General features: G+C 42.2%; 1 protein-coding gene and 1 non-coding gene across 2 annotated transcripts in view; both read left to right on the top strand.

Annotated features, from left to right (window-relative positions):
• Positions 1 to 27915: 27915 nt before the first annotated feature.
• Positions 27916 to 28021, top strand: LOC122054504. The gene has a single exon (XR_006132803.1). It is a non-coding gene; the product is annotated as a small nucleolar RNA R71 (small nucleolar RNA).
• A 40580-nt stretch (positions 28022 to 68601) lies between these two features.
• The window catches only part of LOC122052489 (G-type lectin S-receptor-like serine/threonine-protein kinase B120), a 4820-nt gene continuing 1332 nt past the window's right edge, over positions 68602 to 72089 (top strand). The window contains exons 1-5 of the mRNA XM_042614022.1: positions 68602 to 69958; positions 70527 to 70640; positions 71242 to 71456; positions 71536 to 71746; positions 71837 to 72074. Coding sequence (XP_042469956.1) covers positions 68647 to 69958; positions 70527 to 70640; positions 71242 to 71456; positions 71536 to 71746; positions 71837 to 72074 — 2090 coding nt within the window. The 5' untranslated portion in view covers positions 68602 to 68646. The remainder of the gene's footprint in view (positions 69959 to 70526; positions 70641 to 71241; positions 71457 to 71535; positions 71747 to 71836; positions 72075 to 72089) is intronic.

Raw genomic sequence — 72089 nt, forward strand, 5'->3', positions numbered from 1 at the left:
TAATCCCCAGTCGAGTAAGGACAGAGCAGGGTCCTGGACCTGATACATAAGATGCAGCCTGGAGTGGTGTCTGACCTCCCCCAACTGGTCGAGTTTCCTCAGCCCGGTCTGCATAGCCAGATCTGGTATTTTCAGTAAGATAACTCCCGGTCGGCCCCTAGCGATCTTAGCGGGAAAGATGGGGCCCTCACCGTAGCTCGCCTCCCTCATCAAGACTCAAGTCAGATGGCTCATCCAAACGGTCATTCCGAGCTGTTCGTAGTTAAACTCGGGTGGGATAAAAGCACTAGACATTAATAATGTCATAAAATTGTAACCTCCTACCAGGGAATAACTGTCATACGTCAAAGAATATTCGGATGATTTGCTATCATCTGAGAATGAAATTTTCTTTCAACCAATGAGAGGGCACCACGTGTCCCCCATCGCTCGACATACCTTGACACCCGACATTCTCTGACATCAGTCAGGCTACAGAGGTGTGCATTGTGATATAAAAAGGGATGTCCTCTCCTTTGAGCAGATACGCACACAATCACACTTGTCTTTTACAGTTCTTTTTCCTTCGTACACTATTCTTCTGGGGAAAAGGACCTGACTTGAGCGTCGGAGGGTCTGTGCTGAGGATTTTTTCCCTAGTTTCTGGTTTCTAATGCTCCGGGTGCTTGTCTGAATGTGCGCAGAACCCAAGTACCGCCGGTTTCATCACCACTATCCTTCAATCCCACTTGGGGGGTCCATTTTCCGGGGCATAAATGCTAGATGTGTCTAAGTCGCCTCTCTGTCAACACTGACGACATCTCAGTCGGCCTTTGTCTGACTCAGATTCCAGACAAGATTAATTTGGTGCTGTCTGTGGGAATTTCCTTTACCTATTCTGGAACGTGACGATGGAGGAGACCGGAAGGATCAACGTCACCATGACAGCAGAAGAGTACGAATTGTTCAAGAAGGCCAAGAGGCGAGCGGCTTACGAAAAACACACCATTGCTTCACACCCACATAAGATGCCCGCAATTTCCAAGGACCAGACTCGTGTCTTGGACAGGGGATCTAAAAGAAAACGGCCCAAGAATTTCCCTCAAGCCTTCTATCGGGAGCCCTACCCAAACTATTATAACAAGGGTCCAGACTGTTAAAATAAGAAAGAACAACCATAGGCCTCCATGGCCGAGAGTTCCCCGCCTAGAGATTCAAAGAAGGGGAAAGTCATAGTCCTCCGGGAGGAGCCTAGGGACGTGTCTGAGGAGCAAGTGTCCTTCTCTCTAAGGGTACTTGAGGAAAAGCTACCGAAAGGATACAAGCCCCCAGTTATTGAAGAATATGATGGTAGCAAGGACCCGGAAGATCATCTTCGAAAATTCCAGAACATTGCGTTGCTGCACCAATACGACGACACCATCAAGTGTCGAGTGTTCTTAAACACTCTGTCTGGCTCGGTACAAAAATGGTTCGATGGATTGCCGAACGGGTCCATCACCTGCTTTTAAGACTTCAAGATTATTTTCTTGCACCATTTCGCCAGTAGCAGGAAGTATCAGAAGACAGACCACTATCTCTTTACCCTCAAGCAAGGGCCTACGGAACCCTTGAGAAGCTATATCAAACGCTTCAACCAGTAGCCCAGGACATCACGTCCGCTACCTTAGAGATATTGATGAGCGTCTTCTCTCATGGTCTGGTGGAGGGAGAGTTCTTTCGGACTCTTATCCGGGAGCCAGTAAGGAATTTTGATGAGATGCTGGGGAGCGCAACCAGCTACATCAATGTAGAAGAAGCCCAAGCGGCTTGGTGGAAAGCAGACAAGCCACCTGCTCCTGCCAACAAATCGGAGAAAAGGCCACCCCAACCTCTAGCTCGGCCTTTTCCCCACTCCAAGGATGTCCGACCAGGATTCTCTGGTCAGGATTCTAGGACGGCGCAAAGGGTAGAAGCTATACAAGCCCCCAGACCTGGTGAGTGGGGGCCTCGCTATTACACTTACCACAGGTCTCACACTCATTCCACTGGAGATTGTGTCCAGTTCGCCTGTGACTCTCGGCGTGCCGCTGAATTGGGCCTGCCTCTGCCTGAGATCGCACCCAAACTTCAGAGGCTGCTGGCCAGCCAGCCTGCCAGAGTAGGTCAGTCAGGTAAATCCCTGCCTGACAATACAGGTCAAGGAAGCTAGCAGCCAGGCCGGAGTAAGCAGCAAGTAGATTCCTTGGAGGAAGAGAACATGGGAAATGCCGCCATCCGGGAGATCGACATGATCTCCGGAGGACCTACTGATGGAGACTCCACTCGAGCTCGAAAATCTCATGAACGCCGCTTGGAGATACATGTAGTAGGATACAACCGAGAACAAGCTACAGGAGCCGTAATCAGTTTCGGGCCACAAGACCTGGAGGGATTGGAGCTCCCTCATGATGAGGCCTTAATAATCAAAGTCGTCATCACCAATAGTCGCGTGGCCAGGGTTTTTGTTGACACCGGAATCTCTGTCAACGTGTTGTTCAAGAATGCATTCGAGGGCATGCAGATAGACTCTAGTGAGCTCTAGCCCGTAGCCACTTCATTGTATGGGTTTACTGGCAATGAGGTAAGACCAATGGACCAAATCAAGCTAGCCATATCTTTGGGTAGCGAACCCTTGGTGAGGACGCAGAGAAGCACTTTCATCGTGGTGTATTCACCATCTTCTTATAACGTCATCTTGGGAAGATCGACATTGCATGAGTTCCGAACGGTAATCTCCACGTTCCATCAGAAGATTAAATTCCCTGTGGGAGACCAGGTCGGGGAAGTTAAAGGCGAGCAACTGGTCTCTCGCAGATGTTATATCGACATGGTGAAGGTCGAGGCCCGCAAGGTTCAAAGAACCCAGGATGGAGGAATCCACGTCATCCAAGATGAACCCCTTCCTATAGATGATGTCACGCCCCAGAGGAGTCCCTGTCCGAAAAATTTCGGCAGCACCTCCCCTGTACGGGTGACAATCTAAAGCATTTCTACAAGCATAATATACATCAGCCACAGGCGGCTGGAATATACATACAACCACGCAGTTATATATATATATCATCAGCCCACACGGCTGGAACAAAACAAACACAATGAAAATGACAGAAACCCAATACAAACCAAAGCACAAAAAAAAACTGCTAGCCGGCTAGGCTTACACAACCAACAACAAATACAAAATACCACATAACAACATCAACACTCCAAAAACAAAACCGGAGTACAGAGCTAAACAAACTGATACATAAACAAACAAAACATACGTGAAACCGATAAGTCTTCTGATGTGACGTGGGGACCAGCAGACAGGATACTCCAAGCGATATCATAACAACCTGGTACCTGAAAAATATAGAGTCCACGGGGGTGAGTTCAATAACTCAGCAGATACCTAGTTGACATGTATAGTAAACTATATCAAATAGTAATAACTATGGAGTACAGTCTCCTGAACAAAAGAAGGTAATGCATAATAGAAAAGGGCTGAAGAGTACTGCACTCACCAGGACCACCTATCAGAATAATCAGGTCGTCAGACCGGAAGTGTCATAAATCCTGTATGCATGTCAAACATATGCATCCATCCAAATGCAGCATATAAGTGCAGCAAACAAGCGATAAATGCAAAATGCGTATGATGCCAATGATGCGTCTGGTCACCAGTCAGTCATCTCACACAATGGTGAGACCGAGTGGGCTGTGACAACCGTGCACTCTACCATCATTACACCGATGAGTGAGTGAGTGGACGGCTTTCGGAGTACTCCTGTCCTCCGACCCCAAATCATAAATGGGGAGCTCAATGCTCTCATCTCCGTTATACGATAACGGGAGGTATCTCTGGCTACCACTGAGTCACGACCAGCGGAGCCAAGCGAGTCCACGTCTGCGGCTACTGTTGCTACACTAAATGCCGTGAGCCAAATAAAGCGTCTGCCGGCTACCATGAGTCATCGACCAGCGGAGCCAAGCAATGAGAACCGCCACACACACGATATACCACTAATCCATGAGTGGTGGTGTGTGCAGTATATGTAACTGGCGATGTGCTCTACCATAATGGAGCCGACAATCGCGCAGCATGCAATCATGATGCATGACACTAAGCATAGCAATAAACTGATCAGCATAACCATATCCATATATATAACATGAGTATCGTAGTATCGATGGTCAAATACGAAGAACTAAAGTACACAGGTCAGATAGGATATCAAAAACCTAAGTCCTGAACATAACAAGCATGATATGTCACTACCTCACTGAGCATATATATAATCATATGGATACTAGCATAAAATGCATAACAGGTGAGCAAACAAGCATGTAACGAGTATCCGGTAGTGACGTACCGAAATAAGGACGAACATAATTATTACTAAAGGCTATAACATACTAGACATATCAAAAAGATAAGTCAAGGTACCCGCCTCAATTAGCAGGTCCAATCCAGTCAAATCCAACGTCTTGTTAGAATTTTTTCGGGCCACAAAAACCGCTTTTCGCGTCGCGGAAACCCCGAAACACCCTAGCCAAGGATCTCGTGCAAAGAAAAATCCGATTCGAAAAATTCCACGTATTTATATCATGCTTAATACCCGAATATGTTAGATCTACTCCTAGATCTATAGTTTAAAGAAAAACTACCTTTGATGCGTGCCCTTCGCTTATCCCGCTCGACTAAGGTTGAAGTTGGATCTAGAGGGCACAAAGTAGAGCCCCTCTATATGTGTCCACACAAGCAATTAGGTGGAGAAGATGACCGAAACAAGGTGTGCTAGCACCTATGTGGTTTTCGGCCAAGAAGAGGAGGAAGAGAGGAGAAGTTGCCGAGAGCACCAAAGAAGAAGAAGAAATCAAAAAATTGAATTCAAAAATTCAATCAATCCACCATATCATGTGGCCGGCCACATAAATGTCATTAAGTGGGCAATTAATGCTCTTAATTGCCCCCTTAATGTGGCCGGCCACTCATGGGTAACCTCCCATGAGGTGGCAAGCATGAGGTGGCATGGTGATGTGTAGCATCCCCATTGGTTCTCCCATGCCACCTCATCAAATGTGGTGGCATCCAAGTCAAGTCAATATTGACTTTCAACCTTCCTAATTTGGCCAAAGTCAAACATGACCAAATTAACTCCCTTAATTGATTTATCCAACATTTGGATCATACTTGAGTCTAACTCATAGTCAAGTCAAACTTGTGGATTTAGGTCAAGTCAAACTTGCCTTTTATAGACTTTCCATATTTAGCCAAGTCAAACTTGACTTCATCTTTCCTCTTGGTTCGTCATATGAACTAGTCTCCATCTATTGCTCTATGTGTGTGACCCTATAGGTTCTTGTCAACGTTGGCAATGTCCCTAAATCCAATTAGGGACATAAGCAATGAGAGGTATCTAGAAACACATCATTGCTACCCAAGTTACAAGAATGTTGAGATCCAACATCACCAATATGACTAATAATTGTGACTCTCACAATATGTGACATTGTCCTTCTATCCTTGATATCTAGATTGATCTTATATGAGGCATAGACCGTGTCATCCTCCAATCAATCTAAGTGTCTTGAACTCCAAGTAGACTCACTATAATCAAATAAGCACAATATCACATATTGCCTTATTTGGGCATGGCCATGCACTTAGTGATCTCACTCTATCAAGACTATGATATCACTCCTGTAATATAGGAGGGATAGATCCCATCTACATCACTCACATCCCTCCGCATAATTTGTTACATACCGAGTAATCGCCTTTCCACCCAGTTACGGGTGATGTTTGACGAAACCAAAGTACATAACTCCTTATGTAGGGAACCATGGTGACTTCAGGTCTAAGGACTAAAGTCATACTAATAGTCACTTGAGAAAGTATATGACACTCATATAACGATCCATGATACTTTCTCATGGCGGGTCATTCGATATACATTCTCCAATATATACCCATGTGTCAACTTGATATCTCATATCCATGACTTGTGAGATCAAGTCATCATGTTGACCTACATGCTAGTCTCAATGCATTAACATTGTCCTTCTATGTTAATACTTGACTAGGAATAATTAAGTGTAGTGTTCTCTATATCATCTCACTATCGATTTAACTAATCGATTGATATAAATATGAACCTACTACCCTAGGACATTATTATACTTATTTATATAGCACAAATACACACAAGTATAATAATCACAATGCCTTTATTTATATATCAGAAATATATGTACAAGAATATGATACAAAGAGTCCAAAAAGTAACCATCACATGATTGGCTCTAGGGCTCTCACTAACAATCTCCACTAAAGTGAGTCTTGGTATCTAATACCCAGATGACCTAGTGTGACCATCATGCTTAGTCGTGCCAAAGCCTTGGTCAAGGGATCTGCGACGTTAGCCTCTGTGGGTATCTGCAAATCTTCACATCTCCTCGATCGATGATCTCTCGAATGAGATGGGCCGTAGTATATGCTTTGTCCGCTGGTGTGAGCGAGGTTCCTTAGCCTGTGCAATAGCTCCATTGTTGTCGCGATGAGCTCTACGGGATCGGATATGCTAGGAACCACCCCAAGCTCGAAATGAACTTGCGGATCAAGCGCCTCCTTTGCCTCGATGCGACAATATACTCGACCTCGTTGTAGAATGCTGCGTGTCACCTTGAACTCTTCCGACTCACTGCACCATTCAGCGAACACGAACCACATGCGATCGTAATCATCACAGTGGGTTTGGAAGCTAGCATCGGTGTAACCCTTTACAACTAGATGCTCATCACCTCAAATATCAAGAAATAATCCTTAGTCCTTCTCAAGTACTTAAGGATATTCTTGACCGCAATCGATGATGCTCACCGGATCTGACTGGTATCTGCTCGTCATGCTCAAAGCATACGAGACATGAGTACATAACATGGCGTACATGATAGATCCTATGGCCGAGGCATAGGGGATCTTATCCATGCGGTCCCTCTCCTCTCTAGAAGAGGGACTTTGAGTCTTCGAAGACTCACACCATGTGACATCGTCAGATTTCCCTTCTTGCATGGCAAACCGAAGTAATACCGTGTCAATGTATGTATTCGACTTAGGCCAAGCAATCTCTTAGATCTATCTCTATAGATCTTAATGCCTAGAATGCAGTGCTTCACCTAAGTCCTTCATTGAGAAACAATTCCCTAGCCAAGTCTTCACATGGCGAGGAAATGTCGTTCCCAATGAGAAGTATGTCATCCACATACAATCTGAGGAAGACAACTGTGCTCCCACTAACCCTCTTGTAGACACAGAGGTTCATCTTCGTTCTTGATGAAACCAAACTGTTTGATTGCATCATGAATCGAAGATTCCGACTCGAAAGGCTTGCTTGGACCATAAATGGCCCTATGCGACTTGCATACTACGCTAGTATCTTGTGGATCTACAAAACCCTCGGTGTGTCATGTACACATCCTCGAGGAGGTTTCCATTCAGAAACCTGTCTTGACATCCATCCGCGGATCTCATAATCATGGTAGGTGCAATAGCAAGCATAATCCGAATGGACTTAAACATCGCTCTTGGAGAGAAGGTTTCATCATAGTCAATACCATGAATCGCTTGAAACCTTTAGCTACCGATCTACCTTTATAGGTATGAGTAAGTCCGTCCATGTTAGTCTTTCTCTTAAAGACCCACTTACACCCAATAGGTTTGACCCCTTGGTGGATCAACCAAGGTCCAAACTTGGTTGGTGTACATGGAATCCATTCGGATCTCATGGCTTCTAGCCATGACTCGAAATCTGGGCTCATCACGGCTCAGATGGGTGGTAGGCTCATTCTCAATGAGCATAACGTCATCTGGTCGAGCAAGAGAAATGAGTATCTCTCGGGTGACGACCCTATCGGACTGCGAAGAGGTAGGTCTACATGAACAGGTTGTTGTTCCACAACTTCTTGTGCAACAATCTCATCATCCACAACTCTTTGTGGTTCCTGTTCAGTATCCATCAATGGCTCAGTGTTTTGGTCGTTGTCTTGAACTTCTTCAAGATCAAACGAACTTCCACTAGCCTTTCTAGAAACAAAGTCCCTTTCTAGAAAGACCCCAGTCTTAGCAACAAACACTTTGTGCTGACTAGGAATGTAGAAGTAATATCCCTTAGTTTCCTTGGGATATCCTATAAAATAACACTTATCAGATTTGGGTCCCAGTTTGTCTGAGACTTGACGTCTAACGTAAGCCTCACAACCCCAAACCCTCATGAAAGACATCTTGGGACTCCTCCCAGTCCATATCGTATATGGTGTCTTCATGACCGCCTTTGATGGAACACGGTTAAGTGTGAACGCTGCGTGTCCAGAGCATATCCCCAAAAGGATATAGGAAGATCTGCGTGACTCATCATAGATCGTACCATATCTAATAAGGTACGATTCCTCCTTTCGGATACACCATTCCAGTGGTGTTCCGGGAGGAGTGAGTTGGGATAGAATCCCACACTCGCTAGATAGTCACTAAACTCATGGCTTAAGTATTCTCCACCTCGATCTGATCGAAGTATCTTAATACTTTGCCGAGTTGGTTTTGTACTTCATTTCTGAATTCCTTGAACTTTTCAAAGGAACTTATATGTCATCAAGTACACATAACCATATCTATTGAAGTCATCGATAAATGTGATAAAGTACCTATAACCACCCCAGCGGCGATATTGAAAGGGCCACATACATCACTATGTATGAGTCCTAGCAAGTCAATCGCTCTCTCGCTATGTCCACTAAAGGAGTCTTAGTCATCTTGCCTAGAAGGCATGACTCACATGTCTCATATGATTCAAAATCAAATGAGTCCAACAAACCATCCTTATGGAGGGACAAGCGACTCTCGTTTATGTGGCCTAGGCGGCAATGCCAGAGATAGGTTGGGTTCAACTCATTTGATCTCAACCTCTTGGTACTCACGTTATAGATAGGGCTCTCTAAATCTAGAATATAGAGGCCATTCATCAGATGTGCACTACAATAGAACATATCTTTCAAATAAACAGAACAACATTTGTCCTTTATTATGAATGAAAAACCTTTATTATCTAAACAGGAAACTGAAATAATATTCTTTGTTAGTGCAGGGACATAACAACAATTATCTAGTTCCAATACAAGCCCAGCGGGCAGAGATAGAAAATATGTTCCTACAGCAACAGCAGCAACCCTTGCTCCATTGCCTACTCGTAGGTCCACCTCGCCCTTTGCCAATGCCCTGCTATTTCTCAGCGCCTGCACATTAGTACAAATGTGAGATGCACATCCAGTATCTAATACCCATGATGTAGAAATAGAAAGGTTGACTTCTATAACATTTATACCTGAAGTAGAAGCCTCGCTTCTTTTCTTCTTAAGATCCTCCAGGTAGATCTTGCAGTTCCTCTTCCAGTGCCCTGTCTGACCACAGTGGAAGCAGGTAGCATCCTTTTGCACCCCGCCCTTGGGTTTGAGTGCTGAAGAGCTGGCTTTGCCCTTGGTCTGGGTCTTACCCTTACCCTTGGGCTTCCACTTGCCCTTACCCTTGCCCTTTTGTACCATCAGGATGGTACTGGTCTTGGTAGTGGTGAGATTGGGCTCAGCAGTTCTCAACATGTTGAGCATCTCGGGCAGTGGTTTGTCTAATTCGTTCATGTTATAGTTCATGACGAATTGACGGTAACTTGCCGGCAACGATTGCAGGATCAAGTCAGTGGCCAGCTCTTGGCCCAATGGGAACCCCAACCTCTCTAGGTTCTCGACGTACCCAATCATCTTGAGTACGTGAGTTCCTACAGGGGTTCCCTCTTTCATCTTACATGAAAAGAGGGCCTGAGTCACTTCAAACCTCTCATGCCTGGCTTGCCCTTGATATAATTGCTTAAGATGGCCAATCATATCAAAGGCATTCATGTTCTCGTGTTGCTTCTGAAGCTCAGAGGACATGCAGCATAACATTAGGCACGACACGTCTAACGCATCGTCTTGATGCTTCTGATGAGCATCCTTAATGCTACGGGCGGCAGAGGCTGGTGGTGCTTCAGGAACTGCTTGCTCCAGAACGTACAGCTTACGTTCCTGCATGAGGACTATCCTCAGGTTCCTGTACCAGTCCAGGAAGTTAGCTCCTGTGAGCTTGTCCTTCTCAAGGACAGATCGTAGGGAGAGAGTGTTCGCGTTTGGTGACATGGCAATCTACAACATATTAAACATGCAGAGAATCAATATCATATTCTATCATCTAATTAGGCCTTTAATTAAATGATGCTCCCACTGAATTTTGTGGGACAAGATCCACATCATACTACATCTTGAGTCAGCTTTGGCTGAATCGCCCAAGACCTAGTATGATCGGTAGGTAGCTAATTACCAATTACATCTCCATGCAACTCTTGTTTATAGGATCAAGATTTAACTTTTACAAATAATCTTGAGTTAGCTTTGGCTAAATCGCCCAAGATTATTTATAAACGTGATCTTGTCCTACCTTTCCAACTATTGGAATACGCCTATAGCTTCACTCGATCCAATTGAGCTTTGCTAGCTACTCAATCTAATTGAGCTCAATCTAACCCGAGCGTGATAGGCGGGACCAAGGTTGTCCCTCCGCATCCTACCAAGATTAAATGCGTTGCTCTGCTTTGGCAGATACGACAATCGCATATGATCGAGGTAGTGATGGGTATCATGGCCCGGTAGGCGTTTACGAGTTGATTTCGATTTAGATCTAATCTAATCGACGATGTGCATCATATTTAGGCGTAAATTAAATCTAATTTAAATCCTAAATGTGTATTGTGCACATCAAGATGTGGTTCCCACATCACATGTGCATCACATACACTCATGCATATTCTATTCTACACAAACATGCATCACATACACATAAGCAAAAATAAAATATATACATTTAAATTATGTGATTGGTCATGGCCCTACTAGGATCCTCTCTAGCCAAAGAGAAGATCCAATGGTCATCCTAGGGTCTAGGTGGCAGCTTCTCCAAGCTCCTCCTTCCGATCCCCATGTGTTGCCGGCATGCTCCCGCGAGTCCGTCTTCTCCGGAATTTCGTCATCTTCAAATTTTGTACATTACAAAATTTATACTCGAGTTACATTCGAGTCTTAAAACTAATTTTTACAGAAATAAAATAATGGAAAAAGGCAACACGCAGGTCGCATCCACAATACAGCACACACAACACATGACGGCACGCAGGCCGTATTATGAATTACACGCATAATTTTTCATAAAAATTCTGGGACTTGGGCCATGACCAACACATACTGTACATAATTCAGAATTGTGTATTTTTTTTTTATTTAAAATTTTTCTACTGATTTTTCTGAATTTTTGAGTCCCTTCTCCACGGCGGTCCCGCTAAGCGGGTTTCGGGCGTAATCGCGGGACAAGGCCCCTTGCGGGGTTAGGGGAAGCGCCCCTATTCGCGAAATAACCTTCGCGAGTGTCCTCTTGCGATTATACAGCGCCCTTACCCGCTGTCCCAAAATCTATTTGGGTGAAACTTGCCGTTTCGGAGAAATTTTTCTCGGTGACAAAAGTGTACAAGTGCTTCGCACTCGTTCTTTCGCCTCTACGAGAAAAATACCCAAAAATTCCTAAAATTTAGAAAAATCACAGAAACTTAAAAGCATCTAAATTTTGTATCTAATACAAAAATAAATAAATACGTGCTTCGCACGATGGCTCTGATACCACTGTTAGAATTTTTCGGGCCACGAAAACCGCTTTTCGCGTCGCGGAAACCCCGAAACACCCTAGCCAAGGATCTCGTGCAAAGAAAAATCCGATTCGAAAAATTCCACGTATTTATATCATGCTTAATACCCGAATATGTTAGATCTACTCCTAGATCTATAGTTTAAAGAAAAACTACCTTTGATGCGTGCCCTTCGCTTATCCCGCTCGACTAAGGTTGAAGTTGGATCTAGAGGGCACAAAGTAGAGCCCCTCTATATGTGTCCACACAAGCAATTAGGTGGAGAAGATGACCGAAACAAGGTGTGCTAGCACCTATGTGGTTTTCGGCCAAGAAGAGGAGGAAGAGAGGGAGAAGTTGCCGAGAGCACCAAGGAAGAAGAAGAATAAAAAAAAATTGAATTAAAAAATTCAATCAATCCACCATATCATGTGGCCGGCCACATAAATGTCATTAAGTGGGCAATTAATGCTCTTAATTGCCCCCTTAATGTGGCCGGCCACTCATGGGTAACCTCCCATGAGGTGGCAAGCATGAGGTGGCATGGTGATGTGTAGCATCCCCATTGGTTCTCCCATGCCACCTCATCAAATGTGGTGGCATTCAAGTCAAGTCAATATTGACTTTCAACCTTCCTAATTTGGCCAAAGTCAAACATGACCAAATTAACTCCCTTAATTGATTTATCCAACATTTGGATCATACTTGAGTCTAACTCATAGTCAAGTCAAACTTGTGGATTTAGGTCAAGTCAAACTTGCCTTTTATAGACTTTCCATATTTAGCCAAGTCAAACTTGACTTCATCTTTCCTCTTGGTTCATCATATGAACTAGTCTCCATCTATTGCTCTATGTGTGTGACCCTATAGGTTCTTGTCAACGTTGGCAATGTCCCTAAATCCAATTAGGGACATAAGCAATGAGAGGTATCTAGCAACACATTATTGCTACCCAAGTTACAAGAATGTTGAGATCCAACATCACCAATATGACTAATAATTGTGACTCTCACAATATGTGACATTGTCCTTCTATCCTTGATATCTAGATTGATCTTATATGAGGCATAGACCGTGTCATCCTCCAATCAATCTAAGTGTCTTGAACTCCAAGTAGACTCACTATAATCAAATAAGCGCAATATCACATATTGCCTTATTTGGGCATGGCCATGCACTTAGTGATCTCACTCTATCAAGACTATGATATCACTCCTGTAATATAGGAGGGATAGATCCCATCTACATCACTCACATCCCTCCGCATAATTTGTTACATACCCAGTAATCGCCTTTATAGTCCACCCAGTTACGGGTGACGTTTGACGAAACCAAGTACATAACTCCTTATGTAGGGAACCATGGTGACTTCAGGTCTAAGGACTAAAGTCATACTAATAGTCACTTGAGAAAGTATATGACACTCATATAACGATCCATGATACTTTCTCATGGCGGGTCATTCAGTATACATTCTCCAATGTATACCCATGTGTCAACTTGATATCTCATATCCATGACTTGTGAGATCAAGTCATCATGTTGACCTACATGCTAGTCTCAATGCATTAACATTGTCCTTCTATGTTAATACTTGACTAGGAATAATTAAGTGTAGTGTTCTCTATATCATCTCACTATCGATTTAACTAATCGATTGATATAGATATGAACCTACTACCCTAGGACATTATTATACTTATTTATATAGCACAAATACACACAAGTATAATAATCACAATGCCTTTATTTATATATCAGAAATATATGTACAAGAATATGATACAAAGAGTCCAAAAAGTAACCATCACATGATTGGCTCTAGGGCTCTCACTAACACGTCTCGTCTCGAATCAAAGTCCTGTATCAATCAATGTGTATATTTTATTTAGCTAAATTCAAATAAGTAGCTAAATAAAATCCCTAACACTGAATTAAGGCAAAAACCCTAGTCAACACATAAATATAAACCTAATTCACACTCGACAACTAATTACAACTTCTAATTCAAACCTACACATAATCATGTAATTAGATCATACCTAAATCAATCCATTATCCACTACAACATGTAGCCAAATTCCTACAACATACCTCAAACTCACAGCCATAAACAAGGTGGGCCGTTGGAAATCCACCTCACTGCCCTAAAGCTTCTATCGACAACCACCTAAGGAACAACAAAACATCCATTCCTCTTAGAATCAGTCCAAACAACTGAATTACAACAAGAAAACTTCTGATATCTGAATCTTACCTCAATTCACAGCCGCTGTGGCTACTGAAATAAAGTGAGCTGCTAGATGAAGGTTGTTTGCTGCTGGAAAAATGTGACCGAAGCAAACCAGTGTGGTTGTTGATCCCTAAAGCAAATCCAGCACTCGATAATTCATAGCAAACAAAGATTCATTGTTGAAATCGATAATCAGGGTTGGATGAAACTACTAACCTCCAACTCAAATTCCCTTAGGTGTCGAGGAATCCACGATTCTGTCAGGGTGGATTGTGGCATTCTGTGGCAAGAAAAAGGGAGGAAGGAACGACGACTAACCAAGGCTAGTGCATGAATCCTTCCTCTTGGCCGAAGTCCAGCCCATACCGAGGCTACACTCTAATAGGGAAGAAGGGGCGACGATGAATCAAGCTAGGCTCGGGTGGCGGTTGTGCTGCCAAGTCGCAGCAAAGGGGCAGCCATCTGCCGGCGCTAGGGCAGAGAAGAGATTCTGGCCGAAACAAAGGAGATAAATCCAAGAGAAAAGAGTAAAGCTCCGGTGTCCAGTGGATGATGATCGGGGGCCGGCTGGCTGGCGACTAGGGCACAAGTGAGGGGGTCGGCGTCGGTAAAGAAGGGAATCGACTGGGCCGATTAGGGCATATCTTGCGGTCCGCGAGGAAAACACAAGGAAGAGAATCGACGGCTTGCGGCAGTGAGTGAAAGAAGAGAAATCAAAGGAGAGGAGGAGAAGAACCGGCGTTGAGGAAATGGAAACCGTCGGTGTTGGGGAGAAGAAAAGGATCGGGCACGCGGGGAGTCGACAAAGAAAAAAAAGTAAAGAAAATAAAAGAAAAAGGAAAAATAAATAAATATTTCCTCGCTAAAACGGGGTAGCCTAAACAGGCTTTTCCGGACCCCGTTTTAATCTCCGTTAACTCGTCCGTACGAGCTCCGAAAAATTCCCAAAAAAATTTCCAAAAATTCCAGAAAATTTCCTTATCAATATTTGCCTATTTTTGGTATTTTACAGATGAAGAACCCATCCCTTAGGAGGAAGTTCAGCTCTATCCAGAGCGGTCGGAGAGCGTCACCTGCATGTTAGGTGATCTGCTGATCGAGATCAAAACAAATATGGTCAAATGCTTGACACGCAATAGGGACGTCTTCACCTGGTCCCCCGAGGAGCTACCAGGAGTCAAGCCCGAGGTAGCTGAGCACAAGCGACACCTCCTGCCTGATTCTCGGCCAGTCAAGCAGAAGAAGTAGTGCTTCTCGGCTGAACAAAATAAAATTATCCGAGATGAAATTGACTAACTCTTGAAAGCAGGACACGTTAGAGAGGTCTAATTTCCACCTTGGCTCTCTAACGTAGTCCTAGTGTCCAAACATAACAATAAGTGGAGGGTCTGCATCAATTTCTGAGACCTTAACTGAGCCAACCCTAAGGACTGCTACCCGCTACCAAGAATTGACCAGATGGTGGACTCTACTTCGGGTCGTGAGAGGATCTGCATGCTTGATGTCTATCAAGGATACCACCAGATCCCTCTCGCCTAGGAAGATCAGGAGAAGGTTATATTCGTCACAGCTGATGGCACTTTCTATTATACCGTTGTGCCGTTCGATCTACGCAACGTAAGAGCTACTTATCAGCAGATGATGGACAAGATCTTCCGGAAATAGATCGGGCGAAACGTGAAAGTTTATGTAGATGACATCCTCATCGAGTCCACCACAACAACAAGCCTTATAGCCGATGTGGAGGAAACTTGTAGTACCTGCGGCAGTATGGCTTAAAGTTAAACCCACTAAAGTGCTTGTTCAAAGCCCGAGGGGGGAAATTCATGAGGTATCTCGTTACTAAGCGCGGAATCGAAGCCAACCCAGAGAAAGTTCAGGCCCTTTGAGACATGCTAGCGCCCAGGAATATGAAGGAAGCGTAGAAGCTAGTGGCCAGGTTTACGATGCTCTCTCGGTTCATATCCCGATCTGCAGATAGGATGCTCCCTTTTTTCATGGTGCTCAAAAGGGCTGCTAAGTTTCAGTAGGATGAAAAGTGCAACAAAGATTTTGAGGAACTGAAGCAACATCTGGAGACCTTGCCTTCGCTGTTTAAGCCTATTGCTGGAGAACCACTCTGGGTATGTCTGTCAACTACGCCTGAGGCTATGGGGGCAGTGTTGGTAAAAGAAAAGGATGATGTATAGTGCCCAGTGTACTTCTTCAACTACTTATTGAAAGGGGTTGAGTCCCGATACATGACCCTGGAGAAGTTAGTTTATGGATGGGTCCTCATGACTCACCATTTAAAACCTTATTTCTTGGCACGCCCAATTACTGTCCTAACCAATAGCACCATGGGAATGGCTCACACTAACATGGAGATAGCCGATTGTCTCATCAAATGGGCGACTGAGCTGGGGGAATATAATATATAATATCAGTCCCAAACAGCGATTAAAGCATAAGCCCAAGCAGATTTTCTGACGGAGGTCCATCAGCCTGACTCTGAGGAAATATGGAAAATATATGTGGATGGGTCGTCCACTCAGCAAGGGAGCGGAGTAGGGATACTTCTGATATACCCTCAGGAAGACATCATGCAACTAGCCGTTAGGCTAAATTTCAGAGCTACCAACAACGAGGCGGAGTATGAGGTATTACTGGCAGAGTTGCAAGCAGCTCGGCATGTCGGGGCAACCTGGGTCGTCATTTATTTAGATTCTCAACTGGTAGCTCAGCAAGTGGCTGCAAACTTTGAAGTCAACAATGAGAAGTTGTAGTTATATAGAGAAGCATATGAGAAAATGAAGGAAGGATTCAAGGAAGTCATAGTGACCAAGATTCCCCAAGTAGACAATCAAAGAGCAGATGAATTAGCTAAAATTGCTAGCTCTCTAACCACTTGGGTTATGGACAAGTCAATAACCCAGAGCTTCCTGATAGCTCAGATTGACATACAGAATAATTTAGAAGAGCCAATCAATTGGAGAGCTCTAATAATCATCTATCTTTAACAATGCGTCTTACCTGCCGAGGTGGAAGAAGCCAGATCGATCAGAAAAAGAGCTCATGCGTATATATTGATCGGGGACCAATTGTACAAGAGGGCATTCTCTTGACCACTGCTTAAATGCTTAGGCTTAGACGAGACAGAATATGTCCTACAAGAATCTCATCAAGAATGTTGCGGTACCACGTAAGAGGAAGGGCATTGGCTCGTAAGGTACTCCTGACTAAGTATTTTTAGCCCACCCTACAAAGGGATGCTTAGCAGTTAGTAACCACCTGCCTCTCTTGCCAAAAGCATTATAACCTGACCCATCTGCCGACTGAGACTTTGAGAACCTCAATAGTCTCTTGCCCCTTCGACCAATGAGGTATGGACATTGTGGGACCTTTCTCTATGACTCCTAGGCAGAAGCACTTTCTACTTGCGGCGGTGGATTACTTCTTCAAGTGGGTGGAGGAAAAAGACCTGGCTAGGATAATGGAAGGAGCTGTCATCCAGTTCCTATGGAAGAACATCTCATGTCAATTCAAAATCCCTCACAAGTTGATCTCAAACAATGATCGACAGTTCCAAGGACGCAAGATTCAAGAATGGTGCTGAGGATTTAGCATCACTCAGGCTTTTACTTACGTGGCCTATCTGCAAAGCAATGGATAGATGGAGGCCACTAACAGGGAGATAGTTCGTTGGCTGAAGGACAAACTGGACCATATGGGAGGTGATTGGGTCGAAGAGCTCCTCAGTATTCTTTGGGCATATAACATGACTCCATGAGAGAGTACGGGACTCACTCCCTTCCATCTTGTCTATGGCAATAAAGTAGTCGTGTCGGTCGAGGTTGGAGTTCCGTCTGACCAGCGGTTACTCTATGACCCTGAGAATGCTGAGCGACGACTTCTAAAGCTAGATCTAATCGCATACCGGTAAAGGGTGTGGTAGACCTATGACAAGAAGGTGATCCCCGGCTTCTTCGGAAAAGGGGATTTAGTATGAAAAAGGATCAGACCGATCGGGGAGGTAACTAAGTTAGCACCTTAGTGGAACGACCCTTATAAGGTCATTAAGAAACTAGCATCTGGAGCCTACTATCTACAGAACACTCAAGGTAGAAGTTTGGATCACTCCTGGTACCTCCAGCCTTATCGTGTCTGAGGGTGTTATTCTTTGTAACAGTGGTTGTTTGAGAGAAAGATCTAAGGCCCGGAGATGAGCGCTACAGGCATATGAGCCAAAAACCCAATTGGGTAAACCTGACCTGGATTAAGCTTTCAACGAGTCACTTTGGAAGACCTCAAGTCACACACGTAGGACTTAGTTAAGTTCTACTACACTCCTTTTACAAGCCTTAAGCAAAGCTCTTCAACCCTGGCTGGCTGTCTCAGCCAGGACGAGCAAAGATTCAAAAAGATTTCTCACATAAAGTTCTTTTGGCTTGTGGCCTAACGAGCTATACCTCACTTACATGCACAAATCTAGCCCAAGAAAAGTAGGAAAACCACTATGGAGAGCGAGTACTAATGGGCCATAAAACAAGCTTTTATAAATAGGAAACGAGACAATATATGTGCCACACAAGGAGTCATTTGAATTCAGAAAAAATATCATCGGGTATTTCTCTAATGATCCGATGATGGTCCAGGAAATCCTCGGGAGGATCGGATGACAGGTATCCTCCCTCTTGAAGTTGTTGGACTACTCTTATTGCTCCATAGGCCAGTGATCGGATGAAGCGATCTCCTACTTAGGAGCCAAACTCCGGAGAGCGTAGGTACTCTTCCCGATCGGTCAAACGACGCTCATTCTCCCCCGCCTTATAAGTCTCTAAGGTCTCAGCTGAGTGAGATAAGGCAGATCGGGCTTGAGACAGGTTCGCCTGTAAGGAGCTTAGCTCTGCAGCTTGAGATTCCAGATCCCTTCTATGGTCTCTGAGGAGCACGTCCTTATAGTTAAATTCCTTGGTCGGACGGTCCATCTCTTGCTTGTGCATGAGCCTGAAGTCCTTTAAGGTTGTGGTTTGTTGAGCCAGCTCTGACTGTGCCTTCTCCTTAAGGGTTAGCTCCTCTTGGTACTTAGCCTTAGATGACTGGTGGAGAACTTCCAGTCTCTTCTAGTCATCCCGTAACCGGTTAGCCTCCAGTAGGGCTTTGCCCATGTTTTGTTAATAGGATGCATTACCTTTCTCAAGGTCTCCACTTTTACCTTTAGTTGGGACACGATCGAAGAGGGGTCAGAAAGTTAAGACTCCAGGTCGGCAGCATGATCCTTTAAGAGCTTATTTAGTCGATGTATATATGAGAAAGTCTGACTCAATCGCATCGACTTGACAAAAATCTATTCATATAAATAAGAAGTCAGGATAAGAAGAAAGGAGCAATAAGAGAAAGTGGAGGCTTACCATGGTGGCACCTTCAGAGAACCGGTCCACCTGAGCCGGCAGCGGGAGGATATCCATTCACTGCATAGTCTCCTTCCAATGAGTCGCTAGTTGTCCCGGTAGTAGGATATAGCTAGCCTGGGCAGCGGGGTTGCGACGCAATCCCCACTCTGAGGGCTTAGTAGCATGGAAACGGGAATGCCGGGACCGAGATGATCTAGGAGTGGTCCCGCTGGGGCTAGGTTGAGTAGAAGTAGATGGTCGAGGGGAAGAAGGCCCGACCGGGGTGATTGGTGAGGAGTGCCACTCTGGATCAATCTCTTCTTTAACGACCGGGGTCTTTCCTCGATCGACTCCTGGTCGGGGTTCTGAAGGAATAATAGGGTTACCTGGGTGTTGTGGATTAGGGATAGAAGGTGGCGTTGTCCGGGGCAGTGGGGTCGTAGCATGTGCCTCGGCTACCGGACGAGATCCAACAGGTCTGCGCCTTGGTTGATGTGAGAGTGGCTGCTCGTCTGGGTCGGACCCCTCTTCTGGAGTCTGGGGGTGACAAGCGGAAGGAGTAGGATGAGTCCGCCTCGCAAGCTCTAGAATAGAGTGTGTAGGAGGTATTGCCTGAGAGGTAGCAGGACGAGAGACAGTAATGGCAGCCACCCCAGAAGCAACTGAAGTGGAATATGGAAGGCCCCACATACCCAAGATTATATATGCACCCTTGGCGATTTATTTCCAAAGCACTTAGGAGAAGGGTATGGTCAAAGACGATCGGGCGAGAGCGTCGACTGTAGCAAAATGAGGGTTAGCACGAAAGGCAAAAGAAAGTTAAGGTAAAGATAATGCTTACCAAGGGAGTGTGGTAACTTTGAAGGAATGAGACTCAGCCTAAATAATTACAGCACATCCTCCGTTAACAAGACGCTCAGATCGAAGCATGAGCCCTCTAGTTGCGACGATGCCTCCACAAAAATAGGGTATGAGCGATAGTTTCCCAGAGGAGGCACCAAAAGGATAGAGAAGCGCCACTCAGTAGGCCACTTCACAACAGAGGAAAAGCGAAGGAAGAAATATTTATCTTTCCACTTTGTTCTCGAAGGAAGTAAGGGTGTAAAAAGGCTGATTTGGGTATGAGCTTGGAAGTGGAAAATACCCTCACTATGATGACGGGGAGTGAAGAAGTAGTGAAATAGGCGAGGAGTCCAATGAATATCGCACAAGTCACGGATGAGAACAAACCCGCACAAGATCCGAATGGAGTTGGGGATGAGTTGACAAAGTGAAATATGAAAGTAGTGACTCACATTGGAAAATAAGTGGTGAATAGGAAAATAAAGACCGACCATAACCTGTTCTTTGAAAAAAGTCACATAGCCCTAAGGTGGTCAGAAGAGTTGATGGACCTCGGAGGGTATGATAATGTGCATGACTGTGGATACTTCATACATGAAACGGAGATCGTCTAGATCTACACTGCTGAAGTTAGAGACTCTAGGAGCATACCTAGGTATGGGAGAATCCATGGGAAGGTCAAGGCTGCAAACAGAAGACCAGAAAAAGCACAGAAAGAGGAAGAGAAGGGAAAATGACTTCAGCTATTAGCGAGAAGTTTAAATGAAAGAAGCAGACTATTTATAGTGGTCAGGGGAGATGCTTGGAAGAATACCTCAACATCAACGCCAATCACATAATTCGTAAACGAGGTAGCTAGCGTCAACCATAGGCATGGAAGCAACGCTGATCGTTGGATCACCTTAGAAAATTGTGCAAAAAGGCCTTGTCAAAAAAAAAAACTAAGTCGAGGGGCACGTGGAAAAAAGGAGTGGGGAGCCTCTGTGGCATCGGAGATAGACGATGCTATAGTAATTCCCACTCGTACCAGTAAGGGGACCCTAGAGTTACTTTGGCTCTCAACCAATCGAATAGTTAGACCAGACCACGTAACCCATTCAGGGGGATGGAGCGGCCAATCAAGATTGACACCTGATCAAGTCAGATGACACTTGTTACGATTCCGTAAGTGCACGGATTCATCATCAGTAATAAAGATTATCGATCCCACAAGGATTGGTTATAAGCACTAGCAATGGTTCACTTAGAATTAAGTAAACTATCGATGGTTGTAAGTTAGAAAAGAGATTGGGAAGCAGAAATGAGAACTAGTAAAGAGAAAGTAATTAACTTATTTTATGAAGAGTTCTAGGAGTTCGGTTTCACTGTGGTGGTATTGATGTATTACATTATATCCTTTACTCATTGTCTATCAACATGCATTCGCTGGAAGCTAAAGCAACTATCCTTAAGCACTAAATAGAGAAGATCCCTGTGAAATCCTATTATGGTTAACCCTTGTCACTAGAGCGCCTTGGTAGATCGCAAGAACGCAACTCTAATTGGTGTCATTAAGGATAGAAATAAGGGCTTGGTTTGGTCTCTTACTTCCTTGTGGAGAAGTTGCCTCTCCTTTTGAGGAAATAACCAAGATGTCCATGAATGGATTACCCCTGCCACTAGGGCCCCTCGGGTATACGATCTAAGATACTCTCTCTACGAGGTTAGCAATCCCTACACAATCAATTAATATGATATGGAAATCTAGCAACAAGTCTCATGCATAGTAGTTGAAACAAAGCAAGCGAAATCATCCAATGAATAAAGGCATAAATATGAGTCTTACATCAAAACCAATCCATAACTACTCCCTAATCCTAGAACAAGGAATCTACTCCATAGACGCCGGAGAAAAACCCGAAGCCATAATGTAATTAAGCATATAATCCTCAAACAAGAAGAGAGAAAGAGAAAGGATGTTTATCCAATGACGACGAGTGATCTTCGGATCCAATCCTTTTTCTTCTAGAGTTGATGTGGTGATGAAGGATCGTTGGACGGAGGTCCTGGATGGCGTGGAATGGTACCAAGGCAATTCTCCCTTTAACGGCTCGCTCCCTTCACGAGGAGAAGGGTTAGAACCCTTTTTATAGGCTAGGGCATGGCGCCACGGCATGGTCGTGCAAATGTGGCATGGCTGTGCCTTCTTTTGCCTCTGGCTTCGCTGTATGACCGTGTCAATTGGCACGACCGTGTGGATCTAGGGCACTGCTCCTGGGACATGGCCGTGCAGGATTACACGACCGTGTGGATCTAGAGCACTGCTCCTAGGACACAGCCGTGCAGGATTGCACGACCGTGCATGGCTTGGCTGCTGGTCGTGGGGGGCACGACCGTGCAGATTTGCACGGTCGTGCACGGATCCATCTCTATTTGACCCCACGACCGTGCAAGAGTTGTATGGTTGTGCATTGTTCTTCCTCTGTTTGACCACATGGTCATGTGAGGTTGCATGGCTGTGTTCTCTGCCTCATTCCGGTGCGTCGACAATCACTGTTTTTGCTCTGAAAGTTGTCCCTGTCAACATAAAACTAAACAAAGAGCAGATCTCCAAACAAAAGAGTATTTATGATGAGTATATGGTAAGAGAGATGATCATGCAAAGAATATATACGCATAAAGTAAGTGAATGCGCGTTAAAACATGCATACACGATCATAATATTTATGCACATCACACCCCTAGACTTGAACCTTTGCTTGTCCTAAAGCAAAACGCTGCAAACTATGTTCATGAGTTTCTGCAGTGTTTTATAATCCCTAGTGCATTCGCCTAACTCTATCAACTAGTTTCATTGATAAGCACGATTGTGGAGTAACCTAAGTATGGCCTAAGCATAAGTTCTTTGTGCTCGGTGCAATAAGTAACTCAAACTCTGCAAGTTTCAATTCTCTGTCTTAGTTAAGTCGTCATACAATTGAGTTTCTAATGTTCACGGTGATAGGCACTTACCTGCCACACACTTGGTTCGTTTTCCTTAAATTACACAAGGTCTCGAAGGATACCACTCGGAATCAAGAGAAACATAACATTTATTTCCCCAGTAACCTAACTCGGTCTCAAAGGGATAAATTGTTAGTTTCCACTCACGACAACTATTTTTTATCCCTTATTCAACACTTTTTTTTAGTGTTATAGAGGTGTAGCACTAATCACAAATACGAGATGCATATGTCGGGATTTAGATTTTTCCAAATGAGCTTCTATGATCCGAGGTCATCCAGTAACCAAAATGTAAATAAGAAATCGCCATGGGAATAAAAGTACTAAATAATTTGGATGAATCATAACTATTTCAAAAAAATATTTCTACTATTCAAGCTTAAGTACTTAAGTGTAGTGAAAATAAGATCCTTAAAGTTAGACCAAGATTTATACCAAACTCCGTACAATACTTAGCTTATTTCATGCTACTAAAGATAGAGAAAGGAGATACACCAAACATACTAACACTATCTTGACAACACATGAACTAAGAAAATGCTAGTCATTTTGCTATTGGACAAGTTAGCAGAAAAAGTAGAAGGTTTAATGTTCTCAAATATGTCTCAAAACTATTTTTTTTAATATTTTTTTCAAAAAGAAACAAAAACGATGAAAAATTACAAGTAGGAAAGGAAAGTGCAAATGAGATACAAGTAGAAATATGAAACTAATAAAATGCGAGTAAACAAAGCAAACTAAATAAACAAAGCAGACTAATAAAATATGCAGAAAGAAAAGAAAAACTCGACTCAACTCAGGTTGTGCAGACACAACACTCCCCCATACTTAGACTTTTCATCGTCCCAATGAAATCAATACGGTGGCGGGGGTGGGGGATAAGGGGATCCCCGTTGTGTGCTGGAGGGAAATCTAGGCATACCAGGAAGATGGCCAATGTGTTGATGATATCGATAAAGGACATCTACTTGTTGTCTAATAATATCCATATCATCCATAAAATTCTTCATTCTTTCTTGGTCAACCTCATAGTCCTGAATGAATCCTGACACTTGTCTATGGAAATCCCTAGTAAACTGAAAATAATCTTGTACCTCCCTAAACTGGTCATCAGATAACTTGAAATGACCTTCCAAAAATTGTTGTTGGGTATTTTACTTCTCATGGAGGGAGGAAGTCAGAAAAATCAAATCTAGAAGGTCCCGTACCATAGGCAAAAGAGTGCCTAGGAGGTTCCGGATATCTGAAAGGTTGCGGGAATCCTAATGATGAGGGCTCTTGGTGGTACTCGGTATCTTCTATAAGGGAGGGAACAGTCTCAGGGTTTAAGTCAGTAATCACTCATTTCGTGGGGTTGCGAACTGAAGTACGCTCGGGGCAAGGAAGGGGTAATGGAAAATCATTGTTCCTAGGGAAGGCGAACTCATTCTCATCCCGACAAATCATCTTCATTGCAAGACAAGAATCGATGTTGATCTTGTCATTACCATGAATGACCTCTAACCCATCAAGCTCACAACCCAGATTGAATGCTATTTAGGTGATCAATCCACCAAACACTATCATCCCCGAAGATGCTTTAGCTGCCCTCAACAAATTTTGTAAGAAATGAAATCCGGAATCAAAATCCACTTTATTCAACATCGCCCAAAGAGAATAATGCTCTACCTTTCTAACCGCCCCATCACTCTCTCCTCGACCAAAAATCATTTTGCTCATCACTCGGTGAAGGTATCTAAAGGCCGAGTTTTGCATGCGGGATGCCTTAGCTCTAGAGGGTTCGTAAGGAACTAAGGATATCCTTCCAATCAAAGGAACTAATTATCCAATCTACATCATCCCTAATTCCTAGCATATCCAAAGTAGTGGGATCCATATATCTAGTGCATATAATTCTTCTAGCGACAAGGATATCATATCTAACTTTATGTTCATGATTTCTAAAAATAATATTAAACTCGTTTTTATTACCTTTATCGCGTGCTACCCTTTTTCCTTTGCCTTTTGAAGAAAAAGTCTTCCCCTTGCCTTTGTCGCCTCCAGGCGCATCTCCTTCGCCAGATCCACCGCTTCCTCGACGAAGTCTCTTCAAGATATGCGACATGATGTGCAAGGTGAACTTTGAGGAATTTCTTGTAGGTGGAGATGGATCTTGAGGATGGAAGAGGAGGAGAAGGAAGAAAAATAGGGGAGTTGCTTCTCTCTTTCCGGATTTATGGCCTAAAGAAGTGTTAGATCTAGATGTAGATCTAAGTAAAGATGAACTTTAGAGGTAGGGATTGGGGTTTGATAAGGTGTAGTGGGGAGGAGAAAACTTTTGGGAGAGAAGGAGATGGGAATTAGGACTTTTTTAGAGGGGTGGGTGGCACACAGGTAGGGGCACGACCGTGTCTTATAGACATGGCTGGGTAAGTAGGGTTTCTGCACGGTCGTGCCAATTGACACGACCCCATCTCTTCTCCCCTCAGCCAAAATCACATGGCCGTGCCGGTTGGCACGGCCCGTGCCGGTTGGCACGGCCCGTGCCGGTTGGCACGACCCGTGCCTTCTTCCTCTCTGCCTTGATTGCACGGTCGTGCCAATTGGCACGACCCGTGCCTCCTTCTTCACTGGTAGTCTTGCATGACTGTGCCAATTGGCATGACCTGTGCCCTTCTTTTCTCTACACAGGCCACACGGTCGTGCAAGGTTGCACGGCCAATGACCTTTGCCCCCCTGTTGGCTTCGCACTGTCATGTGGGGTCACATGGCTGACTCCCTTAAGCGCACGGTGACTCGCCTTTCGCCGTTTTGACTCCTCTAACGCCTCCATGCCCATGAAATGCTCACAACCAGCTCGTGGAGGCTATGCACATCCTGAAAGTGAATACCCAAAAATGAAGAAACAATAAAGTACTCGACTAAACTTACTAGAGAAATAAAATGATAAACGGAATAATGAACTATGAAAAACCCTTGGGTTGCCTCCCAAGAAGCGCTTGTTTTAAGTCTTTAGCTCGACCCCATTTCAATTAGTGTGGACTAAACTCATGGAAGCGCGGCTCTCCTCCTAGGGTTAATGCTCCAGTCTGCACCTTTAGTTTCACTCGCCGGGACAAATATACTTCTTATTGCTCGCTGGAGGAGACCTCTCTTGGAAATTGCTTTCCTCAGCTTTGTGTATGTTTATCTTGCTAGAATTTCCTTGAGAAGAGGGGACGCAGTTAGAATAATAAGATAAATCAAATTCTAACCTTTCTTTGCTGATCTCCAAGGATAACTTGTGACTTTTCACATCAATGAGGGCTCCAGCGATGGTAAGGAATGGTCTCCCAAGGATTATTGGTATCTTGGGATCCTCCTCCATATCCAGGATAATGAAATCTGTGGGAATGATGCATCCACCTACTTCTACTGGCACATCTTGCACTATTCCCATTGGGTATCTATATGAATGGTCAGCTAATTGCAACGTCATAGTAGTCAGTTTAATGTTCTGGAGTCCTAGCTTCTTACATAACGTGTACGGAAGTAGGCTAACGCTGGCTCCCAAGTCATAGAAAGCTTTCTGTATGAGTTCAGAACCAATTTACAAGGTATGGAAAAACTTCCTGAATCCTGAAATTTCGGTGGAATATTTACCATAAGTAGAGCGCTGTAATTTTTTGTTAATGCTATGGTCTCGAAGTCGCCCTTCTGCCTCCTGTTAGATAAAATACCCTTTAAAATTTTGCGAACTTCGGCATTTGGTGCAATGCATCTATCAGTGGTACTTCTACGCAAATTTCCTTAATCTTCTTCAGGAATCGGTTGAACTCTTCATCCTTTTGGGATGTTATCAGTTTCTGAGGGAAAGGAATTGTCTGACTTTATGGGGGGAATTTGAAGAGTTCCTTCAACTTTCTTGGTGATCTCCTCTCTATCCCTGTTCTGGATCTGATTGGGCATTAGGGGAGAGGGCTCTTCCTCTGAGTCAAGTCCTTTCTGAGTAGTGATTTAGAGGTCTCCCAAAGTTCGTCCACTCCTCAGCTCGATGCGGTGCAGTGTTCCACCGGATTTATATCGGGTTTTCCTGGAAATGTTCCCTGTGCTCTTGAAAAGGACTGGGCTATCTGGGCTATCTGACTGTCTTGCATCTTTTGATCTTTTTAGAAATTTTTCAGTCTTTGAGTCAATTGTTTGATCTGGAGGTTGTTGTTGTTGATAAGTTTGTTGTCCAGATGAGTAGCTCTGTTGCCCAGGTTGATATCTTTGTTTTGCTGGTCCTTGGTCCTGATTATTTCGATATAAAAAATTTGGGTGGTTCCTCCATCCAGGGTTGTATGTGTTGGAGTACAGATTGTTTTGCTTTTGGTTGTAACTAACTATCGCATCACATTGCTCAAGTTGGTTTATCTGTGCTTGTATTGGCCCTAGGGGGCAAGTATCTTGAGTGTGATCCATACTTCCGTAAGTTTTGCAAACACATACTATTGCATTAGCCATGTTGTTTCCCATGGCCTTAAGCTTCTTGGTCAGAGCATCCAGCTTTGCAGACATGAGTGTGACTGCATCTACGTCGAATTTTTCTGACGCCTTTATTGGATTCCCTGAGAAAGAACCACCAGATCTTTCGGTTGCCCACTGATGGTGGTGCTGTGTCACATTCTCTATGATCTCTTCAGCTTCATCAAGGCTCTTGCTCATTAATGCTCCTCCTGCTGCAGAATCGAGAGATACCTTCATGTGATAGTTGATTTCATTGTAGAATGTGTGTAGAATCAACCATTTCTCAAGGCCATGATGGGAGCACTGTCTCAGCATACTTTTGAATCTATCCCAGGCTTCAAATAATGATTCTGATTCTATCTGTTTGAAGCTTGCGATCAAATTCCTCATGTGGGAAGTTTTGCTTGGTTGGTAGAATTTGTCCAGAAATTTCTTCTCACACTACTCCCAAGACGTTATGTTGTTTGCTGGAAGAGAATTTAGCCACTCCTTGGCTTTATCTTTCAGGGAAAATCCAAAAGGAAGTAACCTTACTAATTCTGAACAAACCCCGTTCACTTTCATAGTACCGCAAATCTCGTAGAAAAGCTCTAAGTGATGGTTTGGATCATCGTGCATTCCTCCTCCAAATTGATTCTGCTGAACCATGTGGATTACGACAGGCTTGATTTTAAAATTGTTAGCTTCGATTGGCGGTCGAGTGATGCTAGACCGAACCCCTCGTGCATAAGGTGCTGCGTAATCTTTCAACAGTTATCAACCATTTCTGAAGATTCTTGTTCGGCTTGAAATGCTTTTTGTAAGTTTCTTTTTCTCAGGAAAGTCTTATCGACCTCTAGATCAAACGGTAGAAGTTGTCATGAAAGATTAGCTCTTCACATGCAAAAACAAGATATGGAATATTTCGAGTGTAAAATTAAGCAAAATAAAATAAAATGAAATGAAATAAAATAAAGCAAAGAGTTAAAATATTATTATTATTATATTATTATTATTTTTTAGCATTTTAATAAAAATGCAAAAAATAAAGAAAAACAAAAATAAAATTATTTATCTCTGAAATGCATAATATTAGAAAAAGGAGAGATAAAGAAAAAAAAAAGTCTAGTCTAATCCAATATGATTTTCGCTAATGTTATAGACGCAGCCCCCGGCAACGGTGCCAAAAACTTGTTACGATTCCGTAAGTGCACGGATTCATCGTCAGTAATAAAGATTATCGATCCCACGAGGATTGGTTATAAGCACTAGCAATGGTTCACTTAGGATTAGCTAAACTATCAATGGTTGTAAGTTATCTAAAGAAAAGAGATTGGGAAGCAGAAACGAGAACTAGTAAAGAGAAAGTAATTAACTTATTTTATGAAGAGTTCTAGGAGTTCGTTTCATTGTGGTGGTATTGATGTATTACATTCTATCCTTTACTCATTGTCTATCGACATGCATTCGCCGGAAGCTAAAGCAACTATCCTTAAGCACTAAATAGAGAAGATCCCTGTGAAATCCTATTATGGTTAACCCTTGTCACTAGAGCGTCTCGGTAGATCGCAAGAACGCAACTCTAATTGGTGTCATTAAGGATAGAAATAAGGGCTTGGTTTGGTCTCTTACTTCTTTGCGGAGAAGTTGCCTCTCCTTTTGTGGAAATGCCCAAGATGTCCGTGAACGGGTTACCCCTGCCACTAGGGCCCCTCGGGTATACGATCTAAGATACTCTCTCTATGAGGTTAGCAATCCCTACACAATCAATTAATACGATATGGAAATCTAGCAACAAGTCTCATGCATAGTAGTTGAAACAAAGCAAGCGAAATCATCCAATGAATAGCGGCATAAATATGAGTCTTACATCAAAATCAATCCACAACTACTCCCTAATCCTAGAACAAGGAATCTACTCTATAGACGCCGGAGAAAACCCCAAAGACATAATGTAATTAAGCATACAATCCTCAAACAAGAAGAGAGAAAGAGAAAGGATGCTTATCCAACGACGATGAGTGATCTTCGGATCCAATACTTTGCTTCTGGAGTTGATGTGGTGATAAAGAATCGCTGAACGGAGGTCCTGGACGGCGTGGAACAGTACCAAGACAATTCTCCCTTTAACGGCTCACTCCCCCTCCCGAGGAGAAGGGTTAGAACCCTTTTTATAGTCTAGGGCACGACGCCGTGGCACGACCGTGCAGATGTGGCACGACTGTACCTTCTTTTGCCTCTGGCTGCGCTGCACGATCGTGCTAATTGGCACGACCATGTGGATCTGGCACAGTGCTGCTAGGGCATGACCGTGCATGGCTTGGCTACTAGTCGTGGGGGGCATGGCCGTGCAGATTTGCACGGTCGTAAGTGGATCCATCTCCATTTGGTCGCACAACCGTGCAAGACTTGCACGGCTGTGCACTGTTCTTCCTCTGTTTGGCCACACGGTCGTGCGAGGTTGCATGGGCGTGTTCTTTGCCTCGTTCTGGTGCGTCGACAATCACTATTTTTGCTCCAAAAGTTGTCCCTATCAACATAAAACCAAACAAAGAGCAGATCTCCCAACAAAAGAGTATTTATGATGAGTATATGGTAAGAGAGACGATCATGCAAAGAATATATATGCATAAAGTAAGTGAATGTGTGTTAAAACATGCATAAACGATTATAATATTTATGCACATCAGTCAACCATAGGCATGGAAGCAACGCTGGCCATTGGATCACCTTAGAAAATCGTGCAAAAAGGCCTTGTCAGAAAAAAGCTAGGTCGAGGGGCACGTGGTAAAAAGGAGTGGGGAGCCTCCGTGGCATCGGAGATAGGCGATGCTATAGTAATTCCCACTCGTACCAGTAAGGGGGCCCTAGAGTTACTTTGGCTCGCAACCAATCGAATAGTTAGACTAGACCACGTAAACCATTCAGGGGGATGGAGCAGTCAGTCAGGATTGACACCTGATCAGGTCAGATGACTCTTATTGATGCCTGCCCAGGTATTAAGCAGACCAAGCATTCATGAAGGGGATACTAGATGAAATGTCTAATGGTCCTGAATGAGCCCAATGAACATGTAGACACCACACTACACATTGGTACCCTGCCCATTCACACATCTTCAAGAACTTTTAAGTTCAAAATTACAGAAAGGTGTGAAATCTTACATCATCATTCAATTTGGAAGAGAGTTACAAGGAGGCATGCACTACTCAAACGTGGGGAAGGCTTCGTCAGGAAGTTCATTCAGGAGACGGGTTTGGTCCAAGAAGTTTTCAGGGGGAGTCCACCAGAGCAAGACTTTCTCTTGCAGCTGCAGCAAGGCCCCTGCGCCACCATATGCATAAAGTAAGTGAATGTGTGTTAAAACATACATAAACGATCATAATATTTATGCACATCAGTCAACCATAGGCATGGAAGCAACGCTGGCCATTGGATCACCTTAGAAAATCGTTCAAAAAGGCCTTGTCAGAAAAAAGCTAGGTCGAGGGGCACGTGGTAAAAAGGAGTGGGGAGCCTCCGTGGCATCGGAGATAGGCGATGCTATAGTAATTCCCACTCGTACCAGTAAGGGGGCCTTAGAGTTACTTTGGCTCGCAACCAATCGAATAGTTCGACCAGACCACGTAAACCATTCAGGGGGATGGAGCAGTCAGTCAGGATTGACACCTGATCAGGTCAGATGACTCTTATTGATGCCTGCCCAGGTATTAAGCAAACCAAGCATTCATGAAGGGGATACTAGATGAAATGTCTAATGGTCTTGAATGAGCCCAATGAACATGTAGACACCACACTACACATTGGTACCCTGCCCATTCACACATCTTCAAGAACTTTTAAGTTCAAAATTACAGAAAGGTGTGAAATCTTACATCATCATTCAATTTGGAAGAGAGTTACAAGGAGGCATGCACTACTCAAACGTGGGGAAGGCTTCGTCAGGAAGTTCATTCAGGAGACGGGTTTGGTCCAAGAAGTTTTCAGGGGGAGTCCACCAGAGCAAGACTTTCTCTTGCAGATGCAGCAAGGCCCCTGCGCCACCATATGCATAAAGTAAGTGAATATGTGTTAAAACATACATAAACGATCATAATATTTATGCACATCAGTCAACCATAGGCATGGAAGCAACGCTGGCCATTGGATCACCTTAGAAAATCGTGCAAAAAGGCCTTGTCAGAAAAAAGCTAGGTCGAGGGGCACGTGGTAAAAAGGAGTGGGGAGCCTCCGTGGCATCGGAGATAGGCGATGCTATAGTAATTCCCACTCGTACCAGTAAGGGGGCCTTAGAGTTACTTTGGCTCGCAACCAATCGAATAGTTCGACCAGACCACGTAAACCATTCAGGGGGATGGAGCAGTCAGTCAGGATTGACACCTGATCAGGTCAGATGACTCTTATTGATGCCTGCCCAGGTATTAAGCAAACCAAGCATTCATGAAGGGGATACTAGATGAAATGTCTAATGGTCTTGAATGAGCCCAATGAACATGTAGACACCACACTACACATTGGTACCCTGCCCATTCACACATCTTCAAGAACTTTTAAGTTCAAAATTACAGAAAGGTGTGAAATCTTACATCATCATTCAATTTGGAAGAGAGTTACAAGGAGGCATGCACTACTCAAACGTGGGGAAGGCTTCGTCAGGAAGTTCATTCAGGAGACGGGTTTGGTCCAAGAAGTTTTCAGGGGGAGTCCACCAGAGCAAGACTTTCTCTTGCAGCTGCAGCAAGGCCCCTGCGCCACCATATCAAAGCATTTAGTCGATGAGGTTGCCTATCTTCGATCCAAACTCTTTGGAGGCTAGGAAGGAGGTCTTGTGAGCTGCTAGATGTGAGCTCTCACCCGCTTGATAATCGTTCAGCTCTTCCCCAGCTTTGTCTGCATCATCCCGTGCCTTAGCCCACTCTTGGTGCAACCTCCCGATCAGTGTTGGTAGAAAGATCAGCCGTTTTAGCCGCTAGGTCTGTTTGCAGGGAGGCATGTGCCTTTTGGAGATCCTGCAATTGGAAGGAGAGGTTGCTAACCTCTGTCTCCTACACATCCAAGTCAGCCAAGATCTGGATGCGCCTCAGTCCCTTAGACTTAAGCTTGGATTCGCTGGTCTTCAGGGCGGTCTTCAAGGACTGTACCTTCTCTGATTTTGCGTGAGCCATGTTCTTGGCAGTTCAAGTTTGCTCTTCCACTATCTACAGGTGAGATTGGAGAAGGCTCTCAGAGGTCGTTAGGTTAAAAGCATAACCAGCGGTCGTAGGAGACGTCATCCCTTGAATGCAAGCCCTCAAGGACTCATTCTTCCGGTGAAGACCAGACACGTACTGGGAGAGGCTCAGCCTCATGACACAGCTCTATCAAGAGTGCGGGTAAGATTAGCAGTATTTCAAGGATATGAAAAGGAAGCAGATAGACATACTGACACTAGTCATTGGGAGAATTGGTTTGCCAAATCCAGTTGGGGGCATTCCAAAATCTAGTTGGCAGTATTTTTCGATGAACCAGCCAGGGCACCATGAAGTTGCACTTGACCACAGTTGGGAGAGGTGCTGGCAGAAGGAATGAGACCCAACACTTGAAGGGATGGTAGTTGGAATGAAGAAGTGAAGACATATCATCCCTTGAGGCGCTCCTTGGGGCGAGAAGAGGAAGTAGGAGCCAAAAGCGGTTGCTGGCTCGAGGATAGAGGAGCAGAGGACGTAGCAGTCCCGGGTTGGCCTTCCGCTCGGGTGGTTGTCTGCTCCTAGACGAGGATAGGAACAGGAGAGGCTGCAGCCTCCAATGGAGCTGGAGGGCTCACCCGGGCAGGAGTTTTGGCCTTGGAGGATGCCCGTGACATAGGCAGCCTTTGGGGTGAAGATTGGACTAATGGAGTAACACTTCATCTTTTGTGTTGAAGGTGTAAGCACTACTCGGGAGCTAGAGAGGGAGCCCTCTCATCAGCAGCTACCTCGTTGGGGAGTGATTCAGCTTCAGGGGCCTCAGGATCCCCCGACTGTTGAGAAGAGGCCCCTGCTGAGGTGTTGGCCTAGAGAACCTCCTGGCCTGCCATGATCTCTCTACCTCACTTTCGTAGGATTGTGCTGGGCCTCGTGGAAGAGTCTAGGGTGAAGGCTCAGAACATGTTGACTTCTGCAGGCAAAAGAAAATACCTCAGTTAGTGGAGATATGTAAGGAGAGTCAAGTAATCTTACTAAAAGGTGCGCTAAGAGACGTCTGGATGGGGCTTAGCCCGAAAGTATACAACACACTCACCCATAGTAGAGAAGAGAGTCGCAGTTGCACTGCATCTAGTTTTTCAGAGGTAGTCAAACAAGTAGGCTTGTGCTGATGGTCTCGCAACTCAAAGGGAGAAGGAAGATTGAGGCACCATTTAACAGGCTAGGTCAAGGACTCGGGCAATTGGACATAGAAAAAGTGGGACTTCCAGCCTTTATTAGAAGAAGGCATGCCCTCGAAAAATCTATATCCGGTCCTGGATTGCACCATGAACACGCCCGACTCCGAGCGCTTAAGGGAATAGAAATGGTGAAAGAGTTGAGGAGCCAAAGGGATCTCATACAGGCAACACAAGATTACCATTCCACACATAGCACGGAAGGCATTAGGAGAAAAGCGGGACAAGGGGATACCAAAATACTGACTCAAGAAGGAGAAGAAGGAAGGGATAGGAAATCAGAGACTGTCAAGAAGCTGGTCTTTGAAGAATGTCACAAAGCTAGTGGGATGAGGATACGGATGCTCATCGGGTCCTGGAAGGTGAAGCTGATATGCTTCGAAAAGCCGCAAACTAGATTATACAAACCTGAGGCCACTCCTATCAAAATCTAAGCAAAAATATGTGAACCATGGTATTACCATCTCTTCGGCCATTATCGAATCAACAAGTGAAGGAGCAAAAGATGAGAGAGAAGAAGAACTTACACGGAAGGAAAAGCGAACGAGTAGAAACAAGCACAGGAGGAAAGGTTGAAGGAAGACGAAGCGCTAATGAACAATTATTAGAGGCCTTTAGGGTTTTTAAACCAAAACCCCTAGGGAGCATTGGGATTCGAGCTCGAGTCAGACAATTGAAATGGCAAGGCACATGATAGCCGTTAGATCAATAGGGGGAAGCATGGTGTTGGCCTTTTTGCATGTCACAAGGCGCTCCAAATTAATAAAGATTGGAACCCATTTAAGCTAAAGAAAATGCGTGTAGTAAGGAGTCCCAAGTCGTATTTTTCCAAGGATAACTTATATGTGTGTGTATTCTAGAATTGGTTCCAATCAAAAATCTAATTTAACTTGAATACAACTAAACCCCAAAAGTACACTAGAACAATTTAAAATGACTCAAAGAAATGTGTTTCTTAGCCAAACATTTTCCACTTCATCTCAACACATTAGGATCAATTTAGTATCAATGAATCGAATTCTTCAACTAACGAATTATCCAATCTCACACATGATCAGCAACATATAACTGAGGTAAACAATCCGAATATCAAGTTAATCATTCAACAATAAGCTCCATCTCAGTTTCACAAATTGAATGCAGAAAATAAAGATTAGCTAACTAAATTACCGAAACTAGAAAACTTATATTAATTCAAACCTCTAATTCCAAACTAAAACTAAATTACAAACTAATTGGTTAGCTTAATAACATTCAGATTGCAAAAGTTCAACGAATTCGGAATTGCAAGTAAGAACATCAGGATTGGGTTTTGCAGCAAGAAATTCAGAAAGGAATTGCAATAAATTGAAACAAGAAGCAATGATAAGGAAGATGAATCAGATCTGATGATCTGAGCAAGTTCAAAACAAATCTAAAAGACAAGGATAAAGAAAACAAAACCCTAAACATTCCTTAATTCAAATCCCGTAGCAAACTTCTCTAATCTGCTGTAAAACCAACAGAAATGCTCTCGGAACCCCTATAAGCATTCAACAACAATCTCTGAGCTTCCAGCTATTACCAGGTGATGATCACAGCATCTTGGAAACCTCCCTTACACTCACATTCATCTGGTAACCTCATCGGCCGAAGAAACAGAGCTCAAGTTCTGTTGAGTCGCAAATCAGATCGATCGGCCAAATCGACCCAGCTTTGTTGCGTAATGAATATCGGAAAAGGTCCAGTAGCTCTCAGGAGACCTCCCTCTAAGCTCTGGTGGATGCGAAGATCGTCAATTGGGAGACCTCCACAATCGGACTCGCGACAGTGAAGCAGAACCTGAGTCGCGTCCGAGAAACCTCTCTCAAACACTCTCTGATCACCGGAAGATGAACGCCGGCAGCTGATGATCGTCGTCGTCGAAGAAATCTAACTCACGGATCTGGATCGAGGAATGGGAGCGTCGGCATCGCGGCGAAGAAGAAGATGAAGGCACTGTAGCAAAATCGCGAATCGAGCCCAACTGTAGCTTCTCACGCGAAGCCTTTTAAACCTCCTCAGTTTTGATCGGACGATCCAGGTCGTTTCTGGCTTGATCAACGGCTGTGATGTCTTCAGATCTGGATCAAAACCTCTGGATCCTCATCTATGGCTCAGATCTATCCCTCATTAGGTTGGATGAGCCGGATCTTCAACGGATGGCTCAGATCTGCTCAATCTTGGATGAACGGCCTATAATGCTCTGAGGCTTGATCGACTTGATTAGCCCTTGATTTGAGCCCAAATGTAGCCTGATCTGATCGGGTCCATGCCCCTTTTGATGCCTACAAAATAAGAATCAAATATTAGCACCAAATACCATGAAAATTAGCTAATTTGCAATTAGGTCCAAAATCAAATGCAATATTGAGATATGATGCTAATGTGAGATTAAACTATGAATAAACCAATAAAAACATGCATTATGATTCAAAATAATATAGCCAAAATCATGGTTATCAAGTCCCCCACACTTAGCCTTGGACGTCCCGTTCAAGTCAAGAAAACCTAAAATCATCTCCACAAAATTCCCTAGCAATACTTAGAAGATAGTAAAAAGGTAATTAACTAAGATCATCTTAAAAGATTACAAACAATCATGAATACAATCCAAACAATAATCTGTAGGTATGGTAGTTTCAATCTAATTGAAAACTTAAGCAAGTTGCATTCTCACAAAGTATTCACCTACTCTAACCCTTACACTAAAAAATGCATATAAGTGGAGTTCACTCAATGTCACTCACAACATTTCACTACCATAAGCTTGCTTATTTTCTAATTCTCCACCACCATAAAACATTGCATACATGAATCAAAAGGATTTTATCAACAAGAATTTAAATGGAAGCCAAAAAGAATAATGAAAGTGAATGAAGTGGCAAAGGAAAAGGCTTAAATGAAGAAAATGAGAGAATGAGAGTATGGGAGGAATATACTTGATAAGTTGACCATTTTGATGTAAAAAGAGATGAATATCATTTGTCTTTATCAATTCAACATATCAAGCTAACCTCCCCTTCAATTTGATGGCAAACAAAGAATCTTGATACTATTTTGATACACTCTTTGGATGTGCCAATTTCCAAATTTTTCTTCTTCACTGTTTTCACTGGATTTTTCACTTCCACTCCATCACTTGAAAGCTCAAAAACAAACTCACATTAGCTAATGGAAAATAGCTCCCTCCCCCACACTTAAAGCATTGTCCGTCTCGGACAATAAAACACAACAATTCATGCCATTCAAAAGCTTGATACACTTTAACCACTGTTTTCTTGTTTTCAGTTTTAAATTCCAGAACTGTGGACTAAAATTTCAGCTCAATGCAACACCATATCTGAAATAATAAGAGCCTGATTTTAGTACATTTCTGATTAGAAAAACAGCTTACAACCCTCTTCATATTTGTTTCTGTCCAGAAAGTTCATAAGAATTCAAACATTTCCCTTCTGCTTCTTAATTCTTGTCATTTCCTGGCTTCTGCTCTCTTTCAATTCTGCAGCTTTAACCATTTCTGACATCAGATTCTGTATCTGAGTTTCAGCAATTAAATTCAATATAATCATTCCAAGTTGTCTTCAAAATTTGCTCTTATCAGTGAAATGAAACACTAAGAACTTCCTCATCATCAGCTCATCCACTATCAGACATACAACTCCTGATTTCAGCATTTAATTTGTTTGCTTTAAAGTATTCCATTTAATGAGAGCTTGAGAATTCTGATACTCAAAATCACGTCAAAGCATAAAATTCAGAACTTGCAACTTATCAAATTCAAATCTCATTTCTGCAGATTTCACAAAACTGCAGCCAAATCAGCAATCTACAGCTTACTGCAGCTACTAGCTATATTCCAATTTAAGCATTGTACTCAGAAATCAGCTTAAATTCCTGTGCAGTTCATTACAGTCCAGTTTTATGTATCAGTGCAGAAATTTGGTAAATCTGGATTTCTAGTTATTAGAACGTCATTAGTCAATGAGATATAAGAATCTTGCTTAAATTTCTTCATGTTTAGAGGACTGCACAGAGAAATGGTACTCCTCATATTATAATTGGCGCAAAATAGACCAAATTGATACTCCGCTTTCAGATTTTTTTTCTTACAGTTTCTGCAGATTTTTTTTCTGCTGATCTCACTTAAAAATTCAAGCTTCAACATTTATATTCTTCAATGAACTGGCTCATCCACTCATCATTTCAAGATTGACCACAATCTACTGCAATTTGGAAACTCAGCTAAAACAAAACTGCAAAAATCCCCATGCTGTTTAGTTTCAGGTTTTCAAATTCCAGTATTCTGTTCCCAGCTGTTGTTTTAACTGCATATTGAACTAACTTCCATTAAAACTTCCAAACCTTGTTTCTTCAATCATTTTTAACTCTAGTTTCTTTGTTAGCTTAAAATTCCCTTTATTTTGCAGTTTAGAACCCACAGAATTAACACTACGAATAGCTTCCAGTTCACTTTTTCAGCTTCACAATTTCTGAATTTTCTCTTCACTTATTTCTTTTCCAGCAATCCAAACCCTTTTCTGTTAAAATATAAAGTTCCCAGAAATCATGCAAAGACTGGAATACCTTTTGTTCCTGCACCTAGCAGAATCTAACTTGATCCTTTCCCTGATTTAAATTCTATTCTTAAATCTTGATACAACTTTGATACCAACTTTCTATTTCCAATATTTATGCACTACAATGTTTCTGCGGCTTTCTGCATTGCTGTTGTTTAAATCGAGTGGGGGCTAAAAGCTATAAAACAGATTTGTTCAAATGCTGTAAGGAGAAGCTAGTTTCACCAGTACTGAATCGAATTCCAATCAGAGTTGCAAAACAGTTTCAAATTGCTTCTTAAAACATCAAACTCAGGAATTCAAAACTCAAATTCTGCACTTTTGTTTCAAAACTCCACAGAATAAAGTCATAAATATGAAATTCCAGGTTATGCATTGCTGTAAGTGTCCTCAGCATCAATGACAGCAAGACAGTTTCAAGAAATGGAGCTAAATTCTGAAATTTCTAAGATGAATTCAATCTCTTCAGTTTCAGAAATTAGAATCCTAGAATCTTATTTAACACTGAACAAACAAGAGATTAAATTCTATTTAGCATAGAATTCAGTTGCTTCTGTTCAGAATCATCAAATAAATTTGGCACTGTTGAGAAATCAGCAATTCAAGTCTTCAGCATCAACATATTTCAGTTCTTGAACTCTGTTTCAGAAACAGATTTTATCACCCAACTGTGCTTGATACTTCCTTTAAATTGAAAATTTGCAAAGAAACTTGGCCCAATCTCTATTTCTTAAGAAATAACATTAACATCTTCTTATGCACTTGACCAACATTATGTCTTAATTCCTTCCCTGTATTGGCACGAAAATTTCAGCTTGGATCTTACTTTTCCTACTGCCTTTACAGTCTGATACCCAAACTGCAAATTTGAGAAGAAGGACAATCATTCATCAATACTAAATAGCAGCTAGGTTTCAGATTTTGCTATAGTCCATTAGCCCTTGAACTCCATTCTGCACAGCCACTGCTGATTCCAATTCTTCTTCACATTCTGGTCATTGTACCAACTTGCCACTGTTTCCTCAAGAAATTTCAATACTTATTTATTTTGCCTCTTAAGACTCTTTACAATGCATCATTGAGAAGCCTACAGGTTTCAGCATCTCTTAATGGATACAATCCATTTCCCCATTTGGCACAAAACTGCCATATTTCTGCAAAATCTGCACTTTTTGAACTTCTGCACTATACTCATTCCTGTCATTCCAGCAATTCTCCACTTTTGTTTTCATTGTTTCTGAATTCTGTCTCCAGCTCTATAAAAATCTCTGTACACTTTAGTTCTGCAAATTTCCATAGCTTCTCACAACACTTCTATTCCCAATTTAAATGTATCAATAATTGGAACAAAAACACACACAAAGCCAACAACTTCCACTGATTCCTCTTTTCTGCAGAATTCAAACACACAAGAACTCACTTAAAGAATGAACATCTCCCCCACACTCAATCTTCATCCATATCTTGGTCAAGTTAATTTATCAAGCAATTAATCCAAAACTCTCAACGAAATAAAAGAAATATAACAAGCAAAGAGAATTAAGAATTAGAAGGCTAGATGAAAATGTTCTTAGAAAATTATGGAGAAAGAAATGGGAAATAATAATGGAACAAGAATGATAAATATCCTTTATCTCCATGCACACAAATGCTATTGTAACCTTGAAAAGAAGCTAAGCAAGTTATAGAGTTCAATTGTTGTGAGTGCATGTCACACAAAATAAAATAGTGATTAGGCTTTAAGTGGTCCTCTCTAGGTGATTTTCATGCAATCAAGCTCAATTTATCAAATTGGAATCCATCACCAATTTAACCAATATCATGTGAGTAGAGCATTCAATCATGTTAAATGACCTAAAATTGATGATCAAATTTAAGAAGCTATTTACCATCTTAAAAATATTACTAGAAACTTCCATGGAGAATTTTATTCCAATTGAAATGCTATGAATACCAAACAAAATGCAAAGTATGTAAGCAAAGTGCGGAAATAAAATGCAATTGCTAAGTATGGAACTAAAGAAACGTATGAAGCAAGAATTTATTAACAAAGCATGAATTAAAATTGCAAGATAAAGCAAAATTAGAACCAACTCCCCTTTAATTCCGGTGGTCGAAGAAGGTCTAAAAGAAGAAGCCACCCCGGAAGTGGAGTAATCATGGTTCCACTCAAATTCTCCTTATTACTCATTTTTCCCTTCAAAATTCTTTCCGGAGGTCTTAATCGGTTCAGTTTAAGCACCCACTCCGGAAGCTCATGTTCTCCTACAACATCAATAAAAATAAACACCTCCCACATGCAAGTGGGATAAAAAGAAAATAGGAGAATATTAGTGTGGGCAAAAGATATTTCAAGAAATGATTCACGTCTAATAAAATCAACAATTGGTACCTCTATAAAATTCTCTGAAAAATCACAAAAAATACTAACCTTTTCATGTTGAAAGGTACCTGGAGTGGTGATTTTTACCTCCTTTTCAACAAGATATGGCTCAAGCTCTTGTTCTTGTGAATGTTCATCCTCATGTAGTGATTCCTGGGTGCTTGGCTCCATAGCACAAGTCCCTACACTTACATCTTCAACTCTTGGTGATTCTTGAGGTAATGCTTCCAGTAAGCAATCCCCTACACTTAAATCATCTTCAAAAACATGTTCAGAACCTGAATCACTAACAACATCTTCAACAACAATATCAATAGGATCAGAAATTTGCATAATCACATAATCATCACAAAAAATATTAGGAAAATCATGTGAAGTAATGGGAGTAGGGTCAGGCCTGACAGAATCGCTACTTTCCATCTCTCCACTGGAGTTTTGTACTTGCGGCTGATTGATGGATGATGCAATTTGTTCTAATTGAATCTGTATGTTCTGTATCCTTGAAAATTGTTGCTCTTGATGTTCGATCATTTGTTGCATCATCTCTCTGAGTTTCCATGTTGACTCATCCATCTGAAGATCATTTTGTTGAAAAGGTTGTGGCATAAAATTTGTTGAAACCTCTTGAAATCCATATGAACTTTGGTAGATTGGATATGACTCAATAAATGGTCCTTGGGCACTTTCATACCTGAAACATGAATTATCCACCCAATTAGCATTAAAACCATTAGAAAATGACTCATACCTATTTTGTTGATCCATGTTTGGGTAAAACTGATACTCAGGTTGAAAACACTGATAATTCTCCATTCCACCTCCAAGATTCTGAAAATACGGATCCATGCTTAAGAAATCTCCTGTTCTTTCAAAACAACACTACAAATCAATGTTAGAAAATTCTAGAGCATAAAGTTTCAATCTCATAAAAATATGAACAGTAAAAGCAATTAATAATTCAAGAACAACCCAACATGAAAATACAAAAGAGAAATAAGCAATCAAATCAATCAACATGCTAACAAATAAAATCAATCAATACACAATCTAAAATAAACACACTACTAGTTAGTCGTTCCCCCGCAACGGCGCCAAAATTTGGTGTTGGCCTTTTTGCATGTCACAAGGCGCTCCAAATTAATAAAGGTTGGAACCCATTTAAGCTAAAGAAAATGCGTGTAGTAAGGAGTCCCAAGTCGTATTTTTCCAAGGATAACTAATATGTGTGTGCATTCCAGAATTGGTTCCAATCAAAAATCTAATTTAACTTGAATACAACTAAACCCCAAAAGTACACTAGAACAATTTAAAATGACTCAAAGAAATGTGTTTCTTATCCAAACATTTTCCACTTCATCTCAACACATTAGGATCAATTTAGTATCAATGAATCGAATTCTTCCACTAACGAATTATCCAATCTCACACATGATCAGCAACATATAACTGAGGTAAACAATCCGAATATCAAGTTAATCATTCAACAATAAGCTCCATCTCAGTTTCACAAACTGAATGCAGAAAATAAAGATTAGCTAACTAAATTACCAAAACTAGAAAACTTATATTAATTCAAACCTCTAATTCCAAACTAAAACTAAATTACAAACTAATTGGTTAGCTTAATAACATTCAGATTGCAAAAGTTCAACGAATTCAGAATTGCAAGTAAGAACATCAGGATTGGGTTTTGCAGCAAGAAATTCAGAAAGGAATTGCAATAAATTGAAACAAGAAGCAATGATAAAGAAGATGAATCAGATCTGATGATCTGAGCAAGTTCAAAACAAATCTAAAAGACAAGGATAAAGAAAACAAAACCCTAAACATTCCTTAATTCAAATCCCGTAGCAAACTTCTCTAATCTGTTGTAAAACCAACAGAAATGCTCTCGGAACCCCTATAATCATTCAACAACAATCTCTGAGCTTCCAGCTATTACCAGGTGATGATCACAGCATCTTGGAAACCTCCCTTACACTCACATTCATCTGGTAACCTCATCGGCCAAAGAAACAGAGCTCAAGTTCTGTTGAGTCGCAAATCAGATCGATCGGCCAAATCGACCCAGCTTTGCTGCGTAATGAATATTGGAAAAGGTCCAGTAGCTCTCAGGAGACCTCCCTCTAAGCTCTGGTGGATGCGAAGATCGCCGATTGGGAGACCTCCACAATCGGAATCGCGGTAGTGAAGCAGAACCTGAGTCGCGTCCGAGAAACCTCTCTCAACACTCTCTGATCACCGGAAGATGAACACCGGCAGCTGATGATCGTCGTCGTCGAAGAAATCTAGCTCACGGATCTGGATCGAGGAATGGGAGCGTCGGCGTCGCGGCGAAGAAGAAGATGAAGGCACTGTAGCAAAATCGCGAACCGAGCCCAACTGTAGCTTCTCACGCGAAGCCTTTTAAACCTCCTCAGTTTTGATCGGACGGTCCAGGTCGTTTCTGGCTTGATCAACGGCTGTGATGTCTTCAGATCTGGATCAAAACCTCTGGATCCTCATCTATGGCTCAGATCTATCCCGCATTAGGTTGGATGAGCCGGATCTTCAACGGATGGCTCAGATCTGCTCAATCTTGGATGAACGGCCTATAATGCTCCGAGGCTTGATCGACTTGATTAGCCCTTGATTTGAGCCCAAATGTAGCCTGATCTGATCGGGTCCATGCCCCTTTTGATGCCTACAAAATAAGAATCAAATATTAGCACCAAATACCATAAAAATTAGCTAATTTGTAATTAGGTCCAAAATCAAATGCAATATTGAGATATGATGCTAATGTGAGATTAAACTATGAATAAACCAATAAAAACATGCATTATGATTGAAAATAATATAGCCAAAATCATGGTTATCAAAGCACCCTTGGGTCGCGTGTAGGAAGCATGCGTTAGACATCATAACAAGAAAAGTTCATGGGACACGTATCAACTGTTGGTACCCCAAGGTTGTTTTGATGTGATCAAACAAGTTAAGTTAGGTACTGTTGAGTTTAACCTTGTGTCTATGTGTGTAGGAGCTTAGGAGCACAAGAAGTCGAGCAAAAGACGTAGCTAGAGAGAAGGACGGCACGGGAGAGAGCCGACGGGCTCGGTACGTTTGAGGGACTAGGTGCTGTGGAAGAGTACGTGGGTGGACGAGAAGGAGGTGCGCGACGTTTCTGAGGGATGAGAAGCCGGAGCGGAAGGTTGCTCGAGAAGACCGGAAGTTGGGTTCGGGTGAGCCCTATTCCGGATGGTCGAAATCACCCAAGTGAGCGGAGCCGAAGTGGAAGACCCAGACCGAGGCGAGCAGAACCGGAGCAAAGGGCTCGGATTGAAAAAGTCAACGATGTTAACTTTGTGGGTCCGGGCGCCCTGACCCATTCCGGGCGCCCGGAACCCTTCCGGGCACCCATGACCTGATTGTTATCATGTTCGACGTAGACGTTGACCGACGCGTCGGGGATAAAATACTATCCTACTCCAGACGCTTGGAACCCTTCCAGGCGCCCCGACCAATGCTATAAATACAGCCTTGGTCCAGAAGCTAAAAAATAACAAGCATTCTTGCATAAACACTTGTACACATCGTAGTTTTCATTTAGCTTCTCATTTTCTGTGCTTACATTGTTGTAAAGAGGCTTCTCCACCTAAAGGAGATCTTAAGTGTGCGTTCACTTCCTTGGATTAACAACCTTCCCGGTTATAACCAAATAAATCCTCCGAGCCTTTGTCTTTCAGTTTATTTCTTATTTTATTTAATGCAAGTGTTCCTTTAAGTCCGAGAAAGGTTTGTGTTTTGATTTTGTGCAGGACTATTCAACCCCCCTTCTAGTCGACTAATGGTCCCAACAAGTGGTATCAGAGCCAGGACGCTTCAGGAGGACTAACCGCCGATCGAAGCAAAAACGATGGCTGGAGCTAGCATCTATCCACCAATATTCGAGGGGGAGTTCGCTTTTTGGAGACGTCGAATGGAGATTTATTTTAAAATCAATTTTAATATTCTACTAATAATTAAATATGGTTTTAATGTGCCCAAAAGCAAAGAGGGAAAAGAACTTGAGAAACATCAATGGACTGAAAAGCAATGCAATGACTTCATGGCTAATGGTAAGGCTGAATTTCATCTTTTAAGCATACTACTGATTAAAGATCTCGATAAAATTAGTGACTACCAAAGTGCAAAAGAACTTTGAGAAAAGTTCTTGAAGCTTCATGAAGAACCAAATCCAACTCCTCGATGGACACCAAGTCATCAGAATAATCTAAAATAGAGGAAATCACCTGAATAGCTCTAATAGTCGAGTACCTACCAGAAGACGAAGATAAAGAAAGCTCGTCCAAAATGAGCATTGAGAACATCGATGAAGGGGGAGCTACATCAGAAGAAAGCAACAGTTCAGGGGGAGCTACGGACAACGAGATCAACAAGGTAAGTCAGGTACGATCCCTCCTACCTAACAAGTTATTTAAATTTGTTAAATTACTAACTAAAGACTGTTGCAAATTATAAAAAGAAATTAAAGAATTAAAAGTAATTCTAGCAAAATCTTGTCCATTAGAAGATTTTGATAAATTAAAGTGACAATTTACAAAAAGAAATAAAAAAACTTGAAAAATCATACATGTACATATAGTACAAGTATTAGAAGATATAATTTGAACTGACACTTTAAATATCACAAAGGACAAATTAGAAAAATTTCAAAGAAATATGTTCCTAAAAAATTATTAATTATTCCAGTTGGCTGGAACCTATATTGGGTTCCAAAGTCTTGTTTAACTTGAACTTTAATTAGACTTAGCGTTTTCAGCGAGAAAATTAAACGTTTTAATTTCCTTATGAGACTTTGTCTAGAAAGTAGTTGTTGCTCTAATAACCAAGAAGACCTAGTGTCTCGCCACAGTCTGGAAGTCAAATATTGAAATAAAATATTTAATTGACTAACTGATAAAGCATTAAAATTGAAATGAGATAATTCTTTGAATAGTTACTCAATTTTTTTTTGAAAATTCTTAAATTTTTCTATGCAAATCAGTTTAACTTTAAAAAAAAATCATTTTTTTTAACTTAAAGTTTTTTTAAAGTTATTTTATAAACTTGTGCTTAGAAATTTTTTAAAACTTAGAAAATTTTTTTAAGTTATGCACACATTTTTAAAACTAATAATTTTTTTTGTTATGTACAAATTTTTTAAAAAACAACTTAGAATTTTTTTTCCTTTAGAAATTTTTTTCTTACTTATAAATTTTTTAATTAAAGTTTTTTAAGTATCAGATTTACTTTACCAAAATTTCTATAAAAATTTCTTTAAAAATTTGTTTAATTGAGAAAATTATTGAAATTATTAATTGTAAATAAGAGTTTTTTAAAGGTGACCCTTAGATTTTTTTGGTATCTCATTTTTTGTGTGATCAAAGGGGGAGAAGGAAACATTAAGTCTAGGGGGAGGTAGATTAATTTTTAAATTTTTGCACTTGAATTACAAATTTGTTGCTTTTATTTTATAGTTGTTTACCCTAACTTAACCTGGATTGCTTATATCAAAAAGGAGGATATTGTTGGTATCCCAAGGTTATTTTGATGTGATCAAACAAGTTAAGTTAGGTCCTGTTGTGTTTAACCTTGTGTCTAAGTGTGCAGGAGCTTAGGAGCATAAGAAGTCGAGCAAAAGACGCAGCTAGCGAGAAGAACGACACGAGAGAGAGTCGACGGGCTCGATGCGTCTAAGGGATGAGGTGTTGCGGAAGAATACGCGGGCGTACGAGAAGGAGGCACGCGGCGTTTCCGATGGATGAGAAGCTGGAGCAGAAGGTTGCTCGAGAAGGCCGGAAGTTGGGGTTGGGTGAGCCCTATTCCGGATGGTCGAAATCACCAAACAAGCGGAGCCGGAGTGGAAGACCCAGGCCTAGGCGAGCAGAACCGGAGCAAAGGGCTCGATCGAAAAAGTCAATAATGTTGACTTTGTGGGTCCGGGCGCCCGAAACCCTTTCGAGCGCTCGAAACTTGATTTTTATCATGTTCAACGTGGACGTTAACCGACGCGTTGGGGATAAAATTCTATCCCACTCCAAGCGCTTGATGTTGGATTGCAGCGGTCGGTTAGAAGGGGGGTTGAATAGCCTGAAAATAATAAAACGAAAACCCTTCTCAAACTTTCAACAGAACACTTGCATAAAATAGAAAAGTGATAAACTAAAACAGAAAGTAGAGGCACAAGGATATTTTACTTGGTTACAACCGGGGAGGTTGTTAATCCAAAGAAAGTGTTGCACTAACTATCTCCTTCAGGCGGAGAAGCCTCTTATAGCAATGAAGCGCAAAATAGAGAAGCTAATATAGAAATAAAACGTACAAGTGTTGGAAATGAATTGCTTGTATTTTTTGAAAGCTTCTGGACCAAGGCTGTATTTATAGCCTTGGTCGGGGCACCCCGAAGGGTTCTAAGCGTCCTGGGGGGGATAAAATTTTATCCCCTATGCACGGATCCCGGTTTGACCGCGATCTGGATAAAGTCCAACTCCGAGTTCCCGGAAAGGATCTGGGCGCCCGTACCCCTAAGTCAACCAAGTTGACTTTCTGGTCTGGGCCCTCTGCTCCGGTCCCGCTCGCTTGGGTGATCTTTCCAATCCGGAATAGGGCTCACCCGAACCCAATTTCTGGTCTTCTCGAGCAACCTTCGGCTCCGGCTTCTCGTTCCTCGGAATCATCGCGTGCTTCCTTCTCATCCGCAAGCGTACTCATCCGCAGTCTTCGTCCCTCGGTCGCACCCCGTGTTGACCTTCTCACTAGCTGTGTCTCATGCTCCTCGAGCAGTCTTCAACTTATTGATCACACCAAAACAACCTTGGGGTTCCAACAATCTCTCCCTTTTTGATGTGAGCAACCCAAGTTAAGATAGGGTAAATAGACATAAAAATAAACTAACTAATTTTCCAATTAAGTGCAAAAAAGATAGAAAATTTGGTCTACCTCTCCCTAGACTTATACTTTTCCTTCTTCCCCTTTGATCACGGAAAAAAAATTGGGGTTCTAAAAAAAACTCTAAGGGTAAAATTTTGAAAACTTTGAAAATTTTGCAATAATTTTCACATAAAGAGTCTCTAAGTAAAAAAAAAAAATTCTAAGTAAACTATTTTTTTTTTTAAAAAAAAATCTAACTTAGGAAATTTTGCAACGATATTTTTGAAAATTTTTCTAAGTAAAAATTTAAGCAGAAATTTCTAATTTCAGAAGAACTTTTAACTTATTTTTCTAAGTAAAAATTTTACTCAAAAAAAAAATTCTAAGTAAAAAAAATATTTAAAAGACTTTTTAAAGCATTATTAAATTTCAACCTTAATGCTTTTCTCAATGAAAAGTTCTAAATTTGATTAAAATTTAGATTAAGCAAGACTTAGGAACCCAATATAGGTTCCAGCTAACTGGATTAACTAAGAATTTCTTATGAACATACCTTTTAAAAATGTTCCTAATTTGTTCCTTATGATATCTAAAATACCAATTTAAATTGTTAAATTTTCTAACATTGGTATTAAATGAGCACGCATGGTTTTTCAAGTTATTTGCTTGTACTTTTAAATTATCATTTTTTACTTTTAATTTTTCATTTTATAATTTAATTTTGTCGAGTTCTTCTATTGGACAAGATTTAGCTAATATTATTTTTAAAATTTTAATTTCTTTTTATAATTTACAGCAATCCTTAGTTAACAATTTAATAAACTTAAACAGTTTATCAGGAGGAAGAGATCGTACCTGACTTACCTTGTCGATCTCGTTGTCCGTTTCTCCCCCTGAACTGCTGCTATCTTCCGACGTGGCTCCCCCTTCATCGATGCTCTCGATGGTCATTTCGGAAGAACTTGACTCGCAGTCGTCGTCTTGATGACTTGCAATTAGTGCAAGTCCGGAGAAGGCTTCGACTTCCGATTCGGACGACGTATCGTCCCACGTTGCTTTTAATGCCTTGCGCTTTTGGACAAGCTTCTTACCTTTATCCTTGTCCTTGTTCTTTAGCTTGGGGCAGTTGCCCTTGACGTGCCCTTCTTCATCGTAGCGGTAGCAACGGATGGTCCTTTTCTTTCTACCCTGTGGATGGTTAGTTTTCTAGACTTACAAAGATTCTTGAATCGTCTTACAATCATTACCATTTCTTCATCGTCGAGAGAAGACTCCGACTCAGGTTCGTCTCTCAATGCTTTAAGGGTGACGTTGTTCTTGGGCTCCTTCGTCCCTACACATCTTGATTCGTGCACTTCAAATGTCGAGAATAATTCTTCCAAAGTAATTTTTTCTAAATCTTTAGAAATATAAAAGACATCTACTAATGTTACCCATTTCATGTTTCTAGGAAAAGAGTTTAGTGCGTACCTGAGCGAATCTTGGTTACTTACCTTTTCTCCGAGATTCGAAATTTCGGTGATGATTTCTTTAATTCTCGAGTGCAGATGCGCAACTGTCTCGCCTTCCCCAAGTTGCAGGTTGGTGAGCTGGTTGCAGAGTAAATCTCATTTTACGAACTTGGCTTCGGACGTTCCTTCGTGCAACTCAAGGAACTTCTCCCAAAGTTCCTTCGCGGAGTCGTAGTTGCCGATTCGGTTGACTTCTTGTGGCAGAAGAACGGTTAGTAGATGGTACTCTGCTTTGCCGTTTGCCACGTAGTCGGCCTGCTCTTTTTTTGTCCAGTGGTATTTCTCCTTACCTTCCAGTGATGTAAAACCAAATTCCATAATTAACATTAAATCAAAACCAGTCTTAAAGAATACCTACATTCACTTTTTCCAGCTAGCGAATTCCCCTTCGAACTTCGGTGGGTAGATACTCGGTCCGACTATTATTTCCTTGCTTCGTTCAGCGGTTAATCCTCCTGAAGCGCTTTGGCTCTGATACCACTTGTTGGATCATGGTAGCCGACTAGAAGGGGGGGTTGAATAGCCTAAAAAATAAAAAAATGAAAACCCTTCTCGAACTTTCAACAGAACACTTGCATAAAATAAAAAAGCTATAAACTAAAACAGAAAGTAGAGGCACATGGATGTTTTACTTGGTTACAATTGGGGAGGTTGTTAATCCAAGGAAAGTGTCGCACTAACTATCTCCTTCAGGCGGAGAAGCTTCTTACAGCAATGAAGCACAAAACAGAGAAGCTAATCTAGAAATAAAGCGTGCAAGTGTTGGAAATGAATTGCTTATGTTTTTTGAAAGCTTCTGAACCAAGACTGTATTTATAGCCTTGGTCGGGGCACCCCGAAGCGTTCCAGACGCCCTGGGGGGATAAGATTTTATCCCCTACGCACGGATCATGGTTTGACCATAATCTGGATAAAGTCCAACTCCGGGCGCCCGGAATGGATCTGGGCGCCCGGACCCCTAAGTCAACCAAGTTGACTTTCTGGTCCGGGCCCTCTGCTCCGGTTCCGCTCACTTGGGTGATATCTACAATCCGGAATAGGGCTCACCCGAACCCAACTTCCGGTCTTCTCGAGCAGGCTTCCGCTCCGACTTCTCATTCCTCGGAATCGTCGTGTGCTTCCTTCTCGTCCGCCAGCGTACTCATCGGCAGTCTTCGTCCCTCGGTCGCACACCGTGCCGACCTTCTTGCTAGCTGTGTCTCTTTCTCCCCGAGCAATCTTTCGCTTCAGCTTCTTGTCCCTCAGAACCACCACACGCTTCCTTCTCGTCCGCCGATATACTCTTCCGTAGCGCCTTGTCCCTCGGGCACACCGCGTGTCGTCCTTCTCGCTAGCTGCGTCTTCCGCTCGACTACCTGTGCTCCTAAGCTCTTGCACACTTAGACACAAGGTTAAAAACACACAGGACCTAACTTAACTTATTGATCACACCAAAACAACCTTAGGGTTCTAACACTTGGAACCCTTCCAGGCGTCCCGACCAAGGCTATAAATACAGCCTTGGTCTAGAAGCTAAAAAATAACAAGCATTCTTGCATCAACACTTATACACACCATAGTTTTCATTTAGCTTCTCATTTTCTATGCTTACATTACTGTAAAGAGGCTTCTCCGCCTGAAGGAGATCTTTAGTGCGCGTTCACTTACTTGGATTAACAACCTCCCCGGTTGTAACCAAGTAAATCCTCTGAGCCTCTGTCTTTCAGTTTATTTCTTATTTTATTTAATACAAGTGTTCCTTTAAGTCTGAGAAGGATTTGTGTTTTGATTTTGTGCAGGTCTATTTAACCCCCCTTCTAGCCGGCCAACGATCCCAACATCAACTCCCTATGAAATGACATTTATGATGGAAAGGACAGGGAAATCATGGAGTTGATATGCAAACAGTGGTACTATACCTCACGAAGACCATGCCTCGAGGATCGAAAATTTCATGCGGCTACCTCGGGATATGGAGTAGAAGGCGGTGGGAAGTGTTGATAAAAATTGGCACCTCATCCCAACCTAGGAATCAGAGTAAGATTCAAATTTAACTAATGACTTATGTAATTGTTGTGATGTATACTAAAAGCCTAGCTTTAGGTATAAAACATTTATTTGAGAATCACATTGGTCATGTCTGCATTTAGTTAAATGCAATTATCCATTTAATTTATATTGTAGATAACATGGTGTTTGGTGTGACATAGAAGATCATGTTATCGATTTCTTATAAATTATAAATAGTAGCTCACAACCAAGATGGAATGAGACAAACTATTGGAGTGGTTGTAGTGTAATTTGGTATTAGTTTATCTTAACTATAAAATTACACTAGTACACTATGTGTGTATTGAGCAGGATCAATTGGGGTTGTTTCTTTTTATACTGACTGCATAAAAGAACAAGACATCTGTTATTATGAAAGTGCGTACTCTTAATCATGATATCATAGCAAGCACATATACTTAATATTTATTTCTTTAATTTATCAAAGGGTGAGCTTTAGTTCGTTAAATCAATAGACTCGATAAGTTGGGAAATGATATTATTTATATGGTGTGTTGTTTATTATAGAATGAAACTGTGCTCTAGTAATCTAGGTTGATGATGTCCCCTTGAGGAGCTCATAAGGATTGTCATATAAATCTTGCAGATGGACCTAGTTTGGCATGATAATGAAGTTAAGTGGTACTACTCTTGGAGCTAGATATTAATTAAGTAAGTTGTCAGTAACTCATTTAATTAATGGACATTCGATATCTTAAACACAGGGAGATTAGCGCACTCATGATAAGAAGGAGCCCATATTGTAATATGAGATTGGTGCGGTAGTGCAATAATAACTCTTTAGTGGTCTGAGTTATTATTGATGAACTTAAGTTGGGTGTTCGAGGCGAACACGGGAGACTAAAACCAATTCCTCCTCTCGGTCCCTGTAGTAGCCTCTTATTTATAAAGATTTTTATCCACGCAAAGCCCAGCCTCTTACACAAGCTTAGGAGCCGGCCAAGCTAAGCTTGAAGTCCAAGCTTAGTGGCCAGCCAAGCCAAGCTTGGAGCCCAAGACTAGCGCCGGCCAAACCATGCTTGATGACCAAGCATGGGGCCGACCATGATAAGAAGAGAAAAGGAGATTTTATTAAAAATAAAATTTTTGATAAAATATTTCCTTTTATAGTCATTCATGAAGGGATTTAAAAGAGAAATTTTATTTTTAAAATTTCCTTTTATAGACATCCACATGGTTTTAAAAGTGGATTTTAAAATTTTAAAATCTTTCTTTTTGTAGCTTTCTACAAAGGATTAAAGAGAGATTTTAATTTTGTTAAAATCTTTCTTTATTTGTAGTTGCCTATAATGTTTAAAAGAGATATTTTAATTTTTGATAAAACTTTCCTTTTTGTAACCATGATTTAAAAGGAGAAGTTTTAATTAATCTTTCCTTTTTTATAGTTGTCTACATGTTTTAAAAGAGAGATTAATTTTAAAACTTTCCTTTATTGCCATGTACAATAGGAAATTTAGAAAAGAGAGATTTTAATTGTTATTAATTTTTTTTTTTAAGGGGAGGTCACAAATAAAGAAGTTTTAATTATGTTTAAAACTTTCCTTTTTTGCTATGCCCAAGGATTATAAAAGAGAAGGAGAGGGTGCCTCATGAGACACACAACCCTATTCTCTCCTCTCTTTTCCTTGGTGTAGCCAGCCCTTCCTCCCTCTCTCTTCTCTCTTCCTTAGGCCGGCGACACACCATCCTTTCTTCTCTTTCTTTCTTCTTTCTAAGGTTGGCACTCATCTCTTCTTGGTGGTCGAAACTTAAAAGAATTGGAGAAGACTCTATCTTGGTAGCCGGTTACTTGGAGAGGAAGAAGAAGATGTTGGGACCGAAATGTAGCTAGAGGGGGGGGGGGGGAGTGAATAACTCGTCGCGTGCTAAGTGCTCGTCGTTGCCTGTTTCTTCGATGGTGTGCAGCGGAAATACAAGAAACAACTACAACAATACTAACAAATGGATTTTACTTGGTATCCACCTCACAAGAGGTGACTAGTCCAAGGATCCACGCACACACACACACACCTCCACTAATAAACACTTATTTTTGATAACTACCGAAAGCGGAGAAGCCCTACAAGACTCTCAATACAGAAAGAAAGGAAAGGGAACAAAAGTATAAGCAAAGCTTACAATGAATACAAGAAACCCTAACCCTAGCTTTCTTCTTCTTGCTTTTCATCCGCCTCTTGACATAGAAGAGCCTCCAAGTGTTGGGTTCTTCGGGCCACGAAAACCGCTTTTTCGCGTCGCGGAAACCCCGAAGGACCCAAAGCCGTAGATCCGTGCAAAGATTCATATACAAAATTCGAAAAACTATTTCTTGTACGAGTTCAAAAACTGATCTACTACTTAGATCTACGAGAAAAATGTTTACCCTTGTAGCGATGCCCTTCGCGTTCCCGCTCGTCCAAATGATGCCGGATCTCAAGACCGTCAAACGCCGGTCCTCTAGAAGTATCCACACGGACACACTAGATGGAGATGACCAAAAAACCAAGGTGTGCTAGCACCTATGTGGTTCGGCCAAGGGAGGAGAGGGAGAGGGAGAGCTTGAGAGGGAGAAGGAGGAAGATGCACACAAGTGAATGAAAAATGAATTTCTTCACACAAAAACTAAGTGGCCGGCCACTTTCAAAATTCACATTAATTGCATTAATTGCAATTAATATGAAACCATAAAATCACATTAATTACATTAATTGTAATTAATATGAAACCATTAAGAGAGTGGCTTTGTCACTTCCATGAGGTGGCACCCATGATGATGTGGAACATCATTATTGGTCCACCTAATGCCAACTCACCAATGAGGTGGCAAAAGGTCAAGTCAAAATTGACCTTTGGTCTTCCTTCTCAAGTCAAGTCAAACTTGACTCAATCTCTACCATGGTGGATCTAATCCAACCATTTGATTTGAGCCAACTTAATATAATGAATCTAATTCATTAAATTAAATTGATTCAATGAGTCAAAATCTAAATTAGACTCATTTAACACATGAATCAACTTGAGTCGAACTCAAGTTAGCCCAATTAGGATTACTCTTAATCCAATTTGATTCATCAAATGAATCTAATCCTCTTGGTTCATCATATGAACCTAATCTCCACCTAATTGTCCTAAGTGTGTGACCCTATAGGTTCTTGTAACGTTGGCAATGCCCTAAACCCATTTAGGAGCATAAGTAATGAGCGGTATCTAGCAACACATCATTACTACCCAAGTTACAAGAATGTCGAGATCCGACATCACCTTGTGACTACCAATTGTGACTACTCACAAAATAATGACAAGTGTCCTTCTATCCTAGACATCTAGATTGATCAATGTGAGGCATAGACCGTGTCATCATCTAATCAATCTAAATCTTGAACTCCAAATAGACTCACTCGATCAAATGAGCTCAACATCTAATGTTGACTCATTTGGGCATGGCCATGCACTTAGTGGTCTCACTCTATCAAGAATACCGATGTCGCTCCCGTCATATGGGAGGGATAGATCCCATCTACATCACTCACATCCCTCTACATAATTCGTTATATACCCAGTAATCGCCTTTATAGTCCACCCAGTTACGGGTGACGTTTGACGAAACTAAAGTACATAACTCCTTATGTAGGGATCCATGGTGACTTCAGGTCTAAGGACTAATAGTCATACTAATAGCCACATGAGAAAGTATATGACACTCATATAACGATCCATGATACTTTCTCATGGCGGGTCATTCAATATACATTCTCTAATGCATACCCATGTGTCAACTTGATATCTCTATATCCATGACTTGTGAGATCAAGTCATCGAGCTGACCTACATGCTAGTCTTATTGTATTAACATTGTCCCTGAATGCTAATACTCGACTAGGAATGATTTAGAGTAGTGTTCCCTATATCATCTCACTATCGATTCAACTAATCGATTGATATAGGTATGAACCTTCTACTCAAGGACGCTATTATACTTAGTCTATTTGGCACTAATATAAATAAGTATAATAACCAAACAAAAGCCTTTATTAATATACAAGAATATGATATACATGAGTCCATACAATCATCAAATGATTGGCTCTAGGGCTCTAACTAACAATCTCCCACTAGCACTAGTGCCAATCAGTATAGGCTCTAAGGCATAAAGACCTAGTGTGACCATCATGCTTCCTCTGTGCCAAAGCCTTGGTCAAGGGATCTGCGATGTTAGCCTCTGTAGGTACTCTGCAAATCTTCACATCTCCTCTATCGATAATCTCTTGAATGAGATGGAAGCACCGTAGTATGTGCTTGGTCCGCTGGTGTGAGCGAGGTTCCTTCGCCTGTACTATAGCTCCATTGTTGTCACAATAGAGCTCAACTGGGTCAGCGATGCTAGGAACCACCCCAAGTTCAGTGATGAACTTGCGGATCCAAACTGCCTCCTTTGCTGCCTCTGATGCAGCAATATACTCGGCTACTGTTGTAGAATCAACTACTGTATCCTGCTTTGAACTCTTCCAGCTGACAGCACCACCATTAATGTAAAATACGAACCCTGACTGCGATCGGTAATCATCCTGATCAGTCTGAAAGCTGGCATCACTGTAACCCTTTACAGTTAGCTCATCATTGCCTCCATATATCAAGAAATATTCTTTAGTCCTTCGTAAGTACTTAAGAATATTCTTGACCGCTATCCAGTGACTTTCACCTGGATCTGCTCGTCATGCTCAAAGCATACGAGACATCAGGTCGAGTACACAGCATGGCGTACATGATCGATCCTATGGCTGAGGCATAAGGGATCTGATCCATGCGGTCTCTCTCCTCTCTAGAAGAGGGACCTTGAGTCTTCGAAAGACTCACGCCATGTGACATCGGCAGAAATCCTTTCTTGGAGTTCTGCATGGCAAACCGAAGGAGTACCTTGTCAATATATGTACTCTGACTTAGGCCAAGCAATCTCTTAGATCTATCTCTATATATCTGTATTCCTAGAATGCGGGATGCTTCACCTAAGTCTTTCATTGAGAAACAAGTCCTTAGCCAAGTCTTGACAGACTGTAACAAAGGGTTGTCTTTCCCAATGAGTAGTATGTCATCCACATACAATATGAGGAAGACAACTGTGTTCTCTACAACCTTCTTGTAGACACAAGGCTCATCTTCGTTCTTGATGAAACCAAACTATTTGATTGCATCATCAAATCGAAGATTCCAGCTCCGAGAAGCTTGCTTTAGTCCATAAATGGACCTATGCAGCTTGCATACTCTACTAGTATGCTGTGGATCTACAAAACCCTCAGGTTGTGTCATGTACACATCTTCGAGTAGGTTTCCATTCAGAAACGCGGTTTTGACATCCATCTGCCATATCTCATAGTCATGGTAGGCTGCAATAGCAAGCATGATCCGAATGGACTTAAACATCGCCACTGGAGAAAAGGTTTCATCATAGTCAATACCATGAATTTTCTTGAAACCTTTAGCTACCAAGCGACCCTTATAGATAAGTCCATCCATGTCAGTCTTTCTCTTAAAGACCCACTTGCACCCAATGGGTTTTACCCCTTCAGGTGGATCAACCAAAGTCCATACTTGGTTGGTGTACATGGATTCTATTTCGGATCTCATGGCTTCTAGCCATTTCTCAGAATCTGGTCTCATCACAGCTTCTTGATAGGTGGTAGGCTCATCCTCTATGAGCACAATGTCATCATGGTCAGACAAGAGAAATGAGTATCTCTCAGGCTGACGACGTACCCTATCAGACCTGCGAAGAGGTATGTCTACATGAACCGGTTGTTGTTCCTCAACTCCTTGTGGAACAACATCATCCACAACACTTTGTGGTTCCAGTTCAATTTCCATCAAGGCATCAGTGCTATTGTTCAGATCTTGAACTTCTTCAAGATCGAACGCGCTCCCACTAGTCTTTCTAGAAACAAAGTCCCTTTCTAGAAAGACCCCAGTCTTTGCCACAACTACCTTGTGCTGACTGGGAATGTAGAAGTAATATCCCTTAGTTTCCTTGGGATATCCGATGAAATAGCACTTGTCGGATTTGGGTCCTAATTTGTCTGAGACTTGACGTCGTACGTAAGCCTCACAATCCCAAATCCTCATGAAAGACACCTGGGCATCTCTCCCAGTCCATATCCTATATGGAGTCTTTATCACGGCCTTGGATGGAACTCGGTTGAGAATGAAAGCTGCCGTGTCTAGAGCATATCCCCATAGATATGTCGGAAGATCTGTGTGACTCATCATAGACCGTACCATATCTAATAAGGTACGATTCCTCCATTCGGATACACCATTCCACTGTGGTGTTCCAGGAGGAGTGAGTTGAGATAAAATCCCACACTCAGCTAAGTAGTCACGAAACTCATGGCTTAAGTATTCACCACCTCGATCTAATCGAAGTACCTTAATACTCTTGCCAAGCTGGTTCTGTACTTCATTCTTGAATTCTTTGAACTTTTCAAAGGATTCAGACTTATGTGTCATCAGGTACACATAACCGTATCTACTGAAGTCATCAGTAAATGTGATGAAGTATCTATAACCGCCTCTAGCAGTGACATTGAAAGGGCCACATACATCACTATGTATGAGTTCTAACAAATCAGTCGCTCTCTCGCCGTGCCCACTAAAGGGAGTCTTGGTCATCTTGCCTCGTAGGCATGACTAGCATATCTCATATGATTCAAAATCAAATGAGTCCAGCAAACCATCCTTATGGAGTTGGGATAAGCGCTTGTCATTTATATGACCTAAGCGACAGTGCCAGAGGTAAGTTTGGTTCAAGTCATTCGACTTGATCCTCTTGGTATTTATGTTATAGACAGGGCTCTCTAGGTCTAGAATGTAGAGTCCTTTTATCAGAGGTGCACTACAATAGAACATGTCGTTTAAAAAGACGGAACAACATTTGTTCTTTATTATAAACGAGTATCCTCTCTTATCCAAACAAGAAACTGATATTATGTTCTTTGTCAAGGTAGGCACATAACAACAATCGTCTAATTCTAGTACTAGCCCAGAGGGCAGAGATAGATGATAAGTTCCTACAGCAATAGCAGCAACCCGTGCTCCATTGCCTACTCGTAGGTCTACCTCACCCTTCGTCAATGCCCTGCTATTCCTTAGCGCTTGTACATTAGTACAAATGTGCGAAGCACATCCGGTATCAAATACCCACGATGAAGAAATAGAGAGGTTGACTTCTATAACATGTATACCTGAAGTAGAAATCTTATTTCTCTTCTTTTTAAGATCTTCCAGGTATTCTTTGGAGTTCCTCTTCCAGTGCCTTGCTTGTCCTTGATATAGGTGACGAAGATGTTCAACCATATCGTAAGCGCTCATCAACTCATGTTGCTTCTGAAGCTCAAAGTTCATGGTTGCGAGCATAAGACAAGACACATCTAATGCGTCATCTTGATGCTTCTTATAAGCATCTTGGTCTGCTCGCGTGGCAGTGGCAGGAGGAGCCTCCGGAATGGGCTGCTCCAGAACGTACAGTTTACGTTCTTGGGTGAGAACTATTCTCAAGTTCCTGTACCAGTCCAGGAAATTTGCTCCGTTGAGCTTGTCCTTCTTAAGGACAGAACGCAGAGAGAAAAAGTTTGTATTCGACGTCATGGTTATCTACAACAGAAAATTTACAGAAATAAATATCATATTCTTTTAAATCATCTAATTAGGCCTTTAATTAAATGATGCTCCCACTGAATTCTATAATTCTTGTGGGACAAGATCCACATCATACTAACCCTTGAGTTAGCTTTGGCTAATACGCCCAAGGCTTAGTATGATCGGTAGGTAACGATTACCAATTACATCTCTATGCAACTCTTGTTTATAGAATCAATACCCGCATTTATATTAAAACTCGAGTTAGCTTTGGCTAATACGCCCGAGAGTTAATATAGATGTGATTTTGACCTATTCTTTTCCAACCGTTGGAATAATGCCTATAGTTGACTCGATCCAACCGAGTAACTAGGAATACTCAATCTAATAGAGTTTGTATTCATCCATGCGTTGATAGGCGGGACCAAGATTGTCCCTCCGTACCCTACCAAGATAATATGTATTGCTCTGCTTTGGCAGATTCAACAATACATGTGATCGAGGTAGTGATAGGTATCACGGCACGGTTAGGCATTTAGAGTTGGTTTGATCTAGATCTAATCTAATCGAGAAGGATGCATCTTGTGCACGACTTAGATCTAATCTAATCGCAAGGGTGCATCATGTGCACGACTTAGATCTAATCTAATCGTTAAGGCACTAATTAATTAATTAACTATTAAACATGCATCAGATACATAATAATTAATTAATTAATCTATTTGTGATTTAGTCATGGCCCTACTACGATCTTCTCAAGCCAATGAGAAGATCGAATGGTCAACCTAGGGTCAACAGCTTCTCCAAGCTCCTCCCTTTGACCACCTTGTGTTGCTCGTGCCCGCCTCGGAACTCCGTCTCGTGTGGACCCTCCACCGCTCCAATTTGTACATTACAATTTGAAACTCGAGTTACATTCGAGTCTAAATCTAATTTACAACAAGAATAAAAGACGAGGCACGACGCGCAGGTCGCGAATAATAAAATAAATACAACACGCGAAAACACATCACGGCACGCAGGCCGTATTATGAATTACAACACAACCAATCATATTGGGTTTTGGGCCATGACTATCACAAAATTAATATATAATTCAAAATTATATATTTTCTTATTTTCTGTAATTTTAAAAATAATTTTTTTACAATTTTACAAGTAAAATTTCCCGGCGGTCCCGGTTGGCGGTTTCGGGCGCACCCCTTGCGGGGCCCAGGGGCAGCGCCCCTACCCGCGATCTAACCATCGCGAGGGTTCCTTTGCGATCCAACAGCGCCTAAACCCGCTGTCCCAAAATGATTTGGGCCGAGACATTACCGTTTCGGAAAAATCTTCCCGACAGGTTCGTTTTTAGCGATTTCGGGTGCGATCGCGGAGCAAATCCCCTTGCGGGGTTAGGGGCAGCGCCCCTACCCACGATCTAACCATCGTGAGTTGCTCCGTTGCGATCTAAAGGCACCCGAGTCCGCTGTCCCAAAAGATTTTGGGTCGAAACGAAGTCGTTTGGGAAAATTCTTCCCGATAGCCGAAGCCTACAAGTGTCGAGACACTTGTGCTTCGCCTATAAGGAAAAATTACCCATAAAAACATAAAAATTGAATTTTTTTACAGAAAATTACAGAAGTTTTGTTTTCCAAAAACTAAAAACTAACTCGTACAAGTCTTTGCACGTGGCTCTGATACCACTGTTGGGTTCTTCGGGCCACGAAAACCGCTTTTTCGCGTCGCGGAAACCCCGAAGGACCCAAAGCCGTAGATCCGTGCAAAGATTCATATACAAAATTCGAAAAACTATTTCTTGTACGAGTTCAAAAACTGATCTACTACTTAGATCTACGAGAAAAATGTTTACCCTTGTAGCGATGCCCTTCGCGTTCCCGCTCGTCCAAATGATGCCGGATCTCAAGACCGTCAAACGCCGGTCCCCTAGAAGTATCCACACGGACACACTAGATGGAGATGACCAAAAAAAACCAAGGTGTGCTAGCACCTATGTGGATCGGCCAAGGGAGGAGAGGGAGAGGGAGAGCTTGAGAGGGAGAAGGAGGAAGATGCACACAAGTGAATGAAAAATGAATTTCTTCACACAAAAACTAAGTGGCCGGCCACTTTCAAAATTCACATTAATTGCATTAATTGCAATTAATATGAAACCATAAAATCACATTAATTACATTAATTGCAATTAATATGAAACCATTAAGAGAGTGGCTTTGTCACTTCCATGAGGTGGCACCCATGATGATGTGGAACATCATTATTGGTCCACCTAATGCCAACTCACCAATGAGGTGGCAAAAGGTCAAGTCAAAATTGACCTTTGGTCTTCCTTCTCAAGTCAAGTCAAACTTGACTCAATCTCTACCATGGTGGATCTAATCCAACCATTTGATTTGAGCCAACTTAATATAATGAATCTAATTCATTAAATTAAATTGATTCAATGAGTCAAAATCTAAATTAGACTCATTTAACACATGAATCAACTTGAGTCGAACTCAAGTTAGCCCAATTAGGATTACTCTTAATCCAATTTGATTCATCAAATGAATCTAATCCTCTTGGTTCATCATATGAACCTAATCTCCACCTAATTGTCCTAAGTGTGTGACCCTATAGGTTCTTGTAACGTTGGCAATGCCCTAAACCCATTTAGGAGCATAAGTAATGAGCGGTATCTAGCAACACATCATTACTACCCAAGTTACAAGAATGTCGAGATCCGACATCACCTTGTGACTACCAATTGTGACTACTCACAAAATAATGACAAGTGTCCTTCTATCCTAGACATCTAGATTGATCAATGTGAGGCATAGACCGTGTCATCCTCTAATCAATCTAAATCTTGAACTCCAAGTAGACTCACTCGATCAAATGAGCTCAACATCTAATGTTGACTCATTTGGGCATAACCATGCACTTAGTGGTTTCACTCTATCAAGAATGCCGAAGTTGCTCCCGTCATATGAGAGGGATAGATCCCATCTAGATCACTCACATCCCTCTACATAATTCGTGATAGACCCAGTAATCGACTTTATAGTCCACCCAGTTACGGGTGACGTTTGACGAAACTAAAGTACATAACTCCTTATGTAGGGATCCATGGTGACTTCAGGTCTAAGGACTAATAGTCATACTAATAGCCACATGAGAAAGTATATGACACTCATATAACGATCCATGATACTTTCTCATGGCGGGTCATTCAATATACATTCTCTAATGCATACCCATGTGTCAGCTTGATATCTCTATATCCATGACTTGTGAGATCAAGTCATCGAGCTGACCTACATGCTAGTCTTATTGTATTAACATTGTCCCTGAATGCTAATACTCGACTAGGAATGATTTAGAGTAGTGTTCCCTATATCATCTCACTATCGATTCAACTAATCGATTGATATAGGTATGAACCTTCTACTCAAGGACGCTATTATACTTAGTCTATTTGGCACTAATATAAATAAGTATAATAACCAAACAAAAGCCTTTATTAATATACAAGAATATGATATACATGAGTCCATACAATCATCAAATGATTGGCTCTAGGGCTCTAACTAACACCAAGAACCTTCAAGAACTGGCGATCTGGAGCTTAGAGAGAGCTGTGGAGTTGCTGTCGAGGATCTGGAGTGAACAGTGCAAAGTCTCTGAAGTTCTCCCGAAGAAGACGCACGCCAACGACCTTTATCTGCGCCAACGGTCGGATCCCGATCGATTGGATTGCTCCCAATCGATCGGGGAGGCTTTGGATCGATCAACCGATCGATCCAGAGCGCCTCTGTGCTCTGAGAATTTGCCTGGATCGATCGGCCGATCGATCCAGGGCTTATCGCGACACATCGCAGCTTCCCAATCGATCCACTGATCGATTGGGACCTCTGGATCGATCAGTCGATCGATCCAGTAGGCTTCTGTGTGCTCGCGACTGCCTCCCAATCGATCCACTAATCGATTGGGACGAAGGCTTCTCACGGGGACTCCTCAATTGATTGGCCGATCGATTTGGCTCCAACCAATCGATCGGCTGATCGATCCAACTGCTGGTTTTTGCCCAAAACCAACTCCCAAGCCCCCTTAACCAACATCCGGTCAACCTTGACCTGTTGGTACATCATGCCTAGCATCTGGTCTCCCTTGACCTGTTAGAATTCCCTTACCAAGTGTCCGGTCAATCCCTTTGACCCACTTGGACTTTTCTCCTCGTGCCAAGTATCCGGTCAATCCCTTGACTTACTTGGACTTCCACAAGATGTCTGGTTAACCTTGACCCATCTGAATTTCTCGTGCCTGTCTTAACTCACCAGGACTTCCCTTCTGCCTAGCTTCACTCACTAGGACTTCTCATCTGTCTGACTTCACTCACCAGGACTTTCCTTCTGCCTGGCTTCACTCATCAGAACTTCCCTTCTGCCTAGCTTCACTCACTAGGACTTCTCATCTGCCTGGCTTCACTCACCAGAACTTTCCTTCTGCCTGGATTCACTCACCAGGACTTTCACCTAGCTTCACTCACTAGGATTTCCTCACTGCCTAGCTTCACTCACTAGGTCTTTCACCTGGCTTCACTCACCAGGATTTTCTTCTGCCTGGCTTCACTCACCAGGACTTCCTTTGCCTAACCTCCAAGTTAGGACTTTCACCTGGCTTCACTCACCAGGATTTTCCAGTCAAGTATTCGGTCAACCTTGACCTACTTGACTCTCCATCACAATCTCCACACATGAACAATTACACCTACAATCTCCATGTGTTGTCTACATGTATTGTCAAACATGTATTGTCAACATGTATTGTCAAACCATTAAAACATAAACATTAAGACTCGAGCTTGACCCAATTCAAGCTCAGTCAAACTAGGTCAACCTTGACATGGGGAATATTGCACCAACAATCTCCCAACAAAAGAGAGAAAGTTTCCTATTTTGACATCCCTTGGTGGCTCAAGAGTCTTGGAGGAAAAGAAGGAGCTTGGGTGGATTTCATCTTGGTAGATCATCGCCCACACGATGTCCAAGGGGAGGAGAGGAATACAACAGAAGATCAAGAGGTCTATAAGCTACAAAGAAAGGTATAACTAGTTATTTGTTTCCACATCATAACTAGTTCATGTTCTTTGTATAGATCTTGAAAAATCAAACACAAGAGGCTATTGATTTTATGCTATCATTTTTGTTATCGATTTTGTGTTTCAATTTCATGTTTCGATATTGTGCTTCTATTGAGGTCTTTGTAGTTAAACCTAGTTTATTGTAAGAAGTTAAATATCCGATTTCTTTGAAATGCTTTGTCTAGGAAGTGGTAGATGATCCCATACCCAAGAAGGCCTAGTGCCTCGCCATGTTTAACCTGGAAGCCGATCTTTGAAATAGATATTTAATTAACTTCTGTAGTATGGTTTAACTTAGGAAGATCACATCGGTTAAACTTGGAGTAAAAATGTTAAGTATCGTTTACAATCCAAGTTTAACTTCTGAAGAGCAACTTGGATTAATAATGTTAAGCATCGTTTGCAATCCAAGTTTAACTTCAGTAGAGCTCATGGGTAGCTAGGTTAAGTTCTGTGCTTGTACAAAATTTTTGTACAGGAGAACAGAATGGAATCCATATGTAGCAACCAACAGTAATACACTTCATGATCGCAGGTGGATTAGGCTAAGTCCACGGGTGCATCTCCTTCAATCCCAAACGACCTCTCGGTCAGGATTCCAAACTCTCTCCCCAGCACGAGTTATAAGTGAGCATGCTCTCGTGCTTCCAGACTCTTGCCCCAGTGTGAGTTATAAGTGAGCATGCTCTCACGACTAATAACCTTTTGGTCGGGGTTCTAGACTCTCGCCCTAGTACGAGTTATAAGTGAGCATGCTCTCACGCTTCCAGACTCTCACATCAGCACGAGTTATAAGTGAGCATGCTCTCACGGCCAACAACCTCTCGGTCGGAATTCCAAACTCTCGCCCTAGCGCGAGTTATAAGTAAGTATGCTCTCACACTTCCAGACTCTTGCCCCAGCGTGAATTATAAGTGAGCATGCTCTCACGACCAACGAACTTTCAGTCGGGATTCCAGACTCTCCCCCAGTGCAGTTATAAGTGAGCATGTTCTCACACTTACAGACTCTTGCCCCAACACGAATTATAAGTGAGCATGCTCTCATGACTAATGACCTCTCGGTCATGATTCCAGACTCGCCCCAGCGCGAGTTATAAGTCAGCATGCTCTTATGACCAACGACCTCTCAGTCGGGACCCCAGACTCTCTCCCTAGCGCGAGTTATAAGTGAGCATGCTGTCACGACCAACGACCTCTCGGTCGGGATTCCAGACTCTCGCCCCAGTATGAGTTATAAGTGAGCATACTCTCATGCTTCCAGCCTCTCACCCCAGCGCGAGTTATAAATGAGCATGCTCTCTCGACTAACGACCTCTCGGTTGGGATTCCAGACTCTCGCCCCAGCGTATGTTATAAGTGAGCATGCTCTCATGACCAACGACCTCTCGGTCGGGATCCCAGACTCTCGACCCAGTGCGAGTTATAAGCGAGCATGCTCTTGCACCCAACGACCTATTGATCAGCTTTCTATACTCTCGCTCCCGCATGGGTTATAAGCAAGCAAAACCTTCACCAACTACTTCTCAGTCAGTATTCTAAACTCACCACATTGGAGGGGATATGTTGGCAAGGCCCTTACCATAGCTCACACAAGTAATTTTTCTGGGGAAAATGGGCGTCGCTATCATCGCATCACTCGGGGATATACGAAAACACCCTTTCTGTTAAAGAGGTCTGCATAAAGTAAGAGAGTACCAATGGGGAAAGGAGTAAAGAGACGGAAATAAAGACTGAAACCTAATCTGATCTACATTTACTTAATAAAGTGCAGGGGACGTCCCTCAAAATCTCATTCTTGCATCTGTAAAGGCATAAATGACATCTAAGCGCTCAAAGTTCTTTTCCAGGGCTAGCCGCGAGTCGGTACCTCGGGCATTATCATGCTGCTTGACCTACTTGATCAAGACGAACCCTAGCCTACTCCAACTCAGCTTGAGTCAACTGAAGGGTGCGCCGCTGTTGAGCGATGGTTTCATCTTTAATCTTTGCTTCTTCTTGCAGAAGGGACATGGAGGAGGTGTGTTTCTCTTTTAAGTATAGCATGAGTTGAGCTTGGCTCTCCAAGTCTGAATAAACTTTTTGTTTCAGCACCACCTCAGCACAGACCCGCGATTTAGCAACTAGCCAAAGTTCCTCAATTTCCCTGCGAAGGGAAGACTAAAGATCCCTATCCTACGTCAGCTCGGCTAAGGCCATATCCTTCTGGGCAAGTAGTTGGGTCATATGAGCTAGTTGTTGCCGAAGGTGTCGCAGTTCATCCAACTCGGAGTTCAAATCCATGATTAAGGGGCATCAGTTAAAAGAAGTATGTCTCTGTTGGTTGAGGTCACCCTCTTTTAAAGAGGAGGAGGGGAGAAGTCAACTTCTGGAAATTAAAGCGCCCTTCCCCCGAGGTTGATTGAGCAATTCAACAGGTTACAGTATTGATGGTATGAGAAAAGAAGCAGCACTTATAGTTATAGAGGTGAAGTAAATGACACTCGAGCTGGGGTTTAGTCAGTAGGACTTAAGTCTCCTTCGACTAGACTTTGAGGGGAGGCTTGTGATACGGTGCGTAAAGGTAGGGCCCAATAAAGCCAGGCAGTCAGAAGTCAAGGGGACGTGACAATCAGAAGTCAAGGGGACATGATAGTCAAAAGTCAAGGGGACATAGCAGTCAAAAGTCAAAAGGACGTGACAGTCAACAGTTAGGAGAAAGAAAGAGTTAGACCGCCTCATGTCACCAGCTGCATAATCCCTGGTTGGGTAAGGACAGAGCAGGGCCCTGAACCTGATACATAAGATGCAGCTTGGAGTGATGCCTGATCTCCCCCAACTGGTCAGGTTTCCTCAGCTCGGTCCACATAGACAGGTCTGGTATTTTCAGTAAGATAACTCTCGGTCGGCCCTCTAGCGATCCCAACGGGAAAGATGGGGCTCTCACTACAGCTCGCCTCCCTCATTAAGACTCAAGTCAGATGGCTCATCCGAACGGTTATCCCGAGCTGTCCGTAGCTAAACTTGGGGGGATAGAAAACACTAGACAACAACAATGTCAGAGAATCGTAACCTCCTGTCAGGGAATAACTGCCATACGTCAGAGAATATTCGGGTGGTTTGCTATCATTTGGGAATGGAATCTTCTTTCAACCAATGAGAGAGCACCACATGTCCCCTATCGCTCGACAGACCATGACACCCAACATTCTCTGACATCAGTCTGGCTACAGAGGTATGCATTGTGATATAAAAGGGAGGTCTTCTCCCTTGAGCAGATACGTGCACAATCACACTTGTCTTCTACAGTTCTTTTTCCTTCATACACTATTCTACTGGGGAAAAAGGACTTGACTTGAGCGTTGGAGGACCTGCGCCGGGGATTTTTTTTCCTGGTTTATGATCTCTAATGCTCCGGGTGCTTGTTTGAGTGTGAGCAGAGCCCAAGTACCGTCAATTTTGTCACGACTGTCCTTCAGTCTCACGTGGGGGGGGGGGGGGGGGCAATTTTTCAAGGCACAAACGCTAGGTGTGTCCAAGTCACCTCTTTGTCAACACCAACGATATCTCAGTCGACCTTCGTTTGATTCAGATTTTGGACAGGATCAGAACCGATTCTTTTTTATTATATTTTAACACTTACGGATAAGTCAAAATTAACTTGATAAAATTCATATCAGGCTTACACTAGAGTTTAGAGTCGATTTTTCCAATTACATTTTAACATCCTCGGACAAGCCGAAATAAATAATGGACAATATCGTTGGACTCCATGTAATCTTAGAAATTTATATGACATAAAATGAGTTTAATTGGATATGTCTAGATCTATTAAGTAGATTTTATAAATTTTTAAGATTATAAAAAATTTAATGATACCGTCTATTAATAATTTTGATTTTTTTTTTTTTTTTTTTTTTTTTTTTGACTGTGTTAAAATATAATAGAGAAGAAATCAGTTCTCAACTCAATGTGAACTCATGTTGAGGCTGATATCACGTTAGAACTATATTAAGTGCAATATGGCTATGATATTTATGCATGGATTTAGAAAGAGACAGAGGAGAAGAAAGAGAATGGAAAAACGAGGGAGGAAAAAGATGGAAAGAGGAGAGGAAAAAGGAGTGAGATCCTATAGATAGGAGCGGAAAAACTAAAAGTGAAATAAAATTAGAAAAAGTCAGATTTAACTGAGACGATTAAAATGAAAGAGTGCCCTATTAAATGGTCCCTTGATAAATATTAAAGTAAATACGCTTTTTTAATAAATTACCGTAAATGATAAAGAAGGAAGGAATTGAAGTGGTTGGTATTTCTGTGTTTATTTATTTTATTCTATTCTAATCGGGCTACTTCCTCTTTTGAATGGTCAATGACCCGAGCTCTAATTCACTCTTCGCCAACATTACTCATGGGCCAGCAGAGAAGGAGAGAGGAAGGAGCAGCGAGCGCCAAATAAAATAACAGCTCATCAACTCACCCCGCACTTCATTCTGCATCGATGGCTCTACCTAGCGTATCACACAGATCCATCACGTTCCTTTCCCTTTTCCTCTTTCTCTCTTCATCCCTAATCCCTATTTCTCATGCGGCAACGGACACCTTGAGGCCGGGCGAATCTCTAAGCGATGCCGACGCCCAAACCCTCGTCTCCGCCCGGAACGTGTTTGTGCTGGGCTTCTTCAGCCCCGGCAACTCATCCACCAACCGCTACGTCGGCATCTGGTACCACCCCAACGTTTCTGTCAGTCCGGAGGTCGTCTGGGTGGCCAACCGCCGCCGCCCCATCCGCGGCTCCGGCGGTCGCATCACGCTCTCCCAGTCAGGCGACCTAACGGTGCTCGACGGGGCGAGCAACCTCATTTGGTCCGCGGGTGCGTCCGTCCGACCAAACTCGACCTTGCAGCTGCTGGACGAAGGAAATCTGGTGATCCAAACGGTCGGCGGCGGGGCGGTGACGTGGCAGAGTTTCGACTACCCGTCGGACACGTTCCTCCCCGGGATGCGGGTGGGGCTCAACGCGACGACGGGCGAGCCGCAGCTGTTCACGTCGTGGGCGAGCCCCGATGACCCGGCGCCGGGGAAGTACTCGATGGGCATCGATCCGCAGGGCTCGGCCCAGATCTTCATATGGGAAGAGATCGGCAGCCAGCGGGTGCGGAGGTGGCGGTCGGGGGAGTGGAACGGGCACAAGTTCATCGGGACAGTGATGCGGGCGCTGTACAACTACGGTTTCTCCTACAACACGGAGGGCGTATACTTCACCTACACGCCGCACAACGCGTCGCTGCTGCGGTTCGTGATGCAGTGGGATGGGTTGGAGCGGACATGGATGCAGTCGCCGGAGACGAGGCAGTGGAAGGCGGTCTGGGAGCAGCCAAGCGACGAGTGTGAAGTGTACGACAAGTGCGGCGCCTACGGAAGTTGCTTTCTGGACAGCCAGCGGCGGCCGAGATGCCAGTGCTTGCGTGGGTTCGAGCCCCGGTTTGCAGACGAGTGGGCCGCCAGCAATTGGACCGGGGGTTGTGTGCGACGGGTACAATTAGCGTGCAACAATACCGGTAACAACACTGGACCGGATGGGTTCTGGAGAATGGACCGGGTTAAGCTGCCGGACCACGCGATCTGGTCCAGGAACACAGCGAGCGAGGTTGATTGCCGGAAGGCGTGCTCGAGCAACTGCTCGTGCCTAGCCTACGTCTACGGCGAAGCTGATATCTCGTGCATGATGTGGACGACTGATCTGGTCGACATTTACCAATCTACCGTTTTCGACTACGATCTCAATATCAAGCTCGCCGCTTCTGAATTGGGTGAGTCTATTAATTAATTGCCTTGATTAACTAATTCAATTTTTGATTGATGGAAAATATGGATTTTGAGAATATTGCTGCTAGTTGTTTGATAAGTCTTAAGAAAATAATACATCTGAGTGGGACGCATCCAATGAAACTTCATCCTTGTAGCACAATTAATGGGATGCATGGTATGGGTCAAGCCCACACTGGTTGATGTTAAAAAAGGTGGGAAACATGCTTGTGATATCCAAGCAGCCTTCACCAATTAATTCTCCGTTCAACAAAGGGCTGACACGATAAAAATCAGGATATTATAAAGTAGACTAATTATAATTTAATTTGACTGGCAAAGAGCAAGTTGGAGTTTGTGTATGTATATATATGGTTGACCTTTGTTATTGTCTAAACGCCACATGAAAATATGTTCAACTTGTTATTTCTAAGTTGTTAGGTATTTGGATGTACGTCTCTATCAAAGATTGATGTCCTTTATAGACTGAAAAAAAAACGTGAAAAATTGCACTGTGATTTTATATTATTGTTACCACTTTTGGTTTATTAAATATGAAACATGCTACTGCAGGCAACAAAAGCAAGTCAATCAGAACAATAGCGCTGATTGCATCTATGTCAGCTTTGGCGTCTCTCTTCATTGTATGTGGCTGTTTATTATGGAAATATAATGCAAGAAGAAAAGGTAAATAATATTTCTGGTTCTTCATTTGAAACTCTGACTGAATTATCATGATTTAGTTTTTGAATACATCAACTCAAAACATAAGAAACACCATGTAAGTTCAATTTCTTTCTTTTTTTAATAACATGAAAATCAGAAGGAAGTTTCTATTATATTTCATCCTATTGAAATTGCTTTGCAGTAATAGTATATATGCCCAGTAGTGGAATAAGGCTTATCATATTGTTAATCCTAAACAGTTGAGATGGTGATGATAATGTATGTGCATAATATTAGTACACATGTGGATGGTGAAGAGGCACTATTAAAAATGTATATTAATAAAAGATCAATTTTGTCACTAAAACTTGTTATTTTGTCAGTAAAATCTTTAGTGACAATAATTTTATTTCCAGGTTTGTTGTCCTAAGTTCCTGATTAAAATCACAATTTTTTTGCTATTGATTTACAATATTTTTTTTATAATATATCACTAATTGTGACAATTTTATTGTAATTTGTTTAGTCACATATATAATTATTACCTCAACTTTGTCACAAGAACTACTTTTACTGACAACTATTCAATATTAGTTATGACTAAAATCTCATCTTTTGATAGTGAATCAAAGACAAAAAGAGAATTTAATGGCTAGTTCACAGTTGAGTGGAGGACTAGTATCGGATTTTTCTAGCTCGAGCTATCATGTAGAAGAAAAGCAAGAAGGAAAAAATTCAGATCTGCCTGTTTATACATTTGACGCTATCCAAATTGCGACAAACTATTTTTGCGAGTTAAACAAGCTTGGAGAGGGTGGCTTTGGCTACGTTTATAAGGTGAATTTTAAACGAAAGAACTGATGTAGCAAGATGAAATTTGTCAATTCTAAGAAGAGATTAATTTTTGGTGTTGAAGGGTGTGTTGCCTGGAGGTCAAGAAGTGGCAGTGAAGAGGCTTTCAAGAAGTTCAGGGCAGGGCTTGGAGGAATTCAAGAATGAAGTCATTCTCATCTCTAAATTGCAGCACAGGAACTTGGTTAGATTGCTCGGTTGCTGCATTCAAGCCCATGAAAAAATTCTCATCTATGAGTATCTCCCAAACAAAAGCCTAGATGCCATCCTTTTTGGTATGTAAATATTTCTCTTTATATGAGAAAAGTTAGACAAAAAAATTATGCAATCAATTCTTGAAGCATGTATAATTGTGAAATTAACAGATCCTTTAAAGAAAGATGTACTAGACTGGAATAGAAGGTTCAACATCATAGAAGGCATTGCTCGTGGTCTTCTTTATCTTCACAGGGATTCAAGGTTGCGGATCATTCATCGTGATTTGAAAGTTAGTAATATCTTGCTTGATGAAAACATGAACCCTAAAATATCAGACTTTGGCATGGCAAGAATCTTTGGAGGTGATGAAAATGAGTGCAACACCAATCGTGTGGTTGGCACATTGTAAGTTAATTATGA

This window comes from Zingiber officinale, chromosome 3A, assembly GCF_018446385.1.
Source record: "Zingiber officinale cultivar Zhangliang chromosome 3A, Zo_v1.1, whole genome shotgun sequence".
Lineage (NCBI taxonomy): Eukaryota > Viridiplantae > Streptophyta > Magnoliopsida > Zingiberales > Zingiberaceae > Zingiber > Zingiber officinale.